This window comes from Melozone crissalis, unplaced genomic scaffold, assembly GCF_028551555.1.
Source record: "Melozone crissalis strain CALT ecotype California unplaced genomic scaffold, PUWL_Pcris_2 ptg000008l_1, whole genome shotgun sequence".
NCBI lineage: Eukaryota > Metazoa > Chordata > Aves > Passeriformes > Passerellidae > Melozone > Melozone crissalis.
Genome location: NW_026535786.1, coordinates 13,229,698 through 13,297,415, shown reverse-complemented (window position 1 = coordinate 13,297,415; position 67,718 = coordinate 13,229,698). Strand labels below are relative to the sequence as shown.

Here is a 67,718-nt window from a genome sequence, read left to right as displayed (position 1 = left end):
GCTGCCTGCCAGAACCAAAACTATAAAGGCACAGAGGGGCTAGGGACCACATCCCACACAGATGCTGCAAGTCCTGCCTTGCCTCCCACCAGCCCTGGGCTAAGAAGATGCTGGGGCTTCAATTGTGGCCTTGCTCATTTTTCCTCTTCTTGGTTCTGCTCTCTGCCAGCGTTCAGACTGTGTCCTTACCAAGACAGAGACTACAGGTAGGAGGGAGAAAGCTGAGGTTGATTTCAGGAGGGGAGGAGGAGGAGGGAGGCTGTGTTTGAACCTCAAATGAGAAGTGGTCCCAAATTCCAGCTACAAGAAGTCTGCTATTCTTGTTGCACTCTGCCCTTCAGCAGCCTCAGCTCTAGGGTGACTTTATAATCCAGCCCCTAAGGAGCTCCAGCATTTCAAGACAGGAAACAGACATAAGCTTTTTAGTGCTCTGCAAAAGCTTTTAGCAGTGAAGAGCCCGGTCCTTTCTAAGCCCACTCTGTGTCAGCGGGCACCAGATACTACAGTCACGTCTCTCATCATGGTTCTGGTTCTCATATTTCAGAGGGAAGATGCATCCTGTTGGGCCAGGAGTTTTGCTCCTAAGCTCAGTATTACCCCCCTTAAAGACCCTCTTTAAGGCCAAGAGCCCTGTCAGGATGCCAACTAAGGGCTTCTTCGCTTGAGTAAATCTTTATCCTCAGCAATTACAGCAATAATATTTTTTACTTTGCAATCTAGCCAGCTCCCTCTTACCCAAACCCTAACCTGAGCCCCAGCACCTTGACTTTACACACCCTGGGAAAGCAACAAGGAAATAGTCAGGACGTGAACTAAAATCACAAGACTGAGCCTGCTATGACTCACCACTTTCTCTCCTCGCTGAGGATGCCTGTGTCCACTTCAGTTAACTTGCTACCACAAAGAGCTGCACGAAGGCATCCTCAGCCTTAGCTCAGCATCCATGTGAGAGACAGATGTAGAACGGCTCCTGCAGGCTGCCTCTGTGGGCAGCAGTGCCATGCCTCCTCTGCACCCAACACACCCCCCAACCCTTGTCTCCCAGCAGTGCTGAGGGCTTACAGTCAGCACAGCTAACCTAGAGGATTTCCAGCAGATGGGGAGTCCCTCTTCCTCGCACCTGCTCTGCTCCTGCCTCTCCCTCATCTTTATCATGGTCCTTTGAGGCAGAACCATCCTTCCCAGCAGCCCTCTGATAAAATGAAATAGTGCACAGCAGCTTGAGCACATAGAGATGCTCAGCATCCACAAGGAGCAAGGACTGAAGAGTTACCTTCCAAATCTGGGGCAGGGCAGGACGTGTGTATGGTTTTACAAGCGCAGGGCAATCTGCCCGCAGGCAGAGCTCACAGCAGCTGTCTGCCTGATGCTTTGGTCGACAAAGTCATTTCAGACAGTGGGAGCTGCTGGTCAAGCCCTTCCCTGTGTCTGGATGCAATGTGACAGGCACAGTGCTGTGAGCAGGCATCATTTAATGTCCTGCCTGAGCTCTCAGGAGGGTAAGGGCAGTGGGGTACCAGGAGACACAAGGCTTATCACCCCTCTCTCCTCCATTTATCCCAGATGCTCCTTTCACGATTGCTGCCCCTGGAGCCCGAGTCCACACTGACTGAAGAGGACACGAAGGAGGGGTCCAGCTTTGGTCCTCAGCTGCTCTCCTCCACTCTCCCCTTCCTCCCATCTGGGGCTAGAGCCGCCCGTCCATCTCTCTGGCGCAAGAACCTCGCCCGTCGCAAGTGGGCACTGCCTGGAGAGTGGGCCTGGAAGGCCATGCCCAGGGGTTGCTTCGGCCTGAAACTGGACCGAATCGGGACCTTCAGTGGTTTGGGGTGTTAGCTTTGGAGGGCCTCCGAGGTGAGAGGGCCAAGAGCGTGGGCTCGAGCAAGCGGGCAGGGAAGGAGTTCAGGGCAGAGTGGAGCGCACAGGCAGACAGCGAGGGGATGGGGCAGCGGGGCAGGCTGTGGGGCCACCACCTGCCAGCCGCCGGGGCAAAGGCCGGCACCGGGGACGCCTTGTGCTGCCGGCGCGGTGCTGGGGCCCGGCCGGGGCGAGAGCAGGCGGGCGGGGCGCCGCTGGGCGGCTCACCAGGCCCGCTTCTCCGCAGCCGGAGGGCACCCAGCCCCGGGAACCTGCACGGCTCGGCAACCAGCACCGACTCGGGAACCCGCATTGCTGCGCGAAGCCCTGAAGCTCCCGCCCCGAAAACGGGAGGCTGCGGCAGCGAGGAAGCGGCGCGGCCGTACGAGGAGGAGCTGCCCGGCTCCGCAGCTGCCCCCCGCGGCCGCTGAGCCTCCGCTCCGCCGGCAGCCCCCTCCCTGCTCCCCGTGCCCAAGGACTCGCTCATTAAACAAGCTGTACTCATTTGCCGCGTCCGCGCTCGGCGGTGGCTGCCCTCGGCCGGGGGGCGGGCGGGAGGCGGTGGCAGAGCCCGCCCGGCGCCCCCGGCCCCACGCGCGGGGCCGTGCCGGGCCCTGCCGGCGCCGCCGCCATTCCGCGTGGGGCGTGCGGCACGCGCGGCTGCGGCGCGGTGCGGCCGGGGGGGCGGACACGGGTGAGGTATCGACCGGGCACGGGACACAAGGGCCGCCCTGTTCACCCCGGCCGCACTCTGCCCCCGCCAGAACAAACACCGGGGCCTCCTGTTTGCGCTGAAGCTTCCCCCGAGCCTGCCTCGGTGGGCCGCGGCTGGGGCACCACCGACCCCGGCGCGAGCTCGTAGCCCTGCTGCTGTGCCCCGCGAGCCATCACCATGAACTGGCCTTTAAGAAAAGGTTGTAACCTCAGCTGGGTCTAAACTTAGCCCCTCAGCAGCACCGGGAATAGCAGTGGTTTAAGGAGAGTAGGGTTACGTTTGAGCTGCATGACCCCTCTCTTGTCCCCCACCCCAGTACCTGCGTGGTTCCCCCAGCCTGCCCATCCCCTCCCTTATCCTTAAAGCCCTGCTCAGCGGAGCAGCCAGAGGGGCATTCCAGCTCCCACCACCCCCACCCGCTCTGACAGTCGAGATTTGCATTCCCACTGGTCCCACACCTTCCTCCGGGATGGGAGATTTGGGATTTGTGCGTGCTCTGGGCGTTGTACCTACGGCGGGTGTGTCCCGCCGCACCTGCCCCGCACGGAGCCGAGGGATGGAGGCGGCAGGGCTCGGTGAGGGAGCCCAGCATGGGGGGCGGGGAACCGGGCAGCGGCCATGCCAGGAGCGCTTCCTCCTCGCAGGCAGCCAGGGAAGGCGGGCCGAGGCGGCAGACGAGCAGGATTTCCGCCGTCACGTCCCGCGGGCAGCGGCAGCAGTGCCGCAGTGCCTCATTAAGATGGTGCTCACGCTGCCGCCCGTGGCCTGCTGGGGCAGCGCCCGGCCAGGGGCCCCGTCCAGAGCACGCCGGGATAAACCCATCCAGAGGGGGGTCCCAGCCTGGAGACGGGAGAACTCCCAGACAGTGCCTCCCGTGCCGGAGGGAATAGGGAGGGATCCGCTGATCCCTCAGGGTGACCCAAGCATCCCTGCAGTCCCTTTACCCTTGCAGCCGTAGAATCATGGAATGTTAAGGGGTTGGAATAGACCTTAAAGATTATCTAGTTCCAACCCCCGTGCCACGTGCACGGACGCCTCCCACTAGAGCAGGTTGCTCAAGGCCTTATCCATCCTCGCTTGGAATACTGCTATGGCTGGGGCATCCACAGCCTCCCTCGGCAACGTGTTACAGTACCTCATCACCCTCACAGTAAAGAACTTCCTAATATCCATCCTAAATTTCCTCCCTTTCAGTTTGTACCCAACAGTCCTTTTCCCATCACTACAGCTCCTGACGAAGAGTCCCTCTCCGGCTTCCCCGTAGGTCCCTTCGGATACTGGATACTACTCAATCCAATTGGGCAGAGGCTGCAGCCGGGGCGGGTGACTACCTGCCCTATGTTACCAGGTGAAAACAGCGCATACCATCCTCCGGAGCAGCAGCGAGCCCGGCGGGACCAGCCCCCGACCTGCTATCACCCTCCCTGCCTCCTCTGGCAGGCGTACAGCCGCCCATCCCCGCTCTGGGGACACCTCCCCGCAAGGACCGGTGCCTTTTTCACCACCGCCATCAACCCCCTTAGGGTGGCTCGACGGGAGGGTGATCGCTACGGAGCCTGTGTTCCCAGAGCGGGGCCTTTGTTAACGGGGGGCGGCGGGGCGGGGGAAACAGGGGGGCTCTTCGGCAGCCGCACCCGCAGCACGGGCGCACGTAGCCCGGTCCGGCCCTCGCGCTGCCATTCGACGGCGTCGCGGCGGGGCGGGCCCCCGCCCTACCCTCACGCGGCTATAAAGGGCGGCGGAGAGGCGCTGCGCCACCTTCTCACTGCGCGCCGGGCGGTTCGGAGGCAGCAGGTAACGGGCGGGGCGGGGGAGATGCGCGGGGGGAGAGAGCGGAGGCGGCGGGGGGTGGGCGTGCGAGAGCCCCCTCGCCACACACCCGCACCGCCCACCGGCAGGGGGTGCGGCAGCCCCCGGGCGGAGCGGGACCGCGTGGCGGCGGGGCCCACGGGCACAAAGGCGGCGCGGCGCAAAATGGCGGGGGCGGCGTGAAGGGGGGCGGTGAGGCCAGGAGGGAGAGGGGTGTGAGGGGGGAGATGGTCGCCGGAGGAGGAGGGGGGGAGGGTGGATGGTTGTCGCGGGGGAGGGGGAGAGGTGAGTTAATCGCCCGGGGCGGGGGAGTGATCGCCCGGGGCGGGAGGGGGGGGGGTTGGTTCGGAGCGCGGGCCCCCGCTCTCCCGTTCTCCTCGGCCCCTTCCCCCCCCCCCGGTGCCCACTCGCCCCTCGGCGCGGGCGAGGCGTTAACGGCGGCGGGTGCGGGCACGACCGCCGTGGGTGGTGGTTGCCAGTTCCCCTCAAACCCCTACCGGTGTTTCTGCCCGCAGGAACATCCCGAAGCGGTAAAGATGGTGAAAGTCGGAGTCAATGGGTGAGTGCCGGGGCCGACGGGACCAGCAGGGATCTGGGGGGGGGTTGCGGGGGGGCCGGCAAGGTCGCCTCAAGGGCGCGGGGGGAAGATTTGGGGAGAGGGAGAGGTTGAATCCCGCCGGTCCCGCTCCGCCGGCGCCCCCCGGGGCAGAGAGCGGTGCTGCTGACTCATTTCTCCTCGGATTCGGGGTGACTCACTCCGGAAAGGGCTGCCGTTGCTCGGCTGCCCCAGTTTCCCTCCCTATTCCCGGGGATCCCTGCAGCCCCCCACCAAAAGGTCTCTGGGTGGATCGTGTGTCGATGGCGGCCCCGGGGCTGTGACCTTCTCGTGCCGGGCCGAGGAGTAACCGGATCCCCGGGACTCTCAGTAAATTTAGCGATTGACCTTTCTGGGGCGGGGGTCGCTCTTAATCTTTAACCGGGGTGCCTTGGCCTTTGGACGAGCTGCAGGACTCCCTCCCGCCCTCATGGGCAGGGAGCAGCCGATGATCCCGAGGGAAGGCTGCCAAGGACTGCCTCCCATGCCCAGCTGGGCTGGTTCTCTGTTGCACCTCATCACCCTTGTCTTTTTTTCTCCAGATTTGGCCGTATCGGCCGCCTGGTTACCCGGGCTGCCGTCCTCTCTGGCAAAGTCCAAGTGGTGGCCATCAACGATCCCTTCATTGATCTGAACTACATGGTGAGTTGCTTTGCAGTGCCCCCTCTGGGCCTTTCAGAGTAGGGCTCCTCTGGATCTATTCTGGTAACTTCCCAGGGTGTTAGTGGATGATGGCAGCCTGGGTGCCTGACCTTCCACCCCCCCTCTCTTTATTAGGTTTACATGTTCAAATATGACTCTACTCATGGCCACTTCAGGGGCACTGTCAAGGCTGAGAATGGGAAACTTGTTATCAATGGGAATGCTATCACCATTTTCCAGGAGTAAGTATCTCTTCCCAGTTGCTCCTCTGGAGATTGAAAGCAGGTGTCTCATGGAGCAGCTTGTAAAATTTTGTCCCTCCTTAGGCGTGACCCCAGCAACATCAAGTGGGCAGATGCTGGTGCTGAATATGTTGTGGAGTCTACTGGTGTCTTCACCACCATGGAGAAGGCTGGGGTGAGTATGCCACAGAGGCACAGGAGAGAAGGGATAGGGCTGCTTTCTGCCTGTCAGGCTTGCCACTATGTACAGAGCTGCTCAGGATGGGGCTGTGAAGGAGAAGAGATCTGAAGAAGCAAGCTTGGAAGGATCTTGAGTTATGTAATCTCTTATCTCTCTGTCTCCAGGCTCACCTGAAGGGTGGTGCCAAGCGTGTGATCATCTCTGCCCCCTCTGCCGATGCTCCCATGTTCGTGATGGGTGTCAACCATGAGAAGTATGACAAGTCTCTGAAAATTGTCAGGTAAGGAGAGAGGAGCATGCTTTCTGGCCTGCAGCTCTCAGCAGCTGCCAGGGGTCTCACTTCACCTCAGTGGAAGTGTTGCCTCTGGCTGACGTGCCTTTATCTCTCTACCCCAGCAATGCTTCCTGCACTACTAACTGCCTGGCACCCTTGGCCAAGGTCATCCATGACAACTTCGGCATTGTGGAGGGTCTCATGGTAGGTCTGCAGCTTGGTGCTGAGGAGGGTGGCCTGCTACAGATGCCCTCGTGTGAGAGGGAAAGCATCTGTACTCCCTGTGTCACCTGGGATGCTCTTTTTGGGGAGTACTGGCTGTGTTCTTTACCCCTGTGCTCTTTCTTCAGACCACTGTCCATGCTATCACAGCCACACAGAAGACAGTGGACGGGCCCTCTGGGAAGCTTTGGAGAGATGGCAGAGGTGCTGCTCAGAACATTATCCCAGCATCTACTGGAGCTGCTAAGGCTGTGGGAAAAGTCATTCCTGAGCTCAATGGGTGAGTGTTGTCCCTTCTCAGGTGTCAGGAGGAGGCCAAACATTCCTAGGCTGGCAGAGGAGTGCTGTTCCTTACTGACTTACGTTTCTCACAGGAAACTTACTGGAATGGCTTTCCGTGTGCCAACCCCTAATGTCTCTGTTGTGGACCTGACCTGCCGTCTGGAGAAGCCAGTAAGTGTTGTGGATGAGATCCTAACAACTTCCAGATGTGCCCCTGCTTCCTCTAAGCTCTATTGCACCTGGAATTGCCCTCTCTGCACCCATCTTGTCCTTTTTGGGAAAAGAGCACCTGCTGGGTGTTGCCATGTGTGTCTCCTCCTTCCCCTGTCCCCAGTGGACATTTTGTGTGAGTTGGGATCTGATCATGATGGATCTGTGTCTCCTCAGGCCAAGTATGATGACATCAAGAGGGTAGTGAAGGCTGCTGCTGATGGGCCCCTGAAGGGCATCCTGGCATACACAGAGGACCAGGTGAGCAGTGCCTGCTCTCTCAGCCTGCACTTACTGGCTCTTGCCTCGTCTTTCCAAAAGGCTGTTGGCAGCAGCTTTGCCAGGGTCCTGGTTTGGGCACTTGGAGTAGAGACTGTGGGCAGCCATATGCATTCCAATTTCTTGTGTTTCAGGTTGTCTCCTGTGACTTCAATGGTGATAGCCATTCCTCCACCTTTGATGCAGGTGCTGGCATTGCACTGAACGACCATTTTGTCAAGCTGGTTTCCTGGTAGGTGCAGCCCTGGAGAATCTGGGGTTTGGCACAGACAGGTTACAGACTTTGGTGTCCCGCTGCTTACCACTGGTGATCCAGGTGGATACACAGACCTCCAGTCTCACCGTGGAGTGAGATGCGAGTGCTTCTTACCTGAAATTACTGTAGCTACCTCCTTGCCCCCAGAGGGTAGATTGGAGTTCAGTTGTGTGGGATGGGGCAGAGGAGCAGGAAGAATGGAAGAAGGGGTGCAAGAAATGGGTCAGCCCTGACACGCTTCTTTTCTGTCCCCAGGTATGATAATGAATATGGATACAGCAACCGTGTTGTGGACTTGATGGTCCACATGGCATCCCAGGAGTAAGCTGAGCACACAGCCCCCCCTGCTGCCTAGGGAAGCAGGACTCTCCTTTGTTGGAGCCCCTGCCCTTGTTCACCACCGCTTAGCTCTGCATCCTGCAGTGAGAGGCCAGTTCTGTTCCCTTGTCTCCCCCACTCCTCCAACTTCTCCCCGAGCCTGGGGGAGGTGGAGAGGCTGATAGAAACTGATCTGTTTGTGTACCACCTTACATCAATAAAAGTGATCACCATCTGACAAGCCTTGTCTGTCTGTCTGTCAGGGGGAGGTGGGGGGGTGAATGTATGTAATGAGCAGCTGCAGGTGCCTGCATGGCACAGTCCCTGCCAGCTGCTGTGAGAAGCTGGGGAGTGCAGCCTGCTGAACTGCTTGTTCCACGTGGGAGAGCCCAGAGTCCAGCCCAGGAGCCAAAACAAGGTGTGGGTGGTGCAGGGTCGTGCTCCACAGCAAAACTCTGCATGGTAGGATGGGAAGCAGCTCTGGCTCCATCCACCCAGCTCTGGATTTGCATGTCTGATGGGCGCATGCAGAATAAAAGTGCTGAGCAGATTACTCGTGCATTTGGTTTGGTAAAAGGGCACAAGAAACAAATTAATTCTCCTTCCCTAGACTCAGCAGGGGACAAGGAAGATACTTGCTGGTGTTACAAGGCGGGTATTTCACTTGCTCTGCCTTTTGAAATGAATTGGCTTTGCCCCAGAGGAAATGGCTGCCTAGGGACGTGTGGGAGGCCATCATTGGCATGGTGGTGGCCAGTCTTAATTCTGGCTTAATTCTGTGCGTAAGGAGGGGCAGTTGCAGTTAAGCTGCTGAGCAGCAAATCTCTGCAAGGTGAGTGTCAGCCCTCTGCCTCCCTGCATTAGTTCTGGAAGCATGAATGCCACTGGGCAGCGACAGAGCCTTCTGTGACCTGTGCGCACCAGGACAGATAAGCAATGCACTGCACAAAATCACGTGGAACTCCATTTTTAGCAGCTTAATTTAGCATCTCAGGGCTGATGTGTTCTCTCCCTGGCAGGCACGGTTGGAGCTGTTGTCCGGACCCCAAGTGCTTTAGACCCTGATCTGGATGCTGCAAGGACATAAGCTGGAGGATTTAAACTCTCAGGATCAAGGTATGCTGGACATGGTTTCCCAGAGCCGCTTATCTCCAGCAGTTGGGCTGCATAAGAATTAAATGTTTGCTGGACTAGAGGGCGATGACTCAAAGTTATTTTGCAAAGAGAAGAGGTTGAATAACCTGCCTCTGGATAGGAACTGGGATTCTGAGCAGCTTGTTAGCCCTAGGACAGCAGAAATACTTGGATTACACCAGAAATGGCCCCGTCATTGGAGCTTTAGGTAACTGTGGCGTCAAATGGGAGCTGCCTGGTGCTGGAGCTCACTGGAGGCAGCCCTCCCATGGAGCTGGCTCTCTGCCGGGGGGGGGGGGGGGGGGGGGGCTATGTAGCCTGGAGACCTGTCAAGATTGCAAATGAGTCTTGGGTTGGTCCCATCTTGTCCTTGATTGCTGTGCCTGGGTGCTTTGAATGGCTGTGCTGTGTGCAGCTGCCTGCATATTGTGTGCATGCCAGTCAGAGCCTTGCTTGATAATCTGGAAGTGCAGAGAGGCTACTGAAACATCTAAAGGGGGGGAAGGATAGATGTCCTCTTTTCCCATGTAAAGCATATTCTGAACTGGGTTAAAAGCTGGAACATTTATATGAGTCAAATTTTTCTCCTAAAAAGCCTTATGTTTCCTAAGTGAGATAAGACTACCTGAAAATTCTAGAGCAAATTCTTGTTATTTAACAAGCGTGAGCCCTATCCAACCTGAGATCAAATTGCTCTTGGAATGAGCAAAGTCATACAGCCTCGGGGTGGAGGAAGAGTATGTGCTGAGAAGAGAGCAGTCAACAGCTGCTGGGAATGTCTTGAATAATGGTTCACTCTGTTTTCAAATGCTATTTCAACTGCTTTACAATCTGATCTCTCCCAGAAAAATTATATGGTATTGAGGTGAGGAAAGCCAGGAATCACAGCATTTAAAACATGGTTGGTCTTGTATGGAAACAGGGCGAGTGAGTGTGGCAAACTAGTCATGCAGCTTTTGGACTGCCTGGAGGGCTTGGTTTCCTCTCTCTAATAGAACCTCCCTAAAATGCACAGCTCTTCCAAATCCTTATTTTGCATCCAGACACTGTACCTACAGATGGCACCACAGCAAGGCCCCTCTGGACAGATGGAAAAACTAGCTCAGTGGCCAGCCTGTCTGAGAACTGCAACCCTGACCTAAAAAAACGCATGTAATTTTTTTTTTCCATCAGTTTGCAAAATTGACATATATGACTGTGGATGACATTGAAATAAAGAGAGATCTGTGGCAGCTGCTTCTGTCTCTGGAGAGGAGTTTTCCCCCAGGTAGGGGAGCTCTAGGTTTGTTCTCTTTGCTCCAGTGTTTTTATGGAAACAGATAGAAATGCTTGGTCAGGCAAGGCAGGTGCTCAGGCAGACATGAAGAGGCTCTCATCCAGCAAGGTAGTGAAAAGCAATTGTGCCACTCTGCTGGGACAAACCAACTCCAAGAGCAGCAGCCACAAGCCAGAATCCATCCTGGTTTGTGAGCACCTTGCAAGGGGAAGGTACAGAAAGACACTGATCCTGGCTAAAGGGTTGACTCTGCCTTCCCTGGCTGGCCAGGCACCAGGGCTCACTGTGCAGAGCCATTGCAGGAGAGGGATGCTCTGGGAAAGCTCTCTGGCTGCCCCAAGAGACAGCTTCTCTGATGGGCAGCCAACCATTCCTAGGGTTGGTAAGCTCTATGTTTTATTCTCCTTTTTTTTAAGACAGCTAAGGGTAACTGGCAGTGGTGTTACAGAAAATTTAGTTTTATGATAACTTTGAACATTCAGAGAAATTATTTTATACTTTCTTGGTATTTTTGCACAGACTACTACACATGCATTGCTTCCCCAAGAAAGGTCCTCAGACCACCTTCATGTTATGTCAGCATGAAACTTCAGCATTAAGGAAGATGCCACGTAGTGAAAACCAGCTTGAGCAGATGTGGAAAATAGTTAAGTTCACTTGAAAAATCAATCCAAAACATAACAAAGAGGTAACTGTGTAAGCACAGTGAAAAAAAAGTCTTGGACATTTAAAACATCCTGTATCCACTTCTGAAGTAAATCAGTCTTTAAGCAAAGCAATTGGCAAGACCAGGGCAAGGAAGAGGAGGTAGAGGTCTCTGAAAGACTTATGACACAGTTACAAAAGACAAACATCTTAAAGGATGATGTTTCAACCTCCTTCATAACTGATGCCATTCACAAAATGCAGGTTCATGTCTTGGGGTATGCAAATACCCCTGCAGGCTCCAGCAGTGCTCACATTTCATCAAAACCAAGCTGCCTACCTTTGGGCAATCCCAACGTGTTGTACATGCTGCAAAAACAAGTAATTTGTTACTTACTCTTCTGAGCTGAATGTAATCTCTTTACTCTAGGACAGCTGACTTACCTCCATAAATTACCTTACTACAGAAGTATCATCTTCTTGAGGGAGTTAATTAAGTGTTCCCTAGAAGGAACAGTAGGGCTGGGTTATACTTCACAGCATAAGATTTGAAAAGGCAGCTGTCAAAAAGCAGAAGCTGTAGTCAAAATGAAAAAAAAAAGAAAAACTCATAAATACTAGTAAATGAGGCTTAGTAACTGTAAAGGGGAAAAAAAAAGAGATTATGTGACAAATAGAAAAGGAAGGCTGAAAACCTCTTTCAAATGCATCTTGGAGATAAGAAAGCTGCCAAAAAGCTGTAAGATGGCGTGGGAGTGATTAGGGAAGCTTAAGTCCATGAATGAAAACTAAAGTTGATGTTTTGCCGTCAGAGGAGCTTTGGGCTGTTGCCAGACAGGAGATTTTCCTCAGCAGCAATGAGATGGAGCCTCGACTGAAAACTGAAGCATCAGGACTTGAGAACATGTCTGTGACAAGAAGGGCAGCAAGCCACATGCAAGACTCGGTGGTCTCCAGCATGAAATGGATGAACAGGTACCTGTGCTGCAAGTAATTCACCACTCACCTCAACCCCCCCATGATGAAAAGAAATGGAATTTAGGAAAAAGCAGGCTGGCAAAACCTTTCAAAGAACTGCCTGAGGACAGGGAAGGCCAGCCTCTCCAGGCTGAAAACTTGTGGCAAGGCTGGTGGCAACTGAGAGATGTGAGTGGCCAGCATCTGAGCTGATCTGCCCTACCAATCAACACTTTCAGAACAATTTGGAGCACGGGGTGCAAGGTGTGTTGATTATGCAAAATGACCCAAAACATTCAGCCCTGAATGAGCCTGTGGAAAGGTGCAGAAGGATCTTGTGACTGAGTGACTGGGTTATTAAAGTTCTGGATGAAATTCAAGGTTGCTAAGTGAGAAATACTACATGCAGGCCTCAAAGCCCTCTTTTAACATTGCCCAAACCTCCAACAAACAAGTGAGCAACTTTTGCTGACCTTGGTCTGAGTCCTGCAACAGAAGAGGAAAATTTAAAAAAAAAGGTGGTTTGTAATCTCTGCAATCTCCATTTTTCAGCTGCCAAATTGGGTACTGGTTTAGGTGCTGGATACCAAGTACCAAATCTCACATGGCCTCCAGCTTCCCCATCTCCTCAGAATCCTCGTACGCTTTTATCAGCCTGACTAAACTGCCACCCACACCAACATCATGAAGTGGCTTTAGGCACTGTGCAAAAATGCTCACTTGTCTTTTTCTTTTTTTAGGAGCAAAGTAACTAAACTTTTCACTTTCAAAACATTTTTTTTCCAGCCTGGAATCATGGACAGAAGTCTTTGGTCCATCTATTCCAATTTCTGATGCAAAGCAGGATGAAGGACACCAATGTCACATGTGGATAAAAGATGTTTAAAGATATCTTCAGTGTCTGGCTGAGAACTTGCACATGATTGCAGGTGAGCCCTGCTCCCTAGGAGCAGGGAAAGATCTTTCCAACCCTTCTGTTCTCCCAGCAAGGTCAGTCACTATTTCTTGCTCTTGGATGTATCAATGCATGGCTATGTACATCTGGCAACAGAAATTATCTTTTGACCCTAATCAGAAATACTCTGTAATGCCTCTTGGCACTTTTGACTGAGATATTTAGCCCTTTTGAGAGTCTGTATAATTTCTACGTATCAAAAATGGTGTCAGTTTTGTCTGTCAATTCCTTGTCCTTCTATAAATATTCCTTAAACTGCAGATTTTTTCCATTCCTTCATGATTTCTCGCCTCCTCCCCCCTCCACTGGCTCCTCATTGGCTTTTGTCCATGCCCTGTCAGACTAAGCACTGACGTCATCTGCTTGCCCATCCACCCAGGCTTTTCTTTAAATGTCTTCCCTGATGCTTTTAAAAACTGACCTCAGCAGACCACAGATTTCAGCAGCCAGTGCCTTTTTCCCAGTGTGGAGGTTACTGCGCTTCCCAAAGCGCCGTTTGCAGGAAGGCAGCGACGGCGCCGTGCTTCACTTTCAGCCTTGCTCGCTCCGACTGCCCAGGCAGCCTCAGGCTTTGTGTGGGAGCTTGCTCATCCCTGCAGCACCCCAGGCACCCCACAGTTACTGTGCTCCAGGTCATCTGTGCCTGGAACTGCAGCAGTGCTCAGCTGGAGATCCTGTCAAGGATCCTCCTTATTGCTCACTGCCCAGAAAGTGCTTCATCATTCCCTTCTGAGCACATTCTGCATTTTCCATATACAGAGCAGACCTATCTGGTGAGTGCTTCTTTTTTTTGGCCTTGTTTTGATTATTCTCCCAATAAGAAAATATTACTGTTTGGATTGATTTGTCTTTAAATGTAACTAGAACAGCATGCTAGTTCCTTGCACATTCAAGTATTGTTATTTTTCTCTGAGGTGATATGAGCAGCTGAAGACCTTTTTTCAGACAGCTGAATTATTCTGTTGTCCCTCTATTCCTTTTCTCCTAACCATAGTTGCTGTAGTCGTTACAAGAATTATTTTTTGTTAATGTAGGTCAAGTTTTATTACTATTTCTATTAGTTATTCTTATTTCTAAGTACTTTTGTCACATAGCCACTTACTCAAGGAAGTTCACTCACTGAAAGTTATGTTACTAAATCACAGCCTTTTGAAAAACTGGAAAAATACTGCTCTTTCCACAGTCTGCAAGTTCACCTATTTCACTCTAAGGAGAAGTTACAGGACAACATACAGCTCTCAGCTGTGACATTTTGTTCTGGCTGATGTCTCAGTTTGTTTCTCAGTTGATACCTTGTCCTGAGGCAACCATCAATCTTTACCCAGCCTTCATCTGTCATAAGGACATCTAAAATCATTGCCTTACTTGGGCATTCCATCACTTGTAAATTGATGAGAAATCCCCCCTGGCACAGCATATTATTTGGTGTCTCAAGCCAAAGTCTCCTATTGACAACACAATTTTTCTTGTCAAGCAAAGCAGGGAGGCATTTACAAAATAAATCAACATGTTTTTTTGGGAGGATTCAGGAGTATTTACAGAAGGCCCTTCACTGCCTTGATGAAGTTGTGCATCAGAGCATGTTTGGCTATCAGCTCTAGAGTGAATATCACTTTTGACATTGCTCGTAAACCAAATTCACAATGGCTCTTGCCTATTCCTTTATCCAACAGGTTCAACTGAACTAGCGGTTTTACCATATGGCTGTGACCCTTAAAAATATCAGTTAACTGCATTTCTTCCCACCCTGGTGATTTCTATTTCCTCTTGCACTTTGCCCAGATGCAGTCTGCTCTCGAAGCTGGAAATGTTGCCTCTCCCCATCTGTTGTGACATTTGTCCAGCTTGATCATGATGGCTTTACCATCACTCCTAGCATTAATCACCATGTGCAGCGGCTTGCCAGATGTTTCCAGGAGCCTGTCCCTGCACCATCCAGGTGTACTTCCAATGAGACAGTACCTCCACTGTGTTCTGCATTAATTCTGACCTCTCCTCTTGAAAGGAGCTTTCTTCCCTGCAGCCAGAGTACTTGACCTACTTGGTCATCACCTGTGAGTTCTGGGGCACCCTGTGTCACAGGCACCTGAGACACAGCCACCATAAATGAATGAAGAGCATGGCCAAAGGCAAAGGCTTAGGAAAGTCAAGCTTCCAGATCAATCTGAGAAACAAGAACACCTTTCTATGCAGCTTTGTCCTCTCCTAACTCCTGAGTAAGAAACACAATAAATAAAGTAATACAACAGGTTAGCTGGAATCCAAAGGTGTTCTGGTGAAGGCTATCAGCACTGCATTTAGGTCCATCCAAGGAATCCTGAAATGGGGAAAGATAACTCACACCACCACGAGTCATGTGGGATGAGTGACAAACGCTTCCAGCAGAAGAGTGCTGGGTGGAAAATACAGGGCCTTGACTGACTCGACAGACAGGTCAGACTCTCTCAGTGATAGGATCTAAAAGAGATGGGATCCAGGAATCAGTGAAGGGAGGGTGCAGGTTCACTAAACACAAGGAAGAAGATGTGGGCTACTTAGTGGTTAGGTTTCCTGAACCCACTGAAGCAAGTAAAGCACCATCCCACCCTCATGTCGTCAGGTGCAAGGAAAGTGATGCTCCCCACACTCCTCTTTGTGATAACATCTGCTAGTATTCATCAAGAAATTCAGTGGGCCTGGTCAGAATCCCAGAATGGGTAAGGGTGGAAGGGACTACCAGAGGAGTAATCTAGTCTCAACCCCTCTCCTCAAGCAGGGTTGTCCCAGACCACATGGGACAGGATTGCCTCCAGACAGTTCTGGAATATCTGCAGTGGGGGAGACTCCACAACCTCTCTGGGCAATCTGCTCCAATGCTCAGACACCTGCACAGTAAAGAAGTTCTTCCTTCATTCACGTGGAACTTCCTGCGTTGCAGTTTCTGCCCGTTGTCTCATGTCTTCTTGGCACCACCAAGAACAGGAGCCCGCCTCCTCCCTCTGACACCCAGCCTGCAGATACTTATGGACAATGATGAGGTCCCCTCTCAGACATCTCTTACCCAGCCTGAACAGGCCCAGCTCCCTCAGCCTTTCCTCATGAGGCACTTCCTCACCTAATGACCTTCATTCACCTTTCCTAGACCATCTCTGGGAGCTCCATGTCTCTCTTGGATGGAGGAGCCCAGAACTGAACACAGCACTGCAGATTCCCCTCACCAGGGCTGAGTGGAGTGTCACCTCCCTTGCCCAGCTGGCAATGCTCTTCCTGATGCATCCCAGGACACCATGACACACTGCTGGCTACTGGAGAGCTTGTTGTCCACCAGATCCCCAGGTCCTTCTCTGAAGAGCTGCTCACCAGCAGGTCAGCCCCCAGCCTGTGCTGGTACATGGGGTTATTTTTCCACACATGTAGGGCCATTTGCCTTTGCTGGATTTCAGAAGGTTCCTCTCTGTCCATCTCTCCAACCTGTCCCTCTGCAGGGCTGCACAACACTCTGGAGTACTGGCCACTCCTCCCAGCTTGGTGTCACCAATGAACATGATGAGAAAGCATCTACCCTTCATCCAAGTCTTTGATGAGTAAGTTAAACAAGGATGGGCCTGGTACTGAACCTTGTGGGACACCACTAGTGACAGGCCTTCAGCTAGACCCTGTGCCACTGACTGTGACCCTTCGGGCTCTGATGTTCAGCCAGTTCCCAATCCACCTCACTGTCCACTCATCCAGTCCTCACTTCCTAAGTTTGTCTATGAGGATCTTGTGAGAGACAGTGTTGAAAGCCTTGCTGAAGTCGAGGCAGACTCGAATATCCCCTGCTCTGGCCTCATCCATCCAGGCAGTTGTCTCATGGTGCAAGGCAATCATGTTGGCCAAGCATAATTTGCCGCTAGTGAAGTCAAGCCCACTCTCCTGCTCACCTTCCTGTATTCCACATGCTTAGAGATAACCTCCAGAACGAGGTGCTCCATCACCTTGTTGGGATTGAAGTGAGGCTGACTGGCTGACTGGGTGCTCCTTCTTGGCCTCTTTGAAGAGTGGGGTGACATTTGCTTCTTCCAGGCCTCAGGCCCCTCTCCTGCCTTCAAAGACGACCGCTATGGTGTTCACCAGCTCCTCAGCACTGTGGATGCATCCCTACAAGGGCCATGGATTTGTGGATATCCCATTTCCCTAGGTGATTTCTAACCCAATTCTCCCCGTCCAGGGGAGAATCTTCCTTCCAACATTCCTGAAGGGTAATAAGCTGATGAACCAGTCTGGCTAAATATTCAGCAGGAAGACCTTCTTGCCCAGTCCAGAGATACAATCCTAAAAGGATGGTCTTGGACAGATGTTCAAGAGGTCAGCACTCCGCAGCCACAGTGCTGAGCTGAATGCTGGCAGAGGGACTGCCCAGATGCCTCCTGCCATGGAGCCCCATTTAGTCTGTTCTTGGGCATTAAATATTCACATTAATGCCCTGACACTGAGCCAGACAGGACTTGATACTACTTCCTGAGCAGGCACGCAGGCACTGCCGAGAGGTGTCCTAGAAAGGAGGTAGCATTGGGGACTCAAGAAGCAACACAGCACTGAGTAGTTCCTGGACATCAGAGTTCCCAGCAGGGCACATGGTGGAGAAAAACAGGCTTGATACTCCTCAAAGAATGAAAAGGAACCCACAGAGAAGAACTCAGTAGATGGAGGGACCACATCTCATTTCAGCATTAAAGATGTGGGGTCACCACAGCTGGACAGGTGCCCAGCTAACACTGGGGCCTTGAGCTGTGCTTCCCACACTGAGGAATTGCTGAGGCAAAGGATCCTTGCTGCATATCCTGCCAGAGAGATCTTGGAGGCTGTCAGACTGGTGGGGGAACAGAGCCTCTTGCTGGTCATACAGTTCACCAGGGAACAGCATCTTGCACACATGGGTGGTGGAGATTTTGGTTTCACTGCAGATGGAGTGCTGGCAGGCAGTGTGGGACCAGGGTCACCACGTGTGCTGGGACATGGATGTCTGGCACCTGCTGCTCCTCTGGGCAATGACGGCTCAAGGCAGAGATGTCAGTCCTTCTGTGCTTCATTCCTGAAATCTCTCAGGGCATGTACTCTGCAGTCTTCTGGGTTCCTGAAGCAGTACCAAGGCAAAGGTATGCACGTCCTGGATTATGCACGGGGGAAGCCAGAAGTTGTCAGCCACTCACAGAACTCTCCACAGGAGAGAAAGAGCAGAAAACACTGCAAAGATGCCTACAGGAAAGGGGATTTGCATGAAACTGAAGAGCCTCCAGACGGGATAGGAAGTGATCCCTGATCTACTGTGTGTATGAGGCATCATCACTTGAAATCAGAAAACTGAAATAGTAAAATATTTCCTCTGGCTTTAGCTCTTTTAGGTAGAAAAATAAAGAGGGAAAAGGGAAAGAAATGGAAACAGTTAACACGGTGGCATAGAGGTGAAGGCCATGGCAGGCACTGAGGCACACACTTCCCATCTACCCACACACCCACAGGCAGCCAGGGCTTCTGCTGCTTCCCAGAGCCCTGCTGCTCCTGTGAAACACTTTCTCAGCTTCCTGCAAGATAAGATGGCAGTCAGGAGCTGCAGCAGATCACAGGCTGAGGAACTGCCATTCCCCAGCACCAGCAGGGCTCCACCTGCGCCCTGATTTCCCGTTTCCTGCTCAATTCTTCTGCCATTTGCAGGGACTCGCCTCCCTGCCTGCTCTAGGCAGCTCAGCCCCTGCTGGAATGCCAACACATGCCTTAACACACAGGGCAGGCAGGGGCAGAGCAGCTCACCCTGCCCAACATGGACACTGTGCTGTGGTGCATGGATGCCACAGCACTCCCAGCTCAAGCACCCAGCAGCATCAGCCACCCAGGCCACATCTACAGAGAGAAACTCCTGCATCCCTCAGCCCCCATTTTATCTTCCATACATAATCCTAGAGATGATCCAAAAACTCTACTGCCATGTGCTTTCTTTTCCCTTCAGTACCTTTAGTGGGAAGCATTTTTTCTCTAGAGCTTCACCTGCCTTGGCTGTGCAGGCTGTGTCCACTTCTCAGTGATCACACTGCATCACACTGCCTCTCTGGAGGCTGCTCACTCCCTCCTGACACCCTGCCAGGCCCCAGCCTCCCGTCCCCATCACTGCAGGAGCCAGCCAGGAAAATGCCACAGGAGACAGTGAGACAGGGGATCCCCACTGCGGTTACACTGAGGTGGGATATGGGACTGAGGGCAGGCAGGAAGGTGCTCTGGGATGCCCGGGTGTGGCAGAAGAGGCCAGGAAACAGGAAGAGGTTCACAAGCCAGGATCAGCTCCATTTTCAATCCTTCAGCCTCTGCATTGATGATGCTCCAGGTTAAAAACAAGGCAGCCCATGCAGCACCAGGGCCTGTTGAGGGCCAGTGGCTCTCAGAACAGGGATCTCACTACTGTCCCATCCACCATGGGGAGACCCACTGATGTGGGCTTGGGGTCTGGGGGACCACAGCCCCGTCTCAAGCCCCACGGCAGCACAGGAGAGGCCACACCCAGTGAAGCTGTAGAAAAGGAAATCGTCCCATTTAATGACCTCGCCCGCGTAACACAGGCGTGAGCAAAGCAAAGTGCACAGTGAGCGGGACTCGGCCCCCGCCCCTGAGAAGGCCTGGGAGGCTCGGGGTGCCCGGCTCGGCGTGGGCAGCGCCAGCCAGGTGCCCAGCCAGCAGCAAGGACAGGGAGAGCCCCGGGCTCGGTCCAGTTGGCACCAGTGTCAGGTCCAGTTTGCAGGGAGGTACGGCTCTCGTTGGCTCCGTGAAGCGCAGGGAGGGCAGGGCAGGTGTACCAGGACGGAGGCCGGAGGAGGTGGGTCTGGGGCGCCTGGGAGCACGGCCTGCAGAACGCCACCGTGGCAGGTTTGGAGCCTCCCTGCCCGAACCACGGCTTACCCAAAGCAGGGAAAGGGAACGGAGAAGGGGCTGAAGGCGGAGCAGCCCGGGCAAGGGCCCTCAGGTCTATCTAGCTATTCCCATTTGCAGGGTATCCGGTGAGGGGGTGTGTGGGGTCTGCCAAGCACCCCAAAACGGGAGTGAGCCTGGGCGACAGACGTTTACCAGCAGTTCCACGTCCCTGACAGTCTCTCCCAGGTGTGACTCAGGCAACCCCGTGCCAGGAAGGGGGTCCGAGGGAGCCGGGCCTCCCCTCATTATCTGATGGAAGCATCGCTGGGGGGATCCCGGTCGGACTCCTCGCTCTCCTCATTCGGGGCTGACTCGCTGTTGGAGGTCGGGGTGAAGGCAGGAGACTTTCTGCACAGAACAGTAAAGGGCAGCAGTCACAGCATCGCCCAGGGGGAGGGAAAGGACCCAGTTTGGTGTGGGGCAAGAAGGACAGAAGCTGAAACGCCCTTTGGGCATGTGTGTGTCCGCAGGAATCCCCGGGTGCTGGGAGGGTGTTCCAGAGGACACCATTCCAGAGCATGAAGCAGAGCTGGGGGAGATGCTGGAGGGGCCTGCCCAGAGCAGGAACCTGACAAGGTGTGTAAGGCCAGGGGTCTGTGGAAGTCCACCACAGGGGTCCCCAGCCTGGAGCCACCCTGGCTCCACAGAGGCAGCTCCTCTCTCCATACGGTGGTCTGGCTTCCTATGTCATAAGTGACTCCTGTGTGTCTCCTGCCTTGTGCAGGGGCAGCACCATGAGCTGTGTGGAGGCCAGCCAGGCGTCCAGCAGCCTCTGGGAACTGCCCTCTCCCCACAGCACATGAGGGCAGGGCAGGAGCTCTGCCATGTCCTTCAGCTCTCTCCCATCACCACCCCGGCTTCAGACCCAGAGCCCGGGTGTCCCTGCTGGAGCTCACCTGTCCCCAGACTGGGTGATGAGCCGCCGGCAAGTCTCCATCTGCACATCCAAGCCTCGCTTCATGCTGCACATCTCCATGTACTCGTGCAGGTGCCGGTTCATATCATTTTTGGCTGTGGCCAGTTCCAGCTGCTCGAGGGAAATGGTGCAGAGATGATCCAAGGGCATGTGGTGCAGGGCAGCGGGCATGGCCAGACCAAGGGCTGTCACCCACATTACCAGTGACCTGCTCCAGCATTGTGCCTCCCTCCCTCAGGGACCCACTCCCCCATTTCACACCCCTCTGTGCCATGGCTCTCCCATCTCCTCCTCCTCCCACCTCTATTTGGTCGATGGTTTCCTGGTACTCCTTCTCACGGCTCTTGAACAGTGACTCCGTGTCCTTGATCACCTTCTCCAGGCTGTCATCCTGCTGCTGAGGAGAGCAGACAGCAGGTTTAGAGGCAGGGAAGCGTCCAACATGAGGAACCAAAGGCAAGAGAGAGACAAATCAGAGAAAGAATGGCAGCACAGGGAAAAGAGGAAGAAATATATACAGTGTAGTACAAATAAGACAGGAGTCAGTCCTATCAACATGGACTTGAGAGACTCAGGACTCGCCACACTGGGCAGTGACCACATCAACCCAAACAAGCCCAGCATTGCACTGAAGATCTGGAGACCATTCCTGAGCATGATCCATCCCCCAGGGGACTGCCAAGGGCCAAAGATTTGGGATGACAAGGGCTTTGGCCAGACACCAAGGCCCCCCTTCAGGCAGTTTTGCTGCACAGTGGGTAGGTGGGCTGGTGAACGTGAGCAAGGAACACCAGAGAGCAGTCCAGGCAGAGGCAGTGTTCTGTTCTGGACGGGCTGTGGCTCTCCCCACATGTGTGCACCCTGCCCTCAGCACACCCCTCAGGCTACAGGTCCCTGTCTCTGAAAAAGAGACCTTGACAGTGATGTATTCATGCAGAAAAGGCAGGAAAGCATTGTGTACAGGCCTGCAAAGGCAAAGGGGCTGAAATCTGGTCTTTGAGAGAGCATCTTCCCAGGCTCAGGCAGGATCGAGCGTCCCAACCCAAGGAGAGCTCAGGGCCCCGACACCGCCGTTACCTCCCCCTGCACCTCTGCCGCTGCAATGGCGTATCCAGAGAAGTCCTCCCAGAGGAGCAGCGTTTCTTCTGTCTCCTCCCACGTGAGGCTGTCACAGTCGTCCTCAAAGTCATATTCCCTCCTGGGCACAAGGGAACAGCACATCAGCACCCAGCAGGAGAGCACAGCAGGCAGGGGGCTGTGTCGGTGCCAAAGCCCTGCACCCGCTCACGGGCAGGGCTGCAGCTCTTGGGGGTCTGGCCAGGGAGAACTCAGGTGTGCCCAAACCCAACAGCTGATGGGGAAGGGGCTGGCTTTATGGTCAGGAGCCCCAGCAAATCCAGGCACAGATTCCCAAAAGGCAGAACAGGGGGCAAGAGGAGGGGAGCTGGACCAGCTCCCACTCTCAGCATAGGTGGGCTCAGGTCTCCCAGGGAGTCACAGTCTCACTGTGCCACAGAGCACAGGTGACCACTCTCCACAGCAGCATCTCTCATCTGGCCTTCCCCCGGGAAGGGAAGGCACAGAGCACCCCTGCCCTCCCCACCCCAGGCCAGCAGGGAGCCTGGTGCTGCAGCCTGGCTGCACAGCACGGGCAGAGGTGCGCAGCAGCCGCACTCACAGCTGGTTCAGCATCCTCTGCATTTCCTCATTGATACTCATGGCCGTGGTCTCGTCCTCCTCCTCCTCATCAGGCTTCCGGGAGGCATCGCTCTCTGACAGCGAGGTGTCCTCGTCGCTGACCTGCCTGCGCTCCCGCTTCCGCCCCACCGAGGCTGGGACCTTAACGGGAGACAAGTGCAGAGACTACAGAAACGAGGCCGGGTCCGAGGGCAGGAGCAGGGAGTGGGCAGGAGATGGAGGGGAAAGGAATGGTGGAGGGACAGAAAGGCAGGGAGAGAGAGAAAGACAGAAAGAAAGGAAGGAAGAAAAGAGAGAGGAGAGAGAGAGAGAGAGAGATGGGCTCGTTATGATCAGGTTAAAGATGGGTGCAATGGATAAAACATGGTTTTAGCATTTTCTAAAATTAAAACTAAGCAACTAAAGATGGAATCTATGAATTTGATGAGGAAAAAAACAATGTGGTTTTACTGCAGAAAAACTCAAATCACCCACCACCCCAGTCCAGAGACAGGGAAACACAGTGACAGAAACAGGAAAAAAGAGACAGTCTGAAAGAGGTGAAACATGTCAATATTTATAGGCCGACCTTTTTAAAAGAAAGTTTAAAATTTTTAAAATTTCTCAACTGAATGGAACTAACCAGTTGCTTCTGTAGGGACAAAGAGCGAGACAGAAAAGCAGCAACATCCAGAAAGAGAAAAGAGACAGAGACAGAGAAGAGAGACAGAGAGAAGATGACGGAGAGGGGAAGGGAAAGGAGAGAGATGGAGTTAGAGACAGACACTCAAGCAACTTGTCTCCCTCCTGCAGCTGCTCCCCTAGCACTGGGGGCTCCCCGGCCCAACACAACACATCAGCACGAGGGTGAGGGGACTCTTGATGTCCAAAGCAACATCTGGAGCATTCTACCTCCAGTCTGTGCCCTTTTGCCTGGTCCTCCCGAGAGAGACAGAAAGCAGGGGACCAGAAGGAGCAAGGGCAAGGGTGACCAAGCACCTCCCCTAGCAGGGGTCTGGTGTTGTCTCTTCTACCTCCTCCTTTGGGATCTCTCCTCCCCAGAGCTGGTGGCTGAATCGGGAGCAGCAGCGGGCGCTCCTCACCTGAAACATCTTGATCATGTCCTCGCAGTTCCGCTGCTGTGCAACGTCACACAGCTTGGCAGTGATGTCGATGCGACGGCAGATGTCCATGTCCACCTTCATGGCCTTCTCCTGGATCTTGGTGTCCAGCTCCGTGATGTTCTGAACCCACGGCACCACAGGAAGGGGACAAGGGAGGAATATTAGGCAAGACAGATGGCAATCGGTGCCCCCACGCTCCCCCTCACGCAGGACTGCTCCCTCATCCCTGCTTTGCTCACTGTGCCCCAGAACAACCCCGCCAGTGCTGGATGGAACTGCTTTTCCACACAGCCACACCACATGGGTAGGACACTGCTGTGGGGTTGGAGAGGGACTGGGGACTCACATTGCTCATCAGTCCCTTGAAGACAACAAGCTCTGCCTTGAGCTGCTCCACCTTCATGGCCAGCTCCTCCTGGCAAGCTTCAGCCTCCTGGGCTTCCTGTGCCAGGGTGAGAGAGACGTGCAAATCAGCACCAGTGTGGGGCATCAGGGGTGCAGGGCAGGGGGAACAGCCAGGCTCACCTCCTGCAGCTCAGCCACCCGGTCCTGAAGCTGGACACGCACCGTGTACTCCTCTTCCCATCTAGGGAGACAAACGCCGCTCAGATCCCATCGGCCTCGCCTCGCTGGCTGCCAAAGGCAGAGCACGGAGCGGCAGCTGCTCACCCCACAGCCATCCGAGACGGGGGACCACAGCACCGGCCCGGGAAGGAGAACGTGCCCAGGAATGCATGGCCTCTTGTTTTCAGGCCATGGCAGCTGCCAAGCCCATCGTCCCCCCAGCCACAAACGCTGTCCCACCCACCAGGGCCTTCCCTGTGCTGGGGGGAGCTGGGGACACCGACCGTAGGCTCTGCCGGCAGCTGGGCCGCACACCCACGGCCCCTCACAGCCATCAGCCTCTGCCCTGAGCCCCACAGCCCTGGGCCACAGCAGCTCCAGCCCTCACAACAGCTCTGCAGATGGACTGGGGAGTTGCCCCCATCTGCATCACTTCTGCGACCACGTCTGTGTGTCTGTGGCGCTGCAGTTCAGGCTGTCCAGAAGCACAAACCCTGATCCTGACACAGAACCACCCCACAGTGAGAGCGACCACGATGTGCACCAAGGGCTGCTCCTCTGCCTGTCCCAGTGCAGAGGGCAGCCACACTGCCTGGGCAGGGCCACAAGAGTCCTTGACTCCACTGCTGCGTACCAGGTTGGATTAAAGAACACTGTGTCATCCCACAAGGGAGCAGGATGGCTTGTGCCACTTTATGCCAGGCTGTCCGTGGGTACTGGGCTCTGCAGCTTTGCAAAAAGCGGAGCTGCAAGGCGCCCAGCCTTGCTGTGCAAAGACGCATCCCCTAGCAATTATTATATTACATTTCAGGGCATGAGCTCAACCTCTTGGGTCTCGCTGCAGTGTTGGCCCAGCCCACGGTCTGTTGGGAGGCCATCAAGCCGTGCTGCCCTTGGCTAAGTGATGATCCCATAGAGCAGGGGGCTGGGAAGTGCTGCTGTGCAGCGTGGGGCAGGGCTGCTGCATTCTTACCCAGCTCCTGGCTCTTCTGGGAGAGCCAGATTTTTCTGAGAAAGCGAGATCACTCTGGGATAGCAACCAGAGCTGGGCTCTTCCTGGTGCTGTGAGGTCTGGTTTCTATTTAATGCCTGCAAGCACCAACACAACACTGCGACTCTGCACAAGGATGTGAAAAATCTCTCCTCTCACTTACCCACACCAAGTTTGAACAATAAATCCTAAGGTCTAGGAGGCCAGAAAGCATATGAAAAGCCCTCACATTTGTTATCTTGGGGTATCTGGACAATCTGACGACGTGGGAGAGCCCTGGCTTGTGAATTTCTTAGCTCTTACAGCTAGCAATGCTGCTCCTTACTCAAACAAGGACAAAAATGTGCACTCCTCGTGCTGCTGTTGGAGTTGGATCCATACCACAGCTTCAGAAGGGGAATCAAAGAGTGTTCCCATCCCTTTGGGGAAAGAGAGATGAAGGGAAAAGAAAGGAGAAAGTTAAAAGGTAGAATTGCCCTTCTATGGGAACTGCTCAAACAAAGCCTCCCTCCCTAGGGACAAAAACGCCTTCCACCACAATAAAAAAATTTCAGCATCTTTCTTGGTGTGGCACTGCCTCTTTTTTGGTCCCCGCCTCCCTCTGGGTCCCTATATATCCCAGACTCACTGGGGACCTGAGGCAGAGCTGCAAATCCTGCTAAGAGCTCATTTCACACCAATGCTGTGGAAGAGAGTGCAGGCCACATACACACCGGCTCAGAAGGCAGGAGAAAACAGCGATTCACCCCACCAGGGACAAATCCATGCACCCATCTACTGCAAACCTCTCTCCATCCTCTCCTGCCTGGCTCCTTCTGCCCTGCTCCCTCCTGCAATGCACCACTCCTAATAATAACCTGCCTGCAGCACTGCGCCCGCAGCCGCCGCAGGTCGCTGCCAGCTGGAAGCAAGGCTGCCCCGCACAGCCCCACGGCCACCCGTGTGCCAGGGGGACAGGGGGTGCTCCTGCACTGCTGCACAGCCACAGCCTGCCCAAAGGCAGGCAGCGAGGGCAGGAGGGTCCCAGCTGCACACACACCTGACCATCTCCCTGCCAGCTAGGGGACAGCTCTCCCAAAGCCAGCGATGTGGAAAGATGCAGTGCTGTCCCTGCCAGGTGTGCCCCTTCAACAAGTTCACTGAGAAAAATCAACAATTCCCCCATCCTTTAAGTCCTGCTCTATGCCACAGGCACTGGGGTGCTTCACCCCATCCTGCAGGGTCAGTGCACACCAGGGCTTTGGGCTGCTCGAGGCTGAGGCTCCACTTATCCCCCTCCTGCCACATCTGAACTATGCTGGAGCTCACCTCAATGGGGATGGCCCTGCAGCCTGGCACAGCTCCTCAGAGGGCAATTATAACAAAAAACCTTCTTGAAGCATTTTAATAAGCAAGGGGGCTTACAAGAATGATGGAGAGACTTTGTACCAGACCTTTTGCCTGCAGTGACAAGAGGTGAAGGTTTTAAACTGAAAGAAGGTAAGTTTAGATTGGACATAAGGAACAATTTTTCATGATGGTGGTGAGACACTGGAGCAGGCTGCCCAGAGAAGTTGTGGATGGCCTATCAGTGGAAATGTTCAAGGTCAGCACTTTGAGCAACCTGATCTAGTGAAACCTCACAGCAGGGAGACAACCCCTAAAGGTCTCCTCCAACCCAAACCATTCTGAGACTCTAACACACCGTGTTGTAGCACTGCTCACTCCACACCTCCAGGGCATCCTTGCAACACCCAGGATTAGAACTACTTGTGACTACAAGTAGTAGGTGTAGCAGACAGCACAAACGTGACGAGACTTCCAGCTCCCCAGCACTTAGCAGGTCTGTGTGATACTCACAGGCACCCTTTGCCCCTATCCAAGTCACCTAATTTCAGTCTGCTCCTCCCAAGTACAGCTCCTGTGAGCCTCTCTCCTGCTGCTGCAACTATCCTCATCGCTCCCTACAGCCCCCACAGCCCTCCTGGATCCCTGACTTGAATTCCAGGCCCTGTGTATCCAGAGAGAAGCTCCTGCTGCACTGCTCCAAGTGCAGTGGGGTGCACAGCAGCAATGCTGTCCTGAAAAAAGCACAAGCTCCAGCCCCCAAGCCATGGGTAGGAGAACTGGGAAGTCCTGTGTTAATATGGCCTCTTCCATCTGTCTCCAGGCAGGTGGCAAAGGCACGACACCAGCTGCACTGTCCCCATGGCAGATCACAGCCCACTGTGGCAGGGAACTCTCAGCTCCCAAGGGATGTTGGTGTCAGCCCTCAGCATGGAGAAGGGTGTGGAAATGGAATCCTTCTGTCCCATTCCCCTGTTTGGGACCTGGCTGTACCCGTCACAAAGTTCCCAGTGCTGGATAGGGTCTGGGGGTGGGGTCTGCTTCGCCCCAGCTCCTGGTAACACGCTCCAAAAATAGATCCCACCAATAACATTGGCTCACAGCAGCTTGTGGTGCCCCCCCATCTCACCCTCTGCTGCCTTCCCTGCAGCTCACTTGCCAGAGCAAGACAACCCTGCTCAGCTCTCCGTTCTCCCAAAGTTTCAGCAGCACCAACAAACCCAACTTGGTCCCCTCTGGCTGACCCACTTTGAGGCTCAATCTTTCCTGGCCAAAAAACTGGCTCCAGCTTCCCACTCTGTGATCTGAAAGTGCAATGCAAGGAGCACTGCTCCCCTCTGGAGAAGGAGCCTCACCACCGGCTTGATAATAAAAGGCCTTAGATACATGCAGCACTTGGTGGGAAAGAAGAAATGCCAACTCTTCCTTTCCATGTGCCTTGCTCAGTGCCTTTGGAACATCTGAGAGGCAAGTTTGCTCAGCCTAAGCCTTATAAAGCCAAAAGCATAAGGTGTCATCTTGGACCCCAGCCCCGATCCTGGCACTGGAGCTGTGGCCGTGCAGAACGGGTCGGTGGCACAGCTCCCGTGGGGATTTGGGTGTGGAATCACAAACTTCCTAACTGCTTCTAAAGCGTCGCAGCGTGACTTCTGAAAAGCCCCAGAGCAGCGGCTCGGGTGCTGTCAGTCACAGCGCCGCTCTCGCCCCGACCCCGCCACGCCAGCCCAGCCTGAGCTCATCCTACGTGCGGATCCGGGAGCAGCCTCGGGAACCGGCCTGACACAAAGGGAGCCGCGGCCACCCTGCTCGGGAAAGAAGAACCGGCCAAGAGATTAGCTCTGCATTCTGCTTCACCCTTCTCCAAGGCACGTGCCAAGCCACAGCTATTTTGGGTCGGGAGGAAAGCCCCCGAGGAGTGGGGTGTCCTGCCTCGGCTCTCTGCTGCCGAGGGGCCAGCTGGAGAGTGCTGGCCAGGGAAAGGGCCTAGGAGAGGCCAGCCACCTTGCTGAGGGGCTTCCCGACACCTTCCCACATATCCAGAGAACTCTTTCCTTCCCAGCAGCCTTCTCCAATCCAAACCCGCTCGCTGCTGCATGTCCACCTTCCTCACCTACTTTCAGGTGCTCCTCCTCCCTGAGCATTTCCAGATCCCCTTGGCTTTAAAACACAGCTCCTGGAGTTGTTCCTTCCCTGCCTGGAAAAACATTTCTAGTCCCTCACGCCAGGTTGGTAAGATGGAAAAAGGCTCAAGGAAGATTCCGAGAGGGTTCGCACACTAGGTGCCAAGGGAGGAGACCCAGGCACAAACAAATGCTTTCAGGGCTCCACATTTTCCCCATGCTGCCTGCAGCCCGTGCTCCCGAGAAGTCCGGCCAGGACTTCTTCGCCTTCCCTCCCTGCCTCCCCCTCACATCTCCCACCGGGCAGAGCCCTGCAGCGACAGTCTCGGTCCCCCGGGGACGCCGCTCCCGCCGCCCCTTCTCACCTGCGCTTGTACTCGTCGCGCTCCCTCTTCACCTTGGCCAGCACGTTGTAGAGGGCTCGGATCTCGGGGGTGATGGTGTCGATCTGCACGCCCACGCCGTCGGGGTGGACCCAGGAGACGCCGGGTCCCTGCACCAGGGTGGTCTCGGGCCCCGGGCCGAGCCGCCGCGCTTGCGAGAAGGACCAGATGGTGCCGGGCATGAAGCGGGAGCCGGCGGAGTAGGCGGCGGGCTGGCCGGGACCCCCGGGGCGGGAGCCGGGGGACCCCAGCGCCCGGGCCGAGCCCAGCCCCAGCCCCGGCGCCAGCCCCAGCCCCAGGGTGCGGATGGGACCCACGAAGCCGGTCTGCACCGCCTGGTCCCGGCGCGGGGGCCCCCGGCCGCGGCCGCCCGCCCCCTCCTCCAGCGCCTGCTGCAGCTGCTTCTCCAGCTGCCGGTTGCGCCGCTCCAGCTCGTGGACCTTGGCCAGGAAGCAGCGGAACCGCAGGTTCAGCGTCTTGAGGACGCTGATGTTGGAGCCCAGGTCGTTGCGGAGGGCCATGGCGGCGGGCGGCGCGGGGAAGGGACCGGCGGGCGGCTCCCCGCCCAGGGGCTCGGCGGCGGGCGGCGGCGGCGGCAGCTCGGGGCCCGCCAGCCCCTGCTGCTCCTGCGGCAGGAGGAAGAGGTTGGGGCCGAAGAGCGGGTTCATGGCGGCGGCGGGACGGGGCGGGGAGCGCCGGGCGGGGGGATGCGCCCGGCCGGCCCCGGCGGTGGGGGCGCGGCTTCCGCTGCGGCGGGGATGCGGCGGCGGCGGGCACCGAGAGCCGAGAGCCGCCCCCGCTCCCGCCCGCTCCCCGCCGCCGGCCCCGGGCGGAGCGAGCAGCGAGGGGACGCGGCAGAACCTCCCTTTCCTCTGCCGGCCCCGTCTCTGCCCCCGCCGAGGGGCGGCCCGGCCTCCCGGAGGGTTTCGGGGCGCCCCGGGGCGAAGGGACGCAGCCCGGGCCAGCAGGATTCCCGGAGGGAAGTCCCTCTCCGGCACCGCTAGCTGAAGCCCCGCCTGTTACCGATTTCCGTAACTGGCCCAGCCGCAACACAGTGTGCTTCTGCCTCCTTTTTAATATTTTATTCTTTTTTATTTTTGGTAGAATTTAATGCTTTCCCAGAGCTGCCCCCCTTAAAGAAGGCATAACTTCGCCTCTGCGCCCCAAAGCCTCTCGTTATCCTCTCTGGAGCCCCCCCGACAGCCCTGTGCCCGCCGCCCGCCCACGGGCAGCTGCCGCTGGACAATGGCGAGCCAGCGGGCAGAGGAGGTGTGTGGATGGAGGAGCCTCTCAGATACCATGCTCCGCCTGCAACCGGCTTCCTCCTTCCTTGTTCACAAAGCAGCCTCGGCTCTTGCTTCGTGTCCCTTATTCCAGCCTACTTTAGGTCATTCCCTCTCAGCCCCTGAGCCCGACCCCAGGTGAATTCTGCAGAAAGCGCTGGCGTCGCCCCTCACCCCATTATCCGGTGGGAGGAGACTGCGCACAAATCGATGGCTACATAAATATTTTATGGCTGTGGACACCTGTGTTCCCTTGCTGTCTGTGTGCTCCTGGCCCGTTCCCCCAGGATTTGAGGAGCTGAGCCGAGCGTGGCACTTGCGCAAAGCGGCCTCCGATGTGTCAGCTGAGGCATCGGCAAGGGGTGAGCGAGCAGTGGGATGGAATTCAGACATGCCCAGCACCCCGCTAGCTGAGCTCTGTGGAAGGAGCTGGGCATGTTCCAGTGGGGCTACAGCCCTTCCCTTGGGATCACAGGCATGGCTCAATCCACACTGACAGGAACATCCTGGCTCCACTGAGGATGGCCAGCTTTGTGAGTCTTGACTGAGAGTCTGCCTGCTGCACGCTCCCTGCTGCTTCTCCTCCAGGGCTACAGGTCTCCTCCATCCCTCCATTACTCTTCTGCCACCCTGACCTGGGAGCAGTCCAAATCACATTTGTTCCCCTCTCCTGCCTTGCCGTGCCCAGCATCAGTTGTATCCTGTGGCCTGCCTATCTCCCTTGTCCTGCCCACGACTCAAGGCTCCCCACAGCAGCCTCCAAGTGCATTTATAATACTTCCTCTCCCACCAGTAACCATCTGCATCCTCCCTGGCACACCCATGACCACTGGAACCTAACTGGATTTCCTCTGAGACAGGCTTAGGTTGGGGAAGAAGCGAGCTTTCCTCTTTGTCATCTCCTTTTTAACTCTTTTCCTCTTCTCAAGCAGATGTTCCTTTGCTCTGCCTCTGACTAGGGAGGCTGAGCAGTGGCAAGCAGAACTTTTGTCCAGGGAAAGGAGGGCAGGAAAGCTTTCCTCATGGGCAGGCAGAAGAGATCTCCATCTTCCAAAAACCAGCACTGCAACAGCAGTTGGTATGGAGCAATGTGCCTGGCAGCAATGCTACCAAATAAACACCCAGGGAAAAGAGAAGGACAGACGGACAAGAGGGATCCCAGTCAAGAAGCTGGTTTTGAAGCAGCAGTGACAGAGCTCGGAAACCTCCCAGCATGTGACTTTCAGCCAGCGCTGACTCCCTCCTTCCTGCTGCCGCGTCCTGTCACCCGCCCCCCACGCTGCCACAGCCTGCCCGTGTGCCTGGCAGCCGTGCCACCATCCTCCCCCTCACCACTGCTGCTTTACCCCTCCACACCCTGGCACCTGGGCGAGCCAGGTCAGACTGGGGGCATCTGCTGCTGCTGCATGCAGCACAGGAGAGAGCAGCACCACAAACTGGGCAGCAAGTGCCTTCCAAGCTCTGCTTGGCCTCTCCTTTCTGGCCAGGGAAACCCAGCAAGTGGAGCTGATTAATGGAATGCCAGTGGAGGAAGGCATTGCCATCCATCAGGAAAAGCTTTTTTTGCCAGCAGGCCAGCACAGCCCTGGAGCAGGTGGTGGGATCTCTGTCTGTGCTGGTTCCTGGGGCCCAGCTGTGCAAGTGCAGTGACGTGAGCTACTGCTGGGGCAGCCTCCCTTACAGCAGGGATTTACAGACCTCCAGCACCTCTTCCCACCAACATCCTGCTGCCTCCTGGACAGTAGGCAATGTGCAGCCTCCTTTTTTCTCCAACTTTGTTTGCTTAGGATACCTGCTGGGGTAAAGGATTCCTACTGATGCAGAGGGTGACTGGGGCAAAGGGCCAACCTGTTCTAGTTATTCCTGCAGAAGCCCAGAAATTAGAGACAATCCTGCTACCCAGGGGACCACAGCACTCCTCCTCTGGGCCTCAATCTCACTGCAGCACAACAGCACCTTCTCCTCATCTTCCCCTCCTTGTTCACCTAACACCTGGCACTTCTCCAGACCCTTCCACTGCTCCTGCTCCCACTTTATCAGCTCAGGGTCAACAGTGGCACTGCTGGGCTGCAGCGGCTGACATGCAGAGCTGCTCGTTGCAGCTCTTAAAATCAGTCCTGTAGCCAATGTGAAGAAAGTCACTTACTTGCAAACATGGTGGTATTTATCTTCCACGGATTTTAAGGCCAAGGAAGAAGCACTGCATTTTCTGACCCTGTGCAAAACAGACAGTGCAAATTCCTGCAGTTCAGATCAGGTACTCATGTGGGACTCTGTCTCTAATTGCTGACAGCACAGTAAAAAGAGATTAAGTCTCTACCACAATTCTCCATGGGCAAATCAAGGTAGGTTTCCAGCTGCAAGCCCCTATTAAAATCACCTGTCTCCTTTGCCTTTGCCCAGCTGTAACATCCATTACCAGGCTGAGATGCTCCTCCTCTCCCGGATCTCAGAAGCTCTTGGTAGCTAACACATCCTCCTTGCAAAGGTTCTTCACAGGTGAAACCTGTCCAGATCAGCCCCACAGCTTTCACAGAGGCTCCTTCTGGAAGGCACAGCTCTCCCTGGTGTGTCTGTACCCCATCTCCCTGCTCCCCTTTCCCTCCAAGTACCTCAGTGGTACTTTGTCCCTTGCACAACACTGCTGAAGTTTTTCTGTGTAAACTCTCCACGTCTTCCAACTTGCAAGATTCTTCACTGAAACTGACCCATAAAATTGTTTCTATCCACAACCAGAGGGAGGTGTTGCAATGCACACATGACTTTTGGGCCTAGCAAAGTCATCAGCCCAGTCAGCTGCCTGGATTTGGGTGCAAATGTGGAGGAATTGGTGCAGAGGAACAGTTGCCAGCAGCAGCTGGGTGATGGCCACATGTAACACACAGTCTCCTGTGTGTTCCTGTCTAACGGCAAAGGAGGGAATGCGTTTTCTTTTAAAAATACACAAACACCAGTCCAGGAGGGAGTTTTGGAGCCAGATCTTTGTGAGAAGGCAGCTCTAGGCAGTGCTAGAGCCCAGGACCCAAGTGACTTTACCTTCTCAGCAGTTCCCCCCGACCCCATCAGGCAGGTGGGACTTGCAGACATCCTCCCCAGGAGCTCTCCACATCCTCCCCAGCAGGGATGGACAGCCTGGGGGAGTAGGATCCACTGATGGGACTTTGGCCATTTGTGGATTCAGCCCCTACAGAAGTGTCTGTATCTCTGGGTGTTATGTGCAATGCAGTGTGTGCAGGAAGATCCAGATTTCATACCCAATATGTCCCTGAAATGTGCAGGGCAGGGTTTCAGCCACTTCCTCAGGATACAGGCAGACATGAGGCAATGCAGGCAGAGGCAGCATGCCTGGCCCAGAACAGACATTACAGCACATGACATCACTGGAGTCAGTGACCAACCCTGCCACTGCTGGAGTCTTTCCATTACACACTCTTGTCCCCAGATGTCATTTTCCTTCCTGCACCGGCCCAAGGATGCAGCAGTGCAGGGCTGCCTCTCCCTCCCAGGGTGCAGAGGGGAGCTGCTGGAGCCTGCAGGGCAGGAGCTGCCAGCTAGCTGTCTTCTTTGTGCCCTGATAAGGCTTCTCCAGGTTGGGGAGAAGGACAGCAATGCAGCACAGAGGAACAGATATCACGACTCCTCTCAACAAGCTTTTAATCTGTGACAGCATTTTTACCCCTCAGATCTGCTTTCAATCTGTGCTCTGCCTCAGTTCTTGCTTTGCTGTGTCTCAGCTCCTGCAAGTCTCGTTATCAGCAGCTTTCAGATATTAAAACACATTAAAGGAAGGTACTGAAAGATGATCCAGCAGTCACATTCTCCAGAAATCTCAGCTTTCAGGTAACAAAAGATTCCCAGAGTAACGAGGTGGCTGCAAGCACAAGCCTAATGTGACCACAGCCTTGTACCAGAATGCAGAGGAAACCACCCAGCTGCTGCATCCCCACTACTGCCTCTGAAGCTCAGTGGTGGCATTTCAATGTTGCACTCAACGTTCTCTCTGAGCAGTGATAACTGCAACAGCTGAAATCAAGAGCAGATCAAACCACCAAAGAGAGATGAAAATTTATCCCATCTCTTCCCAGCTATAACAAAAGGTTTGCAGGCATGCTGAGTGATTGGAACAATGCTCAGCAAGAGAGGTTTTCTTGACATAGTTAAAACAGCAGCTATTCCCTGCATTACAGGGCTGGAATTCAACCATAATTTGGACATTTGCTGGAAAACAGACAGTTACCTTGGGATCTCAGCCAGGAAAACTCTATCCTTGCTGATGGGGTTATCAGGATAAACTGGTTCTCAAGCTGAGGCTGCACACCCACATGGTTACCTCAGCAGGGAGCAGCAACAACAACCCGGGACAGATCCACATTGCTCCCAAAAGGACAGGCCCAGGGCTGAAAGAGGCTCTTGCTGCTTTTCTCACCAAAACTTAGGGAGCATTTGTCTTCCCCGAACATTTCCCAGTTTTACAGCCTTCATGCAGATGGGGGGTACTAGAAATGCAATATTGAAGCAGTAATTCTTTCCCTTGGGTGCTATTGCACCTAGCATTTATTTAACTATTTGAAAGACGCCGAAAATCTTCCCTTGGCTCCTCTGTATCCAACAATCCAGACCTCAATACACAAACCCAAGTGAGCCAGTTGCATTCAGAGGCTCCTCCCTGACCTAATTCATATGGGGAAGCATGGGGAAACAGTTAGTTTTCAGCTATGAAGATATTTGTTTATTGGCTATTCAACACAAAATTATAAAGTCCATTCTCCCCTCCACTCCAAACAGGGTTATAGTAAATAAATCACACAGATAGATAAGGCCTAAAAAGCAGAAGATAACCAAGGTCTGTAACAAAGAGCAGGGCTCCTGAGACACAGAGACTGAACCATTGCAGCAATCACTCAAGTGCAACCTTGAAGGGCTTCAGCCAGAAACTTCACAACTGATAAAAAAGCAGCTTTATCATGGGCTTCGTGGGAAAGGGCACATCTGTGGTGGGATGTCTGAGGGAAACTGCAGGAGCATGTAAAGGTTATTGTGCAATGTTTTAAGGAAGATTATGGGAGCAAAACTTACTACGGGATGTTGAGGGGAAGGATCGAAGGAGGCAAAAGGGAGACATCAAGCTAAATCAGGGAGAACTGAGCATGGGAAATGGAAGAGAGGAATCAATAGGAGCCAGTCACACGGAGAGCTGAGCCCTGCTCCCAATTGCCCCCATCTGTCCTGGCCTGGCATTAAGCTAATCCCAGCACACGCACGCTGCTGGCCCCTTAGCTAACTGCAAGCTGGGCTGGGCTGCAAGCAGGAAAGGAGGCTGAGAACCAGGCAGCAGACAGATCACAAGCCTCAGGACCAGCTGCCAGTGACCCAGCAAAGTGTGGGCAGAGAACCCACCAGCACATCCAGGTTTGATGGGCCTGGGAGCAAGAACAGGATTAGGCCTTTTTTTCACAGTTCATGTCTTTTAAGTGCTGTTTTGTGTTTCCCTGGGCAGCCACCACAGCAGGTGCCCTCAGTTTCTGCTGATCACTCTGTGCCTGCTGGCATCCATAGTGAGAGGAAAGCTGCAGCCTCACATGCAGCAGACCAGGACATTTAAATAGAAACAGCCCAGACCACTGCTCCTGTGTCTCAAGCAGAAGCAGCTGCAACTGGGTGAACATAAAGACAAAAAGAACTTCACTGTACAGCTCCACAAACCAAAAGCAATCCCTGCTCAAGCCTGGGGGGCCAAGAACTGAGAGACTGCTGGGGATGAGAAAAATGGTGAAATGGGGACAGTCACAGAGTGAACTAAGTGACAACAGGGAACTGGGAAGCACTGGGCTAGAGCCTTGGCCAGACAAAGCACTCAGCTGACAGCTCCACACAATGCAGCCTTCATGCAGGCAGCAAGGATTTCAGCTCCCACTGCTTCTTCACAAATATGACCAGTGTAGGGAATAAGGGCAGACACCAGATATGCCAGAGCATCTGCTGGGAGTAAGAGGGGTTTCTGCTGCAAAGCAATAAAGGGACACAGCAGAATTCTGTATTTCATGCTCCATGAAAATAAACAAGACTTAAGCAAGAGTATAAAACTTTTAATGGGTCAGTGCATCAGTCCTTGATGCAAAGGGAAAGGAGCAAAGGGGGCTGTCATTGTCCCAGGTGCTCAGAGCTGCAAGATGATCTGCACAGAGCAGCAAAGTGGGGGTACACACAGAGCTGCAGCAGCCTTTGCTCTCCAAGGAAGGGACCAACATGTGGAGAAGCAGTTCTCTCATTGTCCATTTGCTTTCACTCTATGCTTCTTCTTCCTGGTAGGGACTTTAGGCCGCATCATTTTGGGAGAAGGCCGGGCAGCCTTCAAGGGTCTCCTCTGTGCTTGCAATGAATGTTTCTTCTTCAAAGCAGGCTGGGGCAGCTTCTGCTCTTTGTCAGCTTTTGAACCCTCAAGTTTCTTCTTTTTTGGTGGAGGCTCGGTGACGACGGTATCAGGGACAGCAGACGGAGCTGCGGCTTCCACAGCAGGCTCTTCATCTGAAAGGAGAGAAGGGCACTGTGAGAAGAACCAGAGTGGCTTCTGCAGGGGAAGCAGCCTGCGAGGGCAGGCCCAGCCAGCTCAGCTGAGCTCCAGCAGCACGTCACCTTTCTGTGCCTGCGGGATGGCATTGGAGAACTTCTTGAACTTGGCGATGAAGAACCCATCCATGTTGTGCGTGTGCGGGTAGAAACGCCGCGCGCACTTCAGGGACGGGTGGAAGCGACGGTCCTTGAACCTGCAGGAGGGAAGAGGGGTGAGGAGTGATAGAACACCTCTGCTCAAGCCTGGCCACCAAGGAGCTGTCACATGTGCAGCTTGTGACCTGGCACTCACCTAGTGAAGCCCTCCTTGCCAAAGTCCAGGCCTGTGGGCACCAAACGGACATTGCGTTTCTTCAGAGCATAATCCACAACCCACTCGTTCTCCTCCACCTGAAGGAGGCCAAGCATTAGGATACAAAATTCACCATCTCCTGAGGAGGAGATGACCACAGCAGATGATGGCAGAAGGCACTTACCATGATGGAGCAAGTGCAGTAGACAATGTAGCCCCCTGTCTCGGAGGCAGCATTGACTGAATCTATGGCACTAAGAATCAGCTCCTTCTGCAGGTGGGCACAACGCAGGATATCCTTCTCATCCTGAGGGAGAAACAAAGGTTAGGATGCCACAGGCACAGGGAAGCACCCCGGGCCTCTGCTGTGGATGGAGGGAATGACAGGAGAACAAAGCACATATAATGTACAAGAGTCTGGAGTCCTCTGCAGAAGTAATACCAAAACCGGCCCTAGTACAACACACAGCCCTGGTACGTGACACAGAATAAGAAAGAAAAGGAAAAATGTATTGTAGGTATCTCTCAAGAACAAAGCCGCCCCCAAAGGCCTTCCCCTCATGAGTCATACTTGAGTCTGCACTTGCCACCCACCTTGTTGGTTTTGACAGCAGGATCCTTGGAAATGACGCCTGTTCCGCTACAAGGAGCATCAAGCAAGACACGGTCGAACCCTCCAAGAACCTACAAGCAGATGTAGATTTGGAATTACGCTCACAGGTGGGGACTCAAAACAAGGCCAAGACTAGAAGGGGAACCAGAAGACTGGGAAGGCAGGAAACACTCCTTTCTGCCTCTTCCCTGTCCACCTTCCTGCCTCTGTATCAAGTAACAACCACACTCCCCAGCAGCTCTGCTCCTCCTGCTGTGGCAGGAGACTCTGGAGAGCACAGCTTCACTGAAGGGACAGCACAGCAGCTCTGGGTGAGCACTGCAAACAGGAACGTACCTTGGGGAACTGGCGTCCATCGCAGTTACTCACAACAGCGTTGGTGACTCCCAGGCGGTGCAAATTCCCCACCACGCTCCGGAGCCGCTCAGCACTGCTGTCGTTAGCCAGGATCATCCCGGTGTTCTTCATAAGCTGAGCTGCCAGAGGGCAAAACACACCAGCAAGGGCTGAAAACTTCTTGTGCCTTTGACTCCAGTGACAGCCACCCCCTCCTTTCCTCGAGTTCAGTCCCCCTCTACTCCCCCTTTCTGTGTGGATCAGTGCAAACTCCCCACTTCCAGAGCATCCCTCCCAAGGCTCCAGGGTGGTACCTATGTAGCTGGTCTTGCCTCCTGGGGCACAGCACATATCCAGGATGCGCTCGTTCTCCTGTGGAGCCAGCGCCATGACAGGGAGAAGGCTGGAGGCTCCTTGCAGCATGTAGTGTCCAGCCAAATACTCTGGGGTGGCACCTGGGCAGGGAAGGCAGAATGGAAGAAGATGAGATGTGAGAGAAAGGGGAGCAGGAGCGGGTGAGCTCAGCCCTGCAGGGTAAAGGTGATCTCACCGATGGGCACAGTGGAGTCATAAATAACAAGTCCTGTTTTGGACCACTTCCCCAGGGGGTCAAGATTCACACCACGGTTGATGAGAGCCTGCAAGGCAAGGAGAAGGGACTGAGATGCCACTCTGGGGGACAGGCAGTTCAGGGCACAGCCACGGGCTCCTGCTCACCTGGGCCAGGTCCCGCCGCCGCGTCTTCAGCGTGTTGGTGCGAATGGTGACGGGGCGCGGAACCTCGTTAGCCTCCAGGAAGTTCACCAGCTGGAAGGGATAGAGAACAGAGACAGAAATGGATTCTCAGGGAGGCACCAAGCCCCCACCGGTCAGCTAGGGGCAGGGCAGGATCCCACCTCAGGGAGAGGGAAGATGTCCATGAGCTTGGCGAGCAGGAAGTCGCTGTAGGAGTAGTAGGCAGCCATGTCGCGGCGCAGCAGCGCGAGGTATTCCTGCCGGGAGCGGCCCTCCTCCCGCTTTGCCCCAAAGTCCTGCAGCACCTCCATGTTGCCCTGGATGCGCTGGTGAATGACGTGCAGGTCGGGGGGCTCCGCAGGTGGGAACGCCGTCAAGGAATCACCAACAGCCAAGGAACCCGCACAGGGGCTCTTTACAAGTACGTGTGCCACAACAGAGCCTGCCCAGAAAGGCTCTGCTGGAATACTGCTTCCATCAGAGCTCAGCAGGTGCACGGTTCAAGGCATTAAACCAGACAAAAAAAGCTCACAAGGCAGAACTAGAGAGTGTTTGAGAGAATTGCTTTAGATAAATGGAAAAAAAAAAAACAAACCAACAAAAGAAGTGTCTTAACACTGAAAACATTACCTGCAGCAGAAAATGAGACCAGAAATTCTCCAATGGTAACCAAATGGCACAGAGGAGAGTAAGAAGGGAGGCAGGAAATGAAAATCACCAAAGTCCAGCAGCAAGCACTTCTTGCTTGCTGAAGGATGCTAGAATTGCTGTCATTAGAAACTCTGGGAATGGGATGCACAAACACCCACCAGGAAAATCAGGGTAGAGAGGAACAAACCACATAATAAGTCATCCATATGTATTTAGGACTAGGAAGGAAATTAGGGCAGGTTCCAAGCCCCATACAGGGTGTCACAGATTTCCTAACTGTGCTATACAGAAGCACAGCATTATACACTATCTATTAGGACAGCTCAGCTAAAAATAACTTGTCATGCACAGACACTTTTGCTAAGCAATATGCATGATAAAGTCCAAGTGAAGCTCTTTGGTTGTATCCAGGCCCCGTGCTGCATCATGCACATGGCTTATGGATGTCACAGATAAAAAGGATATCCTCCTTCTCAATCTCTTCACTAGTTGGCAGTTTAAACTGTTCATCTATATCCAGGTTGAGCTGCAGATCTGGGCCCTCTTCTTCCTTCTGTCCCATTTTCTGCTTGCTTGCCTCCTCTACTTCATCTTCCTCCTCCTCTTCCTCTTCGCTGTCATCTTCACTGAGGCCTTCCCTAAGGACAAAGAACAGGATCACACAGATGCTTCTCAACAACCATTCCTTAGATGGCACAAAAGACAGAGAAATAACAACACAGGCTCCTCATCTACCCAGGAAAGGCTCTACACACTCACCTCTCAGGCTTCTGCTTCAGGGCAGCTTTTTCAATAGGCAGCAGCTAAATAGAGACAAAAGATCAATCAAAAAACATCCACAGTCGTCCCCTTGCTTCCCACCATCTGTGACATTTACTTGCTCTGTTTAAAAGGGACAACAAACACAAGCACTGAATGTTATGCTGGAATCAGCTGCTAAACTTGAAATCGTTCTTATGAAGGAAAGAAGGGGAAAGTTCTCCACCCCCTCTCCACCCCCTGCCACTAAAGCCATCCTTTCCCCCCAGGCCCAAGGGGTCCTTTCAGCCAACACCCAAATATTTCCTGTTTCATTAAAGGCAAGAAGTTCCTACCTCTTCTTCCTCTGATGATGAAGCACCATAATCATCCACCATCTCCTCGCTGCTCCCATCCTCCTCCTCCTCCATCTCCCAGCCCTCTTCCACCTCACCATCACTGGATAACTCCACATGGTTTCCTTTAGGCTGGGTTTTCTTGGCTTTGGCTGGAGCCAGCCACTTGGAGTTGCTATCACTGAAGCCAGAACGGCCACGGGCAGTTTTCCCTGCTGCCTTTACAGCACGTTTCTCCTTCTGTGGGGACAGCTGCTCTTCAACTAGAGGCAGAAGAAGCAGTCAAAAGTTAGGCATTGTTTCCAAAATCAGCTGCTCTGCTTTTCCAGTTGTTACACAGAAAGGCCTTAGTCCAAATCCTGAGTTGCCTGTCCAGAGGGAGGAACTGCTTGCTCTCTACATCTCAAAGTGCCAGGCATATTCTCACCTCTCCCCAGTGGACCCTGCAGGAGACCTAACTAGAATTACCAAATTAAAACACTGCCACAAAACTCTTATGCTATTTGTTCTGACATATTGCAGTACCCTCTGCCCCAAATCCTTGTCTATCCTTCCTTCTACTTGAAGAGTTTCCTGGGCTACACAAGATGTAACACAAAGACTTAAAAGCCTCAGCTACAAAAGCAGCCTACAACAACCTTGCTGTGAATGGAGGTTAAGTAAAAAATGGATTTAACAGGCAGAAGAGAGACCTTTAACAAGTTCCTCAGACAACACTGCCTCCTGACATGGCAGCCACCAGAACTGAGATAGAATTCATTGTTATTATCTATGAGAGAGAACCCAAAAGAGGGCCAAGATGATGAAGGGCCTGGAGAGGAAGCCTTGTGAGGAGCAGCTGAGGTCACTTGGTGTGTTCAGCCTGGAGAGAAGGAGACTGAGGAGAGCTCATTGCAGGCTGCAGCCTTCTCATGAGGGGAAGAGGAGGGGCAGGCACTGATCTCTCCTGTGGTGACCCGAGGGTACAGCAAAAAATGTTGTGTCAGGGGAGGTTTGGATTGGATACCAGGAAAAGATTCTCCACCCAGAGGATGGCTGGGCACTGGAACAAGTTCCTATGGAAGTGATCACAGCACCAAGTCTGTCTGAGTCCAAGAAGTGTTTGGATAACACTTTCAGGAACATGGTGTGACTCTTGGGGTGGTCCTGCGCAGGGCCAGGAGCTGACTCAACTATCCTCGTGGGTTCCTTCCAACTCAGGAAACCCTAGGATTCTGTGATTTAAGATAATAAAATTCCACGTGTACCCCCTGCCTTGACAACGACGCCAGAGAAGGACGGCGGCGGCAGCGCCCGGGGGGAAGCAGGCTGGGGACCTGCGGCCCGTCAGCCCGGTTCGGACCCGCTCCCGCTCACCTGTGGGCTCCCGCTCTCCCTCTCCTCCTCCTCTTCCTCCTCCGAGCGGCCTCCTCCCGGCCGGGCCGCCGCCCGCTCCCAGCCGCCTCTTCGCAGCCCTGCATGGCGAGGGGAAGCGGCGATCAGCCCCGGCCCGGTCCGGCCCGCCCGCCCCGGCGCGCCGCACGGCCCCCCTCACCTCCTTCTGCCGTGACTGGAGAGCTTCTTCCTGCCGCTCTCGGGCTCTGCGGGAAGACACGCGGCGGTCAGACGGCGGCGGGCTCCGCGGGGCGGCGGCGGGCCGGCGCAGGCCGCACTTACCTGGCGGCAGGAAGCGGGCCAGCTCCACCTCGGCCCCGCGCTGCTTGCGGGCCTTGCGCCCGGGGCCGCGCTTCTCCTTCCTGCTCGGGTCCAGCTTCCGCCCCATGGCCGCGCTCCGGACCCCGCGCGCCTCCGCCGCCGCCGCACGTGCCGCGCTCCCCGCCGCACCGGCGCACGCGCCCGCCGCGGGCCCGCCCACCGCGATCGCTGATTGGCCCCTGCCGGCAACGTCAGCGGCGCGGGCCGCCCGCCCCCGGGACGCGTGGGGCCGCGGGCCCGCCCCGCCGAGAGAACCGCCGTACCGGGAGGGGAAGGGGCCGGCCGGGCCCGGGGCTCCTGCCGCCAGCACTCACTGGCGGGCCCTGCAGCCGGGGGTACACAGCCCAAGGCTGGTAGCAGAGAACGACATGGTGCAGACGCAGGGGGAAAGGAGCTACAGAATCAGAGACCGTTCAAGTGAGGGCACAGAGGTTTAAAGATCATCTAACCCAACACTATGCCAGGGGCAGGGACACCACTCCTGAGACCAGATTCCTCAAGGCCTTATGGCACCTGGCCTTAAACACTGCCATCTACTGCCCTTCTCAGAGGTGTAGGATACCCCAAAAGCTGCTCTGATACAACAAAAAAAGACATGACTACATCTTCTTTCAATGCTGTGACCACATACTTACCCCAATACAGTCATGATACTAGAGACAACAAAATAAAATACAAGGAAACTTTATTTTTCAGTTTTATCAACGTTTTGCTCTGTTTTTTGTTGGTTTTTCATTGTTGTTTGCTTTTGTCTTCAAGCTGCTTATTAGTTGACAAGTCCGGTCAGTTTTTGTATTAAAAAGGATTTTGATGGAGGTAGCTTTGTCTCTGTCCTGGCTTTTGCTTGGTCTTGCCTGCACACTTGTCTCAGTAAACAAACTCAAAATAAAATTAAGAACGAAAACTGGAATTCCAGGCGGAGGCAACGAGCAATGCAGCCAGGTTCTCCATGTAACAGACATGGCGCTGGGGCCTCCAGTCACTATGTACAGAGTCCATCATACATCCATCCCCCTCTCTCCTAAACACACTCCTTGCTCCAACGGGCTGGCTGCAGAGGAAGGAGTTCCTTCTCCTTCCAGAGACCTGAGCAGCAGCTTCCATGGAGGGAAACAGCACCCAGTCAGGAATGTCAGGCAGAGGGGTAGAGTGTGAAGGGGTGGGCTAGGGGAGTCACTTCAGCTTGGCCGAAAGGTCAACAGCACTGGGCCAGGAACTCACTGCTGCTGGGCCACCTGCAGGGCGAGAGAGGAGGAGCTGAGACTCCCGGGCTGGTCAGGGAGCCCAGCCCGGGCCCTCCCCCCGTGGCTCCCGTACTGACCAGAGCGGGTACGTACTTGTTGGGGCGGGGGCGGCGGCGGGGGCTCGCTGCTGCGGTTGGCCAGGCGGCTGAGGATGTTGCGCTCCGACATCTGGAGGCGCACTGCCACGGGGGGGATGCGGGCAATCGTGGCGGGCAGGCGGGTCACATCGGCCTTCATGTCACTCAAAAGCTCCTCCAGCTGCTTCAGAACTACAAGAGAAAGGGACATCTGTTCGGACGGGAAAGGGACACCCCAGAGGGGACAGCACTGCTGAACACCTATCCTGCCCCTGTTTAACACACCGCATTACCTTTGTGCAGCACGGCATTGGCTGGTTTATTCCCCGCCATCGATTCCTTGGATAGGTGCTGGTGGCTCTCAGCCAGGCATTCCACCTCTGCAAAACGTGTGTTCAGAGCCATGGAGGGGTGAGATGGGTCTTCGGACATGTTCAGATAGGCAGCTCGCCGCAACTGCTCCTCGATCACCAGCGCTTGCTCCAGGAGCTGCAAAGTGAGGCAGCAATGAGACTTTCAGCAGCTGCCTCAGAGGGAGCCTTGTCTGTGCCCCCAGTCTCTCCTGATCCAATTCCCCACCAGTTCATAAGGTGGGATTGTGTAGCTGAATCTCTTTCCACCAGACAGTTTTACTGAGTAGCCCAAAACAGTAAGGGCTTCATGAAGCAAAGTCAGACACACATATTGGGTTTAACAGACTACTGCAAGTCCTCTAGTATCCTAATTCCTCCTCTGATTCTTTTTACCCATTCTTTATGAGGCAAATGGATGGAGATTACTCCTTGAACCCAAGGGAAAAGTATTCCATCCTATTTATAGAGAGAATCTAGAATCTTGTAAGCATTTGGAGAAATCAGCTGGAATCCTGTCAGTGCAGCATGTATCATTCAGTCTGTAGTCAATCACTGTTTTGCCCAAGACTGAGACCTACATGGCTTTTACCTGATGGCAAATCACTCCCACAACTAAGCTATGTTCACTCCTAAAGAGGATGAAGCAGAGGCTGAAGGCAGCCCTTCCAGCAACCAGAACTCTGTTCAGGTACATGGAGTGCGGTGTAGCAGACCGAGCAGAAGCTGTGATGAAATCAGTCACTTAAACCTTAAGCCTCTTGCTTACCAATTCTTCAATAAACATTTGGACAGACAGCACTTAATCAAGCTAATTTCCAGAAAAAAGGGAGTTCCTATCATGGAGCAACTGCATGCTCCTGAGGTATACTGCTTTTTTTATTACCCCTAAAACAAAAGGTATTGCATACATCTTTCAGTTTCTTGGTGGAAACTCAGAAGTGCAAGAACCTGTTCTTAGAGATCCAGGCAGTTATCACACTAAAGAGAAATCCTTACCTTAAATCTCCTTGCCAAAAACTTATTCTTTATTTCCAGGAAGTTACCCCTGTTCATCTCACCCTTGAAGGGTTCATTGAGGATGGCGTAACGTGGATCATTCTGAATATCCTGCCAACGGGCATAGCCATGACTGAGATGGGATGAGCTCAGGCAAACAAAGGCAGTGAAAACAAGGGAATACACAGCCCAGGCAGTACTGTTCTCCAGAGGGAGTGGGGAAAGGGGGTACAGAGAGGGGACAAACAGGAGCCAAGGAAGGGGAATGAGAATTATGTCCTGCTAAGTCGTAACTATGCTGCAGGAAGCTCCCCCTCCCACCATCACTTTCACTCTTGTGAAGATAAAGCACTCTCTCACTTAACCTATGCCAGTCAGATCCAGAACGGTCACTTTCAGCGTGACAAGTCATGTACAAGGTGGGAGAATGTGTCTGTCATGGCAAGGATACTTGATAATCCCAGCTAGGAGCCAGTAGTCGTGACGCCGATGCCAGATCTCATAGGTCTTCTTGGTGACAGTGGCAGCCCGCTCCTCATTCTGCCAGAGGGAGTGTAGTTCTGCAAAGGCAAGAGACACCAGAACAGGTAGAAGTTATTTCACAAACACCAGCAGGAGCTTATAAACAAGTTCAAGTAGATAAGGATCACATACCAGTGAAACCACCATCTGCTATGTTGAACATGAAGCGCTGCTTTACTGCCTTCTTGTGCCTCTCATCTACTGACTCTTTCAGCATCTCTCCGTTCTGCAGCATCACCACATCTCTCTTATCATCGTCCTTTTTATCATCTGTACACACAGGAAATTTTTAAAACAAACATGGCAGATACTGCAACAAGTTGGACCCACAATGAATCCTTGCAGAAGAAGGGTTAAGGAAAAGAAGGGAGTCATCATGCCTCACCTTTCTCATCCAGAGTGATTATGGGAGGGTCAGAAGGATTCTCAGTAGCTGCTCTGTCTTCCACTTTCTCCACATCAGCTGCAGGAAAGAAGGGGAACATGAGATGCACAGGAACATAGCAAGTCCACAGCTTTGTTCTTCGAGCAGTGAAACCCAATACTATACTTCAACTTTCCTGATTTTCTACATTCCAGCCTATTTCTTTAGGATTAAGTGCTTTGTACCTTTGCTTTCTACTTCCATTGGTTCATCTGGTCTTTCCTTCACTTCCGTCTCCTCTACTTTCTTTTCATCTGCTTCTGTGGAGTTCACTGGGGATTTTGCTTCCTGGGGCGGTGTCTCCACAGGCTGAGCACACTGCTGAGCACAGTGATCAGTGAGACACAAAGTGTAGCAGTGCACGACACCAGAACACAGTCACAGTCGTTTGAAAAGCAAAGACACACACAAAACTGTGAGGCCAGTTCTGAGGACCAGAGTTATCTTCAAGTATCACTCTAAAAACTCATCTCTGCCTCAGCTAAAATGAAGGGGAGGCAGAAGTAGAGAAATTCACAATTACAAGGCAAAAAAGCCAAAACTCACCTCCATAGGGGCCTCTGTTTCAGTAGCAGAGGCACTGAGCTCCTTCTCTGGTTCAGAAGGCTCTCCTTGCTCCTTAGCACTAGCTCCTTCTTCTACTTTTACTCCATCTTCTGTGTATTCCCCATGCCAGAGCAGCACAGGAGACAAAAGAGAAGCAAATCAGTAAGGTCCTTCCCTGCTACCAAGACCATTTTGTTCCCAGGATCAGGCCCATCAAAATGGAACTAACATGACCCTCCCTTTTCCTGCCCACTACAAATGCTGGGCTTCTCACTGATGCCAGCTCATCCCAGGAAAGCCAGTGTCCTCTCTTGCCTTTAAGGACTTGCACATGTCTTTGGCAGCCCTCCTAACATGAGAGTAAGTTGATCTGCGTCCACCCCCAGACCCCAGCACCACAGTTCTGGTGAGGGGAACAGCCAGGCCAAGGCCAGGACGCAGGGCTGTACAAGAGGGAGCCCTCACCAGGGGGAGGAACAGGGGCCGGTGTGTTCGGCTGTGTATCCCCTGGTGTCGAAGGAGTTGGAGTCTTGGGAGAGGGTGAGCTGGGCTGTGACAGTTTCTTGTTCTCCTCTATCTCTGCCAGTTCTGGCATACTCCAGCGGCCGTTCACATGCTCAAATTCCTGCACCTGTACAAGGAGAGAAAGACGTAACATTGGAGGAGTCTCATCCCTACACCTGTAGAGGCAGAGCACTGAGCACACAAGAAAAGTAGGTGCTAAAGAAGAGGTAACTCTCCAGCTCAAGACCCCAGTGACTACAGCTGTATGTATGGCCAGCAAAGGCCACACAGCTCCGCCAGGCACTCACCTTTTTGCGTATAAGCGACATGACCCCAATGCGAGTGAGGACGTGCTGCCGAGAAAGACCTTCCCGTGGGACCCCATCTGCAAAGGTCTCTGCACCATCAGCTCCAGGTTCACATAAATGGCGCATGAACAGCGAGACATAGGCCCTGCAGCGATTGAGAGACAAGCAATTCACCCATAAATTGCATTATCTGGAGGCATGCACTGTCAGACCCCTGCCAGCACATAAGAGTCTCAGGGTAATTTCCCTTAACTCATAGTAAGAAGTTCTGGGCCTCCAGGCTCCTTCAAGGGAGAATTTCCTAACAGAATCACTATGTACATAGAGGACACACAGCTTACTCAAGAATCTTGAGCCAGAAACAGTCAAACTCAAGAAAGACTCTGTGAGAGTATTCCCTATATGATTGTAGAGCCATGCTACTCCTATAAAAGCATTTAGTTTTGGTGACCGAAGAGTCAGATCCGAGTAAGAGTTACCTACAATCCCAGTTTATTCTTTAATCTCCCACAAAGAATCAACCAGTATGTTAAGGAAATGTAGTCTCCATGAAAAGGCCCAATTCTCATTCTTCCCAGACAGGTCTAGCTGCTGTCAGTCTTCCATTCCTGCCTACAGCAAACTCACTTGAACTCCTTCTCTGACTTGCCACGGAGGTCCCGAACAAGCCACTGAGTGGTGAAGGCATCCTGAGGTGGCATTCCATAGCGCATGATAGCATTGAGGAAGGCTTTCCGCTGGCGAGCGTTGAAACCCAGCACCTGGAATGAAAGAACAGACATATAGCAAGAGGAATACAGGAGCAGCTGGGGTGCAAATGCCTTCCCTGGCACAACTTACCTCGATGTTCCCTCCCACACGGGCCAGTAATGGAGGCAGAGGCTTATCCTTGTCATTTCTCAGGCCCTTGCGGCTAGGCCGACGAGCTGCTGAAGAGAGAAATGCAGCTAAGCAAAGAGACAATGCACACAGCGTATTTCTGGGAGAGTACTGCCCCAGCAGGAGAGCACCACAAAACAAATGTAAATGACCCAGATCGAATCCCAACTATTCCCACACTCAAAGCAGCCCAGGAACTGTCTCCAGTAGAACTTACCTTCAGATCTCTCATCAAAGTCCTCGTCTCCTTCTTCAGAAGCAACTGAATAGTCTGACTGATTATCTGACTGGTCATCCTGCCAGTCTGAAAGAAAAACAGCACGTGAGCCTGAGACGCTACTCCGTTACTTCCCAGCAACACATACTTACACCCGCTTTTCCCTCAGGCTCCCGTGGATTTGTACCTCTATCCTCCTGCGAGCCATCGTTGTAGTTCACTTGCTTGCGAATACGTTTGCCCTTGCCCAGATTCCTGGCCAGATCCTCCTGCTGTTGCTCATAATGGTGACGGAGCAGCTTCTCCCAGTAATCAGGATCTACCGATTCCTCCTGCTTGATAATTTCCCGTTCAACCTCCTCTTCCTCCTGGCAGAGAGGTAACCAACTTAGGGCCCTATGATCCAAGTCCCAGCCTGTCATGGCAGATATATGCCTGCCTGCTTGGCCTTAAAAGCTTCAGAGCTCAATTAACTTAATTGATCCTCCATCACTCAGGAGAATGTATTAGCTGCCATCCACCTCATACTCACCCCCATCTCCTCCTCACGAACCACATACTGGGCCACCTTGAAGGAGCTGAGATATTCATTCATGCCCTGAAGTTCTGTATCTTCTGTTTCATCCTGGTTCCGATCCAACAGACGCTCAATTGCTTTGTCATCGTAGTGGATGACGCTACTGTCCTCACCTTCTTTGTTATCCCCTGAAGGAAGAGTACAGGCACCATTGCTGTATGGATCTCAATGGACTATGAAAGGGAATGCCACCCTAGACCCTCTCTGTGGAGCTATAATCAGCACTGTGTCCACAGTCTCTCACTAAATAAGGAGCCAGATCTCCCCTTCACTTCTATTCCCAGGCACTCACCCCCCTCAGTAGCTTCGTCCTTGAAGAGCTCTTCAGTGCCAAATTTGAGAATGTCATCAAGCTCCTGCTTGGACATGGAGCCTGTCTTGGAGCCCAACCCTGGCCTCACTACCAGGTGAGTTAGCATCATTTTCTTCTTGGCCACCTGAGTGATACGCTCCTCCACCGAGGCCCTTGTCACAAAGCGATATATCATCACCTTCTTGTTCTGTCCAATTCTGTGCGCACGGCTGAAGGCCTAGAAAAGAGACGTGCTCAGAACAATCTAGAGCTGCACAAGCAGCAGGTCTGACATACTCCACCTACCTCCACAAGCCTCCCCCACCTGCCCTCACATTCGCTCTTAGCTTTAGTGAAGGCTGTGCTCTAGAAGATTCCTCCACTATTTCACTTCCCATCTCTACCCATCCTCACTGCTCCAATTTTGCACATTTCTAGAGGGAAAGTTTCACACTCTTTCACTCTTTCTGATGATTTAATGTCTTCTCTTTGTCAGGATTACTCCATAATGAGTGATCCCATTCAGACTCACCTGGATATCATTGTGGGGGTTCCAGTCTGAATCGTAGATAATCACAGTATCTGCTGTGGCCAAGTTAATACCAAGACCCCCAGCTCGAGTTGAAAGCAGAAAGCAGAACTGCTGAGCTCCAGGAGCTTAGGTTAAAAAAAAAAAAAAGAGAATAAAAGTAATCAAGAGAGTGTGCAGTACTCAAAAAAGAATTTGTAATTGACCCACATCACCTGACAGGGAATTGCTACTAATGTAAGATTCCAGGAAAGCAATAGAAGACTTGGGGCACAACAATCCCATGAGTATTAAGCACATACAAGGCAAGCTTTCATTTTACAGAAGAAGTAGGTGACTGTATACCATTGAAGCGATCAATAGCCTCCTGACGCATGTTCCCTGTGATTCCTCCATCAATCCGCTCGTATTTGTATCCTTCGTGTTCCAAAAAATCTTCCAGAAGGTCCAACATTTTAGTCATCTGCATGTAGCAAAAGCACCAGCACAGAGAGTGAGGGACACATGGATACCAGATCAACAGATTTCTTTCTCAGGAAAAGTATTCCAGGCCTAAAAGTTTTTTTCCATATACCTGAGAGAATATGAGCACCCTGTGACCTCCTTCCTTCAGGTTCTTCAACATCTTCTGGAGCAGCAACAGCTTTCCAGAGGCTCGAATAAGTGCACTACCATCATACATGCCATTTGGCATTTTTGGAGCTTCCTAAAAAGAAAAAGAGAAAGAGGGAATAAGGTGCAAAGCACAAAAACAGCTTGAAGGGATGCAACTTTGCCTTAGCCCCCAGCTGATGCTGGCTCCACTGACCTTGGCACAACCACTGCCTGTATGAAACATCAGTGCTACCCTGTCCCTGTTCTCTTGCCATTTAACTCCTACATACCCTCCTCTTTTCTTACTTAGTCCCTACTCTTTCAGTCTTCACCACCTCACACGAGTCAAAAGATAGCTCCTACCTATCACATAAATGTGCTGGAAAAGAAATGGCCTTCCAGCATGCTGGGTCTAAATAAAGACAGGATGAATAAAACCACATAGAAGCAAAAGGAGAGAAATGGGAATCCCTCCATGCCTCACCTAGGGAGCTAACTGGCTTGTAGGGAATTTGCTCATACAGAATAAGTCACTGGACATACCATAGCAGCCACAGGAAAGAGGTAGGGGTGGTTACAGCACTTCTTCAGATCCATAACAACATTGAGCAATGAGACTTGGTTACCACCACCCCGTGCATTCAGTGCCTCAAAGTTTCTTGTCAAAATGTATTTATAATATTTCCTGAAAACAAAAAAGAAAACACAACAACTCAGCCAGTTGTCATGAGAATGACTAACGTACTCTTCTCTTGCTAAACTCTGCACAGCTTCTGGCATTACTACCTAAGTGAGTGCCACTGGCAGAGCTATCTCTTTATCCCTTACACCAGAGCTCAGGATTAGTCCTTCCTCTGCTCTAGTGGCAGCCACTATGCAGAAAACCCTGCAGAGTAAGGATAAGGCTGCTTCAGCCTCCTCTTTGAAATGGCAGAGCAGAGAAACAACAGCTCAACAGCAGTGCTCTCTTCATCCCCACACTCACTTCTGCATGGGACTCAGCTCCACTCTGACAATGAGCTCAGTCTTAGATGGCATATTCTTGAACACATCAGCCTTGAGACGCCTCAGCATATGCGGGCCCAGCATGTCGTGCAGCTTCTTGATCTGATCTTCCTTGGCAATATCCGCAAACTCTTCTAGGAAGCCCTCCAAGTTACTGCAGGGAAACAGACACTCAGCAAACAGCACAGAGGAAAAAGAGCAAAAGAGCAAGCGAGGGGAAGGGAGTGACAAGACAGGCAGGCTGACTGGCACTGCAAGACATACTGGAATCTCTCGGGCGTCAGGAAGTTCAGCAGGTGGAACAGTTCCTCCAGGTTGTTCTGCAGGGGAGTTCCTGTGAGCAGCAGCTTGTGCTGGAGGGAGTAACCATTCAGCACACGGAAGAACTGGAAAGGAGAGAGCAGGGAACAAAGTGGGAAAATAAACCAAAACACACACACAAATACACCAAAGGCTTATTAAGTCATAGGCTTACAAAAAAAAAAAAATCTAGAAAGTTGACACCAATCTAGGGTTCAATTTAGATCACATCAGCTGTTTGGACAAGAGTTCCAAGTAGTTCACATTCCAGCCAGGGTTACTAGACTGATCTTATTTGGATCATTGTTCTGCATAGCTAAATCATGACTGCAGCAAATCCTCTGAGCCATCAGGTGCAAGTGGGTTTCCTTTGCTCTTACAAGTTACAATCTTTTCAGACCACAAATCATTTCTAGACTGCTGTACCATGTATTTTTTCTTGCTAAATTAGTGTTCCACATTCCTACAACTACTCTGCCTTGAGAATTCTAGAAATAACTAAGTCACTCTTCCTATTCATATCACTCCTGGCAGTATTCCAGAGCCCTGAACAAGCAGAGGAGAAAAAGAGCTAAGGGTTTGCCAATGTGTTTTGAAGGTAATTTGCACTGGCTTTCACAAAAATGAAGTAATTCCAGACAGAATGAGCAGTTAAAAGTACTGCACTGAAAAGCCCAAGTGCACCATGTTCACCTGTACTATTTAACACTAAAGCAGTAATTTATTATCAGTTTGGCCATTTCTTTGCTTACCTTACACTTAGCATGATACAAGGTCAAACTTAATGAAAGCAGCTGTACTGGATGGCAAACAAAAAACATACCACTTGTTTTGGTTATTGCACCAGAAGAGTACTTCTAGTGGCTTCCATAGGGATTTATCTTTCCATGTAGTTATAGTTAAAATATTTTTATTTTGGAATCAAATGTGGAAGTTACTAATTATATCTGCAAACTTTAGGAGATGACCCAAATTTGTCAAGAAGCACCTGACCTAATCTATCTTGCAGCCAAACACCTATAAGCTGTTCTTATAGGACAGGAAACTGGTGTAGAGAAATATTTAATGGTTCTGCATAGTGTCATAGTGTGACCTTGAGCCTTTACATCCTCTTTCAATTAATGAATATTAATAGTAAGCATTCATTCCTACTTCCAATGGTTTCAATGCTAAGCACAGAATGGCATCCAGTCTTAGTGCCTACAATAAAACAAGATCTAGAAACTGAACTGCATGCACAGCTGTGATGTCTCAGGAAGATACCTCATGCCAAGATCCAAAACACTAAAGCCATTTAAACAAAACAAACAAACAGAAAAAAGAAATCAAGGAGCAATTTTCTTTTACAGTCTCCAAGAACCTCTAAAGTCAGCTTTCCAATAATAATTGGTTTTGGCGTACTGAGCACTGGAATCCAGCTGAAGACAGGCAAATCAATACCAGAATTAAGGCACAAGGCCCACCTAGGGAGGGGCTGGATTAAGAAAGTACAGTCAAGTCTACTCAATTCAAACAGGCTTAGTTAAGGTGCAGGCTCATATTAAAGCAGCTATATGGCTTTCAGCACCTACCCAGGCATTTTTAAACACCTCTGCCCACCTTCAGTTTCTGTAACACCTAATTAGTTCTGCTACAAAGCCAGATAAACACAGAGAGCAAGCCTACTCTGGAAGCAGGGTAATTCTGCTCATGGAGCATGTTTTATGCTCAGCATGGTAAACCTTTACAGAATAGAGGTGGTGCAGGTATGTGATGCTTTCAGAGAAATCTTTTTGTATTTGAAAGCAACAACGACATCCAGGTGTTTCTGTTTTTCAGTCTAGACCAACTGCCCATTCACCTGGAAAGAAAGCTGTTTTAACCAGTGATCTGTATAAGTAAAGTTGTTGCCAATGATGACTGATCTCCAAATACAGGCTGTTGATTTTTCTTTTTATTAACACATCAAATTTACTACTGAACAAATGACTAAGAGCTGTCTCTCTCCCCTGCAACATATGCCATGCCCATGAGCCACCTATGCTTCTCTGTACCTTAGACTGGTTGTTCTTCAGTCTGTGAGCTTCATCCACAATGAGACAGGCCCAGTCAATAGAGCCTAGTATGGCCATATCAATTGTGATCAATTCATAGGAGGTGAGAAGCACATGGAATTTGACAGCAGCCTCCTTCTGCAAAGGAAAAGGATGAACATGTAATGGGACAGAGGATGTGGTGTTCCTCCATAAAGTCACCCTGATAAGCCGCGGCCAACAGCACATCAAAAACTTTCATACCCACAGTGTCCTCTCACAAGACTCAAAATGCTGCCCAAACCATTTTAGCCTTTTAATTCCCTACTGCTCTCAACACATGTAAGTCTCCTCAACTCCCTCACTACCTGCTATTTTTGGACAGATGCCAAATATTCTAACAAAGATGTCTAACAAGTAAGTAGTGAGTAGAGGCATGTTAGAGAATTGAGATTTGGAGAAAAGTGGCTCATCAGAAAGCTAAGACTTCTAAAGATAGTGTACCATGAAACTTTAAATTACTATTAATACTTAAGGCTGTTCTACTTCAAAGGAAGGAAATGAGTCTGCCTCTGCCACTGAAAATGCTTTAGCTGCCATCTTGGTTTTACTAGGAAGACTTCAGTTCTACAAGAAGTAGCCACCTAGGTCAGTCTTCCTTCATGTCTGGGCACAAAATGTAATTTCTCACATGTCTGGGTATGGCCTGTCAGCCAATTCCTCAGGATGAAAAGGTTCATACTTTTTTTGTATATTTGTGTTTTACACACAGCAGCAATTCTGACATCAGCTTAGATCTGTAGAACTAAAGATGCAGAACTTCACAGGTTAAGTAGGGAAGACAGAGGGACTTGCCCAGGGTCAGTACTACCTTAGTCAACTATCTTTCTCCAGTACTAAATCAGTTCAGACTAGCAGGAGTATTTAAACAGTCTATAGCAAGAGTCTGAATGTCCACTTGTCATCAATTTCCAATTATTTCCCCTTGGAAAGTACAAGCATAATCAGTTCTCAGGGACAGCAGAGTATCTGAATCTCAGCTCAAAGTTAGTTGACTGTATCTCAATTCAGGCTTGTGTTAAAGCAGAGCTCTGTACCTTCATTCTGGATGCTTTTTTGCCTCCACGTATGGCATTATCCTCAAAAGTGAACTCATTCTCACGGATGATGGCCCGGCTGTCTTTGTCCCCAACGTAGGTCACCACATACATGTCTGGGGCCCACATCTCAAATTCTCGTTCCCAGTTGATGATTGTGGACAGTGGTGCACTCACCAAGAAGGGACCCTTTGAGTGGCCCTACAAATAGAGTCAGTAAGAGCATTAGATGACTGCAATCACTAATACAGGCAGTCTCTCCCTGGGCAGTGACCTCCCAGCTCTCACCTCTTTGTATAAGGAATACAGGAACACTGCTGTCTGCACAGTCTTTCCCAGACCCATCTCATCAGCCAAGATTGTATCTGTGCCCTGGGCCCAAGAGAAGCGCAGCCAATTCAGCCCTTCCAGCTGGTAGGGATGCAAGGTCCCCCCTGTTACATCGAGGTACTCCGGTTGCCGGTCATATTTCACCGTTGGCTGTAGTGGAAAGAAGGAAGAGTTTCCTCAGATAGTTAACTCAGGTAGTTAACAAGAGTCCTTTCTTAGCCACCCTTATATTCACTAGTACAAATGAGGCTTCACAAATGACAACCAGACTAGCATCAAACCCAATTTCCAAATGGCCAAAGGCATCCAACAAGAAGGCTTTTTTTTTTTTTGTAAAACCCTTTTCACCAAGAGCTAGGGAGTCTGACCCAATGGACACGGTGGACCTTTGTCTGAAGGCTCCCTAATGCCACTTATTCTTTGGGCTATGAGGGAACTCCAAACCATATGTTGTTCACAGTTTCCTATTTATCTGCAGGCTCTCGAAAAGAAGCAGCTCTATCAGAAGGCTCCAAAGCAAAAAGCAGTAACTCACATCTACTGTGGGAGTCTCAGGGGGTCTCTCCAGTTTCCGCATCTTCACTTTCTTTAACTTCTTACCAGGCCTGCCCTCTTCACCTCGCATCAGCTCCCTGTGCAGACACAGGGCCAAGGACACATAAGCTTAATGGCTTTTTATTAACAGATGGAGCAAAAATTATTGCAGAGAACAGGAGGGCAATCACCCAACTCAAAAAGGCTCAAGAGAACAGGGCTGGAACCTTCATGGTAGAGAAGAAGAAGGTCCCTGCCCAAAGGGCATAAGGCACAAGATGCTTCTTGCCCATTTCCATCTATTAATCCAGCCAGTGCTAAAGGCTGACATACTGAAGTACTTTCTCTTGAGGGAAGGGAAAAGGAAAACAACCTCTAGATACTTCTCCTACCTGTGATTCCAGTAGGCTTGCTTGTAGAGGTCATAATCTTGAATATCCACATCTTCACTTTCCCAGGATGCCTGGTCATAGGGTAGGTCTCTCCATTTAATCAAATAGTGAACATTCCCCTTCTTATCCACACTGCAGAAGAAACCAGTAGTCTCAAGCACAGTGAGATGGCAGTATTCCCCCAATCCATTCAAGTGGAAGGGAAGAACTCTTAGTGAAGCAGCAGAAACAGAACAACAATGTCTGTCATACCAACAAACAACTCCCACTGTTTCTCCCAGTCATACTGCAGTTTAGCTCATCCCCTCTCCCTTAGCCCTGCTTAAGGTCTTTGTTGAAAATCCTCTTTGTTACACCCCCTACCTATGATTAAGGATCCTGTGGATCATCATCCACTCTGGCTTGATCCCATATCGATAGAAACGCTCCTCCATCTCAGCATATTTGGGGTCCTTGTTTTTTCTCTTTCGGCTTTTCTCTTCTTCCCCTCCAAAATCTCCCGAGGGAGGCTCATCCATATCATTTTTGCGTTGGTAGTTACGAAACATGACCTGGCAGTGCAACTCCAGCTGCAGTCAGGACACAAGCAGTCAGTAGGTGTTCCAGCCTCAAGTGCCCACCCTCATGCCATGGTTAGGCTCCTGCACTCACCTGCAATTCAGACACCCAGGAGCAGTGCCAGTAGGACATGCCCTGCCATTTGACAAAGAACTGCCTCTCAGGCCGACCCTCCAGAGGCTTTGGTGGTGGAGCATTGGGGTCTGCATCGGGTGGACGTGGTGGTGCAGGGCCCACTGGGGGCTGACCCCATTTCCAGATCAAGATCTTCTGCACCTTTCCTTTCAAAGCTGGGCACTAGGAAGTTAAACAGACCTTGATGCATCACAGTGTATGTACACTAATATGTAAGCACTGAAGAGCAGAAAGAGTCACTTTTATGGTTTCACTACACAGAATTTGCTAGGCTTGATGAGCCCAGTAGTCTGTCTAACTACAACTTCACTGAAAGTCCGTGCAAAAAAAAATCTGCTGTATAACTAAGGGCCCAACATAAGCAGTTTTTTTTTTGTTCCTCAGCTTATGAAAGCAATTAGCATCATTTATACTACCTATTTCAAGAAATTTCTGGAAAAGCATAGTACTTCTCCTAACCATCTACTAAGAAAGGTCTTGGCACTACAAAGCTTACCACATTGCAAAACCAGTTTGTCTCAGTATCAGTTTGAATTACTTTAAGCACTGAATTTGCTTGCACTTGATCTCCTGCCTCTACACACATACAGGAGCCCAAAACAGTGATCCATGGCATGCTGGACCAAATTACCCTGCATGTGGACAAATCTCTTGAGACCCAAAGGCTGTAGCCTGGCTCTTCCCACTGTCTGGAGAAAGCAATCAAGGCACAATACAGCTACAAAAAGTCGGGCCTTTAAGCTTTGTGACAAAAGCTTGTGAGGAGACAGTCTTCAAAGGACCATGTATTTCCACAGAAATATGATGATCCAGAGGGATTAGATCAATCACCTCTTGTAGCAATGGGACAATGGTACAAGCAGAAACTCACAGTGCAGCGAGGACACAGCCATTCTCCATTGGGAATCTCAGGCAGCGGGGGATTCAGACAGTGGATGTGATAGGATGAAGGACAGGCATCACAGCACAGCAGCTCTCCTCCATCCTTGCAGACTCTACAGAACTCCATATGGTGGTCATCCTCTTCCTCAGCATCTCCCACTACATCCTCCAGGATTTCCTCACCTTCAGAGTTATCCTCCTTTGCTTCCCACTGAATGCCCTCTTTTTCCTTTGGGAGACATAAATCAGAAAAACAAAGTCATTATTTCATTACCACAGAAACAACCCCAAGTCACTTGACATCCCCCTCATGCATGATTTCTTGCATCATTTGGGGAATCCAATACTCACACAGTGTGGGCAGCTCCATTTGCCCTCTGGAGCTTTCTCCATGTCTGGGTCCAGGCAAACCATGTGGTAGGCACGAGGGCAGGTATCACACAATATAATTTCTCCTCCCTGCTGGCACACCTCACAGTAGTCCTGGTGATCAGTTTCGTAGCCATCCACAGCCACTGTGGAGTCCTCCTCACCTGCAGAGGGTGATGAGGAGTTACTGCAGTACAAGCCACAGGTACAGGTTTCCTACAGCCAGGGAGAGTTTTCTCCCAAAAGCCTACACAACCATCTAGAGACCCAGAATACAAAGCTCTTAGTCCATAGAAGTAAACAGAGCGAGAAGGAAGACCTGGAAACAGGAGAAAAACAAGTCCCTTTGTGCCCCCTTCCACCCATGAAATAAAAGGTACAGTTAAGGCCAGGAAAACTCATTACTGCATCTGTCTCCCTAACAAAGAACTCCTGAAAGAACTTCTGAAAACCTTTTCCTTATTCAAAATAACATCAAGTTCTTCCTTCATAATCAATTCTCCCTCAAGTATGCTATCAAAACTCCACACAGACTTCTCTCTAATCTTCCTACACACTTAGCTGTGCTTGTCTCCAACTGGTGACAAATATGTTTACCTTTCTTTTTCTTCTTCCCAGCCTTGAGTTTTTTGCGACTGCGGCTACTACGGCTGGTAGATCCGTCTGACACAGAGTAGCTGTTGATGCTGGCATCATCAAAGTCTGACTCCACATCCAGATCATCATCTTCACTCTGAGGCAGGTAAGAGAAAAGCTTTGTTACTCAGACACACATGCAGGGGAGCAGCTATCAGACACACCCCCAGGATTACCAGCACATCATGACCTCCTCCCCACAAGGTCAAGAAAGGAGCATCACTTACTGATGATCTTTTACGCTTGGAACCAAATCCTCCCAGTTTGATTTTCAGTGGTGCCACCTTCTTTGTTTTAGGTTTCTTGATATCAGGAATACGAGGACTGGCCTTTGGCTTCCGCCGGGCATTGGGTCCTGGGAACACAGGAGGCAGAGTCAGCAGGGCTATGGCCTTGACACCAGTCACATTTTATCCTCCTGCCAGACTCTTCACTCACCTTTGCCCTCCTTTGTCTTGGCTTTCCTGAGTGGCACATCTACAGGGGGCTGCGGCAGGACAGCATCCACGTTTGTCACCATACTCTCGACTACTGCAACGGCTGCAGCTGCAGCAGCTGCCACAGATGCACCTGAACTTCCCTTGAAGGGGTTGTTGGTGCTAAACTCCCTCCATTTGGCTCCCAGGACCATCATCATCTTCGACACTGCTATTTTAGGGTTCTTGGCTGCAATAAGTGGCCTGTGAACAGTTAAGGAAGGAAGGAAAGGTTACTGAACCACCCTGAAATCTAGATTATTCCTCCCCACTGCCACCCCCATCAGCAGCTTTATCTCAACTACATTACTTTCTAATCTCTGATCTCAACAGCCAATGAATCTCACCATTCTCATCCCTCACTATGTGAAAAATGGAAATTTTTGGGTGCAAGAAAATGGCATTTAGCATATTAAGGAAGAAAGGGGACTGGGAGAACTTGCACCATCTCAATGACTGAAAGCAAAAAAGCTAGCAATCAATAATTTTGCTGTTGCTTCAGTTTTCACTCTAGGTACTACACTAGTGTGCACTGAGTCTCCAAAATCAAGGGATCTAGTTTTGCTAGTTTTGTCCCATCTCTTTTTTTGTTCCCAAGTCATTTCAAGCGTAGGCTTGCAGCTCACCTGACAAACTGGCTGAAAGCTTTGTAGTTGGTGAGTGTGCGGTAATCCTCCTCTGTGAAGATGTGATCAATATCCTCCATGCCCCAGTCTTCCAGGAGCTGAGCAGATGACTTTGGCTCCTATGAAAAGAGAATCATGGTAACTCTGAGCAGAGCTTCAACACATCTCTCACATTCCACAGATGACCCAGGGAATTTTTTTCCCCCACATCCATTTATCACTACCATAGGACACAGCTGCAAAAGCAGATCAGTGGAAATGGGAAAAGTATTTGGATGCAATATAAATTCCATGTATGCTTAAAGCAGTAGAGAGGGAAGAATGCAAGGTGGGAAAAAGGTGAAGGCAAGAGGGTCTAGTGGAAGAAGAGACTGCACAGTCCCAATTCCCTGTGCAATCACTAAGGGAGAGCACAGTGATCCCCCAAATCAGATACTACATGGGAATGAGAAGCAAGCAGGCAGCAGGGTAGCTTGTTACCTTTGAGTCATCATCTTCTTCCTCCTCTTCCTCCTCCTCCTTGCGCTTGGCTTTGTTTTTCTTTTCCTTCTTGGGTCCTAATTTCTTCTTTTTCTTCTTCCCAGGGGTATAATCACTGCCCTCACTGTCAGAGCGCAGAACCTCTTCTTCTTCCTCCACAAACTCATTCCCCTCACCAGAGCTGTCCCCCAGCTGGGGAGGGAGGGAGAGATCAGCCATGAGAAAATACCCTGGATAAGCACAAAATACTGTTCTCTCCCCAAGCTCCACAGGATTCATTCAAAAGATTGCTGCTATCAGCCAACAACAATAAGCACCCTCACCCTCTACATCCAGATTTTAGAGTGTGACCTTAGGCATCCTTTTTCTTACCTCCTTCTTCTGACGCTTGCTGAGCTTAGGAACTTTAGGTTCCTTCAGTTTCTTGGGCTTCTTCTTCTTCTTGATTTTGGGAGTGTCAGCCTCTGACAGAAGCTCTTCTTCTGGCTCTTCTTCAGGTTCTGGATGTGAAGAGGTGACATGTCTCATTCAACGCCCTTCTGCGCAGTACAGCGTAGCCCCCCTTGTCTGCTTCTTGCTACGTACTTACAAGCAGAGCTGGTTACAACTCTTACTGCTCACAACAGATACTCAAAAACTGTATCCTAAGGTACCACCAACACGGTTTATCCCCCTCCCAACACCACCTATTTCCACAATCTTCCTTCTCCAAGCAGAACTGCACTCAGAACTTGAGGACAAGAAGTTTGTCATAACCCAACAAGAAGAGGGAAGAGCATAAAAGAGATGGCCACACCTAAAAGGGGCAAAACAGTGAATTCATGTGAGAACCTGAGTAGGATACTGTTTCAGTCCATGAATCTCCAGGAAAAAACCATCTAGCCTCTTCAGCAGTACAGAACATCCTACAGCTGCATGCAAAATACAGGCCAGTAAGCCACTACTTTTCCTCCTCCATAGGAAAGTTGTTACTCAGCAACTCTATTCTGATCCAGATTAGACAGAACCTTCCCCCAGCCCCAGCAGCTAGCAAGCTGCCTGCCGGGCCCGAACACACTGCCAGTTCCCCAGCAGCAGCGCACACTCCCATCTGTGTGCCCCCGTTCCTGGCTGCCCTTGGCCCGAGGGGGCAGAGGCAGCCAGGCAGCCCTTCCTTCTCTTTGTGGCAGGCTGCGGGAGCAGCGCGGCCACCCGCCCTCCCCGCCGCCCCGCCCACTGCACACAGCCAGAGTCACTCCTTCTCCCTCCAAGGGAAAATGGCCTCCTGACCACCCGAGCTGGGCAGGATGGAGGAAGCCACAAGTCAGAGGAGCTACTGCAGCCGGGGTTGAAACAGCACAGACAGACATCTCAGAACCTGGAGTCCCATGCCTGGCCCCTGCCATATTCCCAGCCAATGGATGTCTCTTTGCTGCCATGGTGCTGCAACACCAGGTCCTTCAAGGATCATGCATCTTCTCCCCCAAGTTCTAATTTAGAGCCTCTAATGACCCACCCTTTCCAAGGTATCACCTAAACTCCTCCATCTTGCAGTGACTTTACCAGGTTTTTTGCAAACAGATTTTCATTACCAATAGCCCCATACTGCCCAAGATCTCAGAGGTGCCAGAAAACTCCAGAGACGAGGCTTAAGAAAAAAATGCCAAACAAACAAAAACCCAAAACTCCACAACACCATCTTCCCTCCTCCAGTTACATTTCTCACATATGACACAACACTCCAGTACGAGTTAGTAGGAAATCCCACACTTGTCCTACAATTGACTACATACATCACTCATTTTTCACAAGGAAGTGAAGAATCCAGATGCATGTCCACAGAACAGGTCATCAACAGCAGCAGCAACAAAAAAAAACAAACCAGAAGAAATCCCAGGGCTCTAACTTAAGCCTCATGTTGATGATGAGGATGCAAATACAAGGGAAAAAGCAAGATGCAAGGACTAAAGAAAAGCAAAGGTGAGCAAGCAGCACAGAGTAAGAATCCTCAATAATTGGGTGTGGTGATGAAGGAAAGTGGGTCACGCAACAGCCCAGGGCAGTTTTCTCTGGACGTCAGCCGGTCTTAGCTCCCAGATGAAAGCAAGCCAGGCAACCTGCCCTTTCACATGCTACCTCCTCTTCCCCCTCCCCATTCATGAAAATTGAAATTCAAAAGCATTTCGGTACCCTGTCAGAATTGGACGCTCTGCCTCCACCCTCTACACCTCCTCCAAGCACAGGCCCTGACAACCTGCAATGGCTTGGAACAAAGTCAGCTCCACCTGACACAAAGCCTCGAGTCTCTCACTTCAAAGTAACCCTGGGACTCGGATATCAAAAGCATACAAGTGACTTGCAGCAAAAAAAGCAAAACCAAAACCATTCCCCAACACATCATGCACTTCACATATTCAGCTTGAGACCAATATTATCCCCACTCCACATGCATGCCCTGCAGGCTCCCCATACCTGGATGCTGGGGGATAGCGTTGTTCAACAGGATCTCCATCTCATCATCATCACTGCCCCCTGAGCATGGTGATGGAGATCCGATGCCCGAAGCCATGTCCACCACACCGGGGGAGGCCTGGGCTTACACAGGTTATCTGTCGTCTTCTTGCCAGTCTGGCCAGTACTTCACTGAAAAGAAAAACAGAAAGTTACAGCAAACCTGAACTCTGGTCTCTCAAGCAATAGTGCTACTAAGAGGATCTGTGAGAAAGCTTAGACAGCAACTTTACTGGCTTTGGAGCCTATGGATAATAGAACCACCGGCAGGCAGCAAGTATCAGTTTAGAGTTGTGATAAAGCAGGCTTTGGAGACACTAGATATTAAACTGAGTCAGCAACTCATCGCTGGCGAGGAAGCCAAAACAGCTGTCCTAAAGGAAAACTCTCCCGTCCTCAGCAGCCGGGCGCGCTCGGTTATTTCTGCCTTGTGCCGGGAGAAGGCAGCGGGGCAAGCCAGGCAGCCGGGCTTCCAAGGGAGCCCCGGGGCCAGCGGGGCGGCTGTCAGCGCGGTGCCCTGGCCAGCAGCCCCAGCCCGCCCCGGGCTGGCACTGCAGCGCTGGCCCAGCCCCTGCCCGGCCGCCGGCCGCACACAAAAGGCCGGGCGGGCTCGGCGGCCCCGCTCCGCCGCCCCCGCCCGGAGCGGGGCTGCGCGGCGCAGGGCGGGGGCGGGGGGCACCGTCTCCCGGGCGGGGGCGCGGGGCGGGGCCGGGGAAGTCCGGCGGGCGTGCGGCGAGGGGCCGCCGCTCCCCGGGGGCCGGCGCAGGCCTGGGCTGCGGGCACCGGCGAGGCGGTTGCGGGGCGGGGGAGGAGGGGCCGGACCCGTCCTGCGGCCGCCCGGGCAGAGGGACGGCGCGTCCCCGCAGGAGCTGCGGCCGGACGGGGCCGACGGGGCGACCGGCAGCGAGACGCGTGTGCCGGCCCGGACGCCCCAAGAGGCGGCAGATGATGGCCTTGCCCGCCCTCGTTCCCTCCCGGCTCCTCACCCGGCTCCGGACCCCGGCTCCTCTCTCGCCGCTGCCGCCGCTGAAGGGAAAATGGCTCCGGCCGCGGCACCGCCTCTTAAAGGGGAAAAAAACCCGGCTAGGCCCCGCCCCCTCCCGCCTACATCCCATAATATGCCCCAGGACCCCGGCAACAGGCCCCGCCCCCGTCTCCCCGGCAAACACACACCCCCTTCCCCCCCCCACCCCGACATCCCATAATACTCACCCTCCCCTCAGAACTTCCCACTCACTGCCCGGCCCGGCATCCCATAATAATAACCACCCCTCCCGCCGGTAACATCCCATAATACTGCCCCCCCCCGCCCGCACCTTCACCCCGAGAAACATCCCATAATACTCCCCCACGCTCGCACCCCTTCGCTCCGGCATCCCATAATACTGACCCCCACCAAGAAACATCCCATAATAGTGCCCCCCCGCCCCGCGCGGGACCCCGCGCGCTGGGGCAGCGCGCCCCCCCCGCGCCTCCCGGGGCTGCCATCCCATAATAGGCACGTCCCCCTCCCGCGGGGAGAGCGCGCTGGGGGGGGCAGGGCGCACTGTGAGGACCCCCCCCAACATCCCATAATAGTCACACCCCGAGCGCGCACATCCCATAATAGTCACACCTCCCCACCTCCCCCCCCGCCTCGCGCCCAGGCAGGCATCCCATAATAGTCGCCGGGAGCCACCGTCCAGCCCGGCATCCCATAATACTCGCGGCCGCCCGCCCCGCACCCGCACCCGCGGGGCTCCGCCGCCGCCCCCCGCCCGCCCTGCCCGGGGGCGCGGGGCCCGCACCGGCCCAGCCCCCGCTCCGGCACGGGGCACGGGGCCGACCCCTGGCACCGCGCGGCCTCCGCGCACCTCCCGCCCTCCTGCGCGCTGGCACCGGCCCCGGGCACAGGCTCCGGGCACCGCCCTCCCACCGCCGACCGCCCCCGACCTCGGGGCTGAGCTGAGCGCCCCGCTCGCTTCCCTGCCCCGTTCTGCCGTGCCCATCCCGCACGCTCCGCCCGCGGGGCCGCAGGACCCCTCCAGGGCTGTGCATGCCCGGCGCGGTCAGTGCCACCTCCGGCCTGTGTGCCCGCAGGGACTTTGGTGCCTCCCCTGCACCTCGAGGCTTCCTGGCTGCTGGTACTTGCAGATGTACCTAGCCCAGAGATACGCGTTCTCCCAGGCAACTAGAGACAGGACCAGAGCATGCAGTCTCAAGCAGTGCCAGGAGAGGCTTAGGTTGGGCATCAGGAGGAATTTCTTCATGGAAAGGGTGATCAGGCATTGGAATGGACTGCCAGGGAAATGGTGGAGTCACCATCCCCAGAGCTGTTTAAGGAAAAGCTGGATGTGGCACTTAGTGCCATGGTGGTGTGCGGTCAAAGGTTGGACTTGATGATCTCAGAGGTCTTTTCCAGCCTAACTGATTCTGTGATACACGGTGTGTCCACGTACTCCATTCCTCCCTGTCACCCAGCACCCTGCTGCAGCCTCCAGCAGGAAACTCATCATCGATTTACACAGACGGGAACGGTCCGCAGGTATAAGTATAGTCCAATTATGCACATGCAACTGTATCATTAATTTCCCATTAAACAAAATCACATCCCATAATGCCACCTTATCCTCTGTTGAGCATTTTCACAACGCTATTAATCTCAACAAAGAGGCGCAGACCTGTCCGTCTCTCCCAGTCAATGTGTGGGTGTCAACAACCGCGCTTGTTGCTCCGCTGTCCCACGCCTGGTGGTGCGTGTGCACGTTTTGTCCCGCCACAGTGAAACACGCCGCAACACAAGTGGAGGACTGGCTGTTTACAGAGTGCAACAGGTCGCTCACAGACCCTGTAACGCAAGCCGGGCTTTGTCTCTGAAGGCTCACTGAAAACAGGTCCACGCACACAGCGGCCACGCAGGTGTTCCATAATGCCATCCCACCACCTCGCCCGTGTGCCAAAGCGGCTCTGGATACCGGCAAGCTCTCCCTTACCTGTGCATGCAGGCCCTGACCGCCGCCTTGCATGGACAACGCTGCTGAGATACCAGCAGACTGCACCACCACATCTGCGTGCCCATCTCCACTGCGTGCTCCCGCTGAGTTCCACAATGCACAATGTGTGTGCAGCCACTCTGCAGCACGAGTTGTGCCTCCTGTGCCCTCGCTCCCACCTTGCCAGCAAAGACTAGACCAATACATCCAACAGGCTGTTGTGTAACCCATGCTCCTGCACACATAAAAATGTCTCCAGCCATCAGCAGCACGCGCCCCGTACTGTCCCTGTACGTACCTTTGCCCACATGACAGTGACAGTCTCATTTATCTCGGCTCCATGGATGAAAAGAGCACGCTGCTCTTCCACAGATGCTATCCATCCTTCGCATGGATCAAGCAGACCATCCAGCGCTACAGAAACATGTGGTGGATGACACCACCACCAAACTCTCGTGGACCTCTGCAGGACTTCTCATTCCCTCTTGCACAGCCACAATCTCCTCTCAACAGGAGCCAGGCGGACAGCCACACCAAATTCCCAAGCTGAGCAGCCCAGCACCCACCAGTGCCCACCAACTCCATATTTGCCTCTTTCCCCCACTGGCTTGGCTACAAGGGGAGAGGTGTGATGCAGATGAAGAACCTGCAGAAGGAGTTAAGTGCTGGGACTCTCTCTGTAGGTGATTCCCAATGCTCTTGCCAGCATGGTTTTGGTCCGAAGAAGGCTGCTTGCTACTGGTTAGGCAATGTGTGTTCCGGTGCCTCCAATGCTAAGGCATGAAGCTTCCCAATGAGCCACCACCTCCCTAAAATCTTTCTCTGCATGACAAATGAACACATTTTTATCATGAATGTGCCCAAGATTCCCCACCTCAGCTCAAACTCCTTTTTTCCTTTGTAAGTCGAAGTTTCTTAGTCAGCAAAAATCTTAATTTTCCCTCAAGACAATAACTCCATATGGGATATACATTATTATGGTTAAGGTGTTTTTACTGTTTGTGAGGGCGAAATAGATTAAATGGATTAAAAATATATCTCTTTCTAAATATTTTTCTTGGATGAGGAAAGATAGAGTTCCATGAAATAGATTTCTAGTTATTTGGCTGCTTTAAACTTGGAAGTTTCCGTACCTTACTGTGGTTCAATTACTTACCCAGTTTAATTGAATCTTTTGAGTTTATAGCACTTGGCTTGGAAACAATTACAACAAGATCCGTGTAACACAATCTTCCCTACCTGTGCTGATGGGTGCCAACACCCTGAACAAGCCCACAGCACACTTCCCATGGGGAAAACATCTACAACATCTCGCTTTGGTGCTGCACCCGTGTTGGGAAATCCAAACTGGCCAGAGGACCTTCCACACACCCCTGCCCAGCTCTGCTTCCAAGAACAACTGGCTGAGGTGGACTCTGTACTCCTGCAGCAAAAAGCTGGGGTGACCTCTAAATGATTCCTGTAGTTTTGTGCATGGTCTAAGTTAGTCAGGGTTCAGGTCCCTGTGTGGGACCCAGGAGAGTCCTGCTCCATCTCCCTCCACCTCATGGGCAGCTGCCCCTGTCCAGGCTTTTATCAGGCCCATAGACCTTTCTCACTTTCACTTTTAATTTATGTTCACTTTCAAACATACTGCCCCAAGGTAACAAGAAGAACAAAGCTTTTGACATTGTTTCACCCTGGAACTCAGGGTAGCAGGCTGGAAACCTCTGTCCTGTGTGTTTCCGTGCTGCCCAGCGTGGGATGTGAGGCTGGGAGGAAGGAGCTCCAGAGCATTTTGGAAAGAGGGGAGACTCTCCAGCCTAGCATGGACCGTTCGTATGTGGGACACAGATAACGGACTACAAGCCTGACATGCTGGTGCTGCAGACAATGTGATCTGAAAGATCGGTTTATGGCCTTTCAGGCTATTTTTTGTCAGCTCCTCTCGCGTTCCGTAACAATACAGAGGGGCTGATGGGTTTAGATGCTGGGCACTGCAATGCTGCCACTGTATTGCTTCATTTGTGGGCTGGGACACAGCCATACTTCTGTTCTCCTCATTTTTGCTGTTTCCCGGACTGAGCGTTGCTCCAGCCAGTCTGTAATATCTGTTCTGTCAGGTTACATACAACCGGTAACATGAAAAATATCTTTCAGTGTCTGCGTAAAACTGGCAGCCCCCGATGTACCTGGGAATGTGATGCTGTTCTGCAAAGGCTGCAGCTACATTTCACCTCTTCCTT

General features: G+C 52.6%; 4 protein-coding genes and 1 non-coding gene across 16 annotated transcripts; 1 reads left to right on the top strand and 4 right to left on the bottom strand.

Moving 5' to 3' along the window:
- Positions 1–3,662: 3,662 nt before the first annotated feature.
- GAPDH (glyceraldehyde-3-phosphate dehydrogenase) lies at positions 3,663–8,123 on the top strand. The gene is made up of 13 exons (XM_054270161.1): positions 3,663–3,722; positions 3,767–4,366; positions 4,897–4,940; positions 5,519–5,618; positions 5,754–5,860; positions 5,945–6,035; positions 6,206–6,321; positions 6,438–6,519; positions 6,666–6,817; positions 6,912–6,990; positions 7,207–7,290; positions 7,443–7,540; positions 7,820–8,123. Exons 1-13 carry the CDS (start codon positions 3,663–3,665, stop codon positions 7,887–7,889), a joined length of 1,683 nt encoding a protein of 560 aa, XP_054126136.1. The 3' UTR covers positions 7,890–8,123.
- An 11,563-nt stretch (positions 8,124–19,686) lies between these two features.
- IFFO1 (intermediate filament family orphan 1) lies at positions 19,687–29,536 on the bottom strand. 7 transcript variants are annotated; one of them, XM_054269834.1, is made up of 10 exons: positions 28,851–29,536; positions 24,010–24,070; positions 23,831–23,926; positions 23,464–23,604; positions 22,950–23,012; positions 22,362–22,546; positions 21,761–21,881; positions 20,985–21,080; positions 20,664–20,794; positions 19,687–20,115 (listed from the first exon to the last, which is right to left on the bottom strand). In XM_054269834.1, exons 1-10 carry the CDS (start codon positions 29,534–29,536, stop codon positions 20,013–20,015), a joined length of 1,683 nt encoding a protein of 560 aa, XP_054125809.1. In that variant the 3' UTR covers positions 19,687–20,012. The 7 variants fall into 7 exon arrangements, with proteins under 7 accessions (XP_054125809.1, XP_054125803.1, XP_054125804.1 ...); XM_054269828.1 differs by lacking the exon at positions 22,950–23,012; XM_054269829.1 differs by lacking the exon at positions 22,950–23,012 and having other exon boundaries at positions 20,985–21,077.
- A 6,680-nt stretch (positions 29,537–36,216) lies between these two features.
- NOP2 (NOP2 nucleolar protein) lies at positions 36,217–42,246 on the bottom strand. Its single transcript, XM_054269839.1, has 16 exons — positions 42,099–42,246; positions 41,977–42,022; positions 41,799–41,896; positions 40,443–40,705; positions 40,108–40,151; positions 39,814–39,986; positions 38,859–39,058; positions 38,680–38,769; positions 38,513–38,600; positions 38,277–38,417; positions 37,963–38,102; positions 37,608–37,697; positions 37,198–37,320; positions 37,014–37,111; positions 36,785–36,915; positions 36,217–36,676 (listed from the first exon to the last, which is right to left on the bottom strand). The coding sequence occupies exons 1-16, from the start codon at positions 42,202–42,204 to the stop codon at positions 36,417–36,419; spliced, it is 2,091 nt and encodes a 696-aa protein (XP_054125814.1). The 5' UTR covers positions 42,205–42,246; the 3' UTR covers positions 36,217–36,416.
- A 559-nt stretch (positions 42,247–42,805) lies between these two features.
- On the bottom strand, positions 42,806–63,579 carry CHD4 (chromodomain helicase DNA binding protein 4). 6 transcript variants are annotated; one of them, XM_054269821.1, is made up of 40 exons: positions 63,508–63,579; positions 62,483–62,653; positions 60,404–60,531; positions 60,032–60,223; positions 59,552–59,670; positions 58,888–59,129; positions 58,677–58,804; positions 58,411–58,546; positions 57,796–57,977; positions 57,434–57,673; positions 56,521–56,724; positions 56,233–56,438; positions 55,870–56,001; positions 55,479–55,575; positions 54,902–55,093; positions 54,614–54,814; positions 53,538–53,675; positions 51,469–51,590; positions 51,185–51,358; positions 50,743–50,884; positions 50,180–50,311; positions 49,951–50,068; positions 49,609–49,733; positions 49,077–49,314; positions 48,740–48,912; positions 48,395–48,575; positions 48,208–48,294; positions 47,952–48,040; positions 47,739–47,872; positions 47,112–47,256; positions 46,765–46,930; positions 46,300–46,409; positions 45,939–46,074; positions 45,715–45,792; positions 45,462–45,599; positions 45,259–45,367; positions 44,808–44,940; positions 43,752–43,947; positions 43,459–43,650; positions 42,806–43,372 (listed from the first exon to the last, which is right to left on the bottom strand). In XM_054269821.1, exons 2-40 carry the CDS (start codon positions 62,577–62,579, stop codon positions 43,311–43,313), a joined length of 5,814 nt encoding a protein of 1,937 aa, XP_054125796.1. In that variant the 5' UTR covers positions 62,580–62,653; positions 63,508–63,579; the 3' UTR covers positions 42,806–43,310. The 6 variants fall into 6 exon arrangements, with proteins under 6 accessions (XP_054125796.1, XP_054125801.1, XP_054125797.1 ...); XM_054269826.1 differs by having other exon boundaries at positions 43,475–43,650; XM_054269822.1 differs by having other exon boundaries at positions 45,939–46,071.
- Positions 46,600–46,738, bottom strand: LOC128933254 (small Cajal body-specific RNA 11). Its single transcript, XR_008482765.1, has one exon. It is a non-coding gene; the product is annotated as a small Cajal body-specific RNA 11 (non-coding RNA).
- Positions 63,580–67,718: the final 4,139 nt, after the last annotated feature.

What these genes read in the sequence shown, in the direction of transcription:
- GAPDH (XM_054270161.1), top strand. Translation starts at nt 3,663, where the DNA reads ATGGCTGGGGCATCCACAGCCTCCCTCGGCAACGTGTTACAGTACCTC. An exon ending in AGTACCTCATCACCCTCACA is followed by an intron (nt 3,723 to 3,766) that starts GTAAAGAACTTC and finishes CCTCCCTTTCAG; the next exon opens with TTTGTACCCAACAGTCCTTT. An exon ending in CCTGCCGTCTGGAGAAGCCA is followed by an intron (nt 6,991 to 7,206) that starts GTAAGTGTTGTG and finishes GTGTCTCCTCAG; the next exon opens with GCCAAGTATGATGACATCAA.
- IFFO1 (XM_054269834.1), bottom strand. Translation starts at nt 29,536, where the DNA reads ATGAACCCGCTCTTCGGCCCCAACCTCTTCCTCCTGCCGCAGGAGCAG. An exon ending in TCAAGGGACTGATGAGCAAT is followed by an intron (nt 23,605 to 23,830) that starts GTGAGTCCCCAG and finishes CCGTGGGTTCAG; the next exon opens with AACATCACGGAGCTGGACAC. An exon ending in CGGCAGAGGTGCAGGGGGAG is followed by an intron (nt 21,081 to 21,760) that starts GTAACGGCGGTG and finishes TGCTCTCCTCAG; the next exon opens with CAGCAGGATGACAGCCTGGA.
- NOP2 (XM_054269839.1), bottom strand. Translation starts at nt 42,204, where the DNA reads ATGGGGCGGAAGCTGGACCCGAGCAGGAAGGAGAAGCGCGGCCCCGGG. An exon ending in GGCCCGCTTCCTGCCGCCAG is followed by an intron (nt 42,023 to 42,098) that starts GTAAGTGCGGCC and finishes GTCTTCCCGCAG; the next exon opens with AGCCCGAGAGCGGCAGGAAG. An exon ending in CTGCTGTCAAAACCAACAAG is followed by an intron (nt 37,321 to 37,607) that starts GTGGGTGGCAAG and finishes TTTCTCCCTCAG; the next exon opens with GATGAGAAGGATATCCTGCG.
- CHD4 (XM_054269821.1), bottom strand. Translation starts at nt 62,579, where the DNA reads ATGGCTTCGGGCATCGGATCTCCATCACCATGCTCAGGGGGCAGTGAT. An exon ending in TGTCGCTTATACGCAAAAAG is followed by an intron (nt 46,931 to 47,111) that starts GTGAGTGCCTGG and finishes CTCCTTGTACAG; the next exon opens with GTGCAGGAATTTGAGCATGT. An exon ending in AGCAGATGGTGGTTTCACTG is followed by an intron (nt 45,368 to 45,461) that starts GTATGTGATCCT and finishes TTGCCTTTGCAG; the next exon opens with AACTACACTCCCTCTGGCAG.